This window comes from Homo sapiens, chromosome 7, assembly GCF_000001405.40.
Source record: "Homo sapiens chromosome 7, GRCh38.p14 Primary Assembly".
NCBI lineage: Eukaryota > Metazoa > Chordata > Mammalia > Primates > Hominidae > Homo > Homo sapiens.
Window position 1 is genome coordinate 46,109,390 of NC_000007.14, and position 72,089 is coordinate 46,181,478.

General features: G+C 39.9%; 1 pseudogene, besides 3 other annotated features; it reads left to right on the plus strand.

Moving 5' to 3' along the window:
- Positions 6,089 to 6,289: a silencer, noted in NCBI's record as "peak6509 fragment used in MPRA reporter construct". NCBI's record gives its function as "represses an SCP1 promoter by STARR-seq MPRAs in K562 erythroleukemia cells {active_cell/tissue: K562}" and the evidence as "EXISTENCE:reporter gene assay evidence [ECO:0000049][PMID:32103011]".
- Positions 35,185 to 36,379, plus strand: ZNF619P1 (zinc finger protein 619 pseudogene 1; annotated as a pseudogene).
- Positions 44,885 to 44,954: an enhancer, noted in NCBI's record as "active region_25973". NCBI's record gives its function as "activates an Ori minimal core promoter by ATAC-STARR-seq in GM12878 lymphoblastoid cells {active_cell/tissue: GM12878}" and the evidence as "EXISTENCE:reporter gene assay evidence [ECO:0000049][PMID:35858748]".
- Positions 45,102 to 45,396: an enhancer, noted in NCBI's record as "tiled region #10400; HepG2 Activating DNase matched - State 5:Enh". NCBI's record gives its function as "activates a minimal TATA promoter and a strong SV40 promoter by Sharpr-MPRA in HepG2 cells {active_cell/tissue: HepG2}" and the evidence as "EXISTENCE:reporter gene assay evidence [ECO:0000049][PMID:27701403]".

Genomic DNA, 72,089 nt, shown 5'->3' on the forward strand with positions numbered 1-72,089 from the left:
ACAATTTCTTTCATGGTCACTTGTTTTCTGTATTTTTCTGCATTTTTGGAAGTTTTGGTCACGGGCTTTCTATATTTTTCTGAATACATTTTGGAAGTTTGTTCCCTGAAAACGTATCTATTTCAACAAGATGTTAAAGCGTATTAGTGTAGCAGGTGTGAACATACACTGCCAAGAAAAGATGCAAATCACTTTGCTTTTATAACCATGTGAACTTCTCCCTCCCACTTGTGTTCCAACACAGCAGCAAATAGCTCTAATAATAATGCAATCTAGTGACGTCAGTGCTGTCTGTTAACTTTTTAGTGGCTTTCAGTTGAGAACTGTATTTCTTAGGCAAATGGTTATCCCAATGCAAGTATTGTTGTTACCAGGCACTGTCCACTTGAAGTCATTTTTCTGCTGTATCCTTTGAGACTAAGCTTCTCCCCATGGTTCCTATAAAAGCAATGAGAAAGAAGAGAGAGGTTTACATCCAGCCTGAAGTAGCGAGGAGCCTCTGCCCAGGACTGTGCCCCTCCTCTGCAGACTGCCTGCCCACTCTGCATCACTGTTGTCCAGAGGACTGGGCGGGTCTGTGCCTCAGAGGCCCCATGTGGACAACCCTTCAAATACCAAATACCTGGCCTCTTCCTCCCTGACGTCTGGGAGACGCTTCCCTGCAATTGACTTGGATGCTTCACTTTGCCAGGTGTCTCCTTGGGACCTGTTCCCCTGGGCCTTAGAGAAATGTGGATATCCCTGACCAGTCTTGCTCTGCAGGCTTCACTGGCATTAGTGTCCTCCACCCCAGTTGTGTGGTTGCGCAGTCCTTTGTGCATGTTTGGCTCAGGACATTTATGAGCCATGGACTTAGGAAGTCTCTGCAAGAGACGTGGGCATACCCACACCATCCTGGGAGGTATTTTCAGGGCCCTCTGACTTTGGGCAGTGTGTGAATTTTCTTGGACTGTTGTAACAAATTACTATTATACAAATTGGGGGCTTACAACAATGAAATTTTATTCTCTTATGGTTCTAGAGGCCAGAAGTCTGAGATCAACTTGTTAGCAAGGCCATGCTCCTGGGGGCTCTAGAGGAGAATCCGTCCTTGCTTCTTCCAACTTTGTAGTGGCTGCCAGCAACCCTTGGGTCCCTTGGCTTGTAGACACATCCTCAATCTCTGCCTTTGTCTTCCCATGGCCTTATTCTCTGTGTCTCAATCTCCCTTTTTTTCTCTCATAAGCACACAAGTCATTGGATTTAGGACCCATCTGTGTAATCTCGGATGATCCCTTTTTGAGATCTTTAACTTAATGACACCTGCAAAAACTCTTTTTCCAAATAAGGTCACATTCTGAGATTGCGGGGGTTAGGTCATGGACATGTCGTCTTTGCTGGGGTCGGAGGGGATGGTTGTCACATTTCAACCCACTAAAGTGGGGAGTGGGGAAAACTAATGTTTTCCCCCATGGAGGGAAAAGCAGAAAAGGCTCCAAATACTCCAGGAACTCTGCCAGCTCCAACAGGACCCTATTTCTTCCAGGTCACTTCATGTAAGAGTTGTCCAGCCCTTGAAAAGACACTTATGTTGATTTGCTCTGGGTTCACTACGTCTGCCGAGGTTTCCACAGAGCTCGTATGTTGTCCACCTGGGATTTTACTTCACAGTGAACTGAGTGGGAAATTATACTAAGAGAACGTAGAACTTTATTTGTTATCAGAAAATTGATATTTTACTACTATATTATAGAGATCTATACATATATGTAATATTCTTTGGATTTTTTGGTTGTCCGCTTATTCACTTCTCAGTGTTACACATTTGTATCTTTTCCATTGTTCCCATGCTATTTTGTGATATAGTATTGTTTTGTATTACTTTTGTGCTTTTGAACAAGCCTGTTCTTAGATCTATTGATTTATCTATTTTCCATTTTCTAACTCATTACTATTTTAGTTTAGTTTTAAAATTCTTATTTTTTTAGTGAATTAAAAACATTCTAAATTAAAATTTTTAGTTCATTCATTTAAAGCTACTGTTGTTTGTTAGTCCAAAAAAGCAGTAAGGTGATTAATTTTTCTCTAAACATAACTTTGGTCACTCTAAATTTTTCTATGTAGCATTTATGGTTTATCTCAAATACTATTATAATTAATTAAATTGTGTACCATGCATCTTCTCTTTTCATATTTGTGACCATTTACTTGTGTTAGAACATTTTGATTTGTGTAGAACTTAATTGTGCTTTGCTCATTACTATCCATTTTTATAAAATATCTTTTTGAATTCATTATTTTATTTTATTTCACCACCAGCTGGATAATTTCTTTGAGAATTTTCTTTTCAGGGTGAAACACTGGCACACATAATTTCAGTTTTTCTGCACATCTAAAGCTGTCTTCCTTTTGGGTTCAAATAAGTAATTTAAGAATACTTATATCAGAATATTTTTGCTTCAGCTTGGATAGAACTGGAGGTCATTAGTCTAAGTGAAGTAAGCAGAAATGGAAAACCAAATACCGTATGTTCTCACTTATAAGTGGGAACTAACCTATGAGGATGCAAAGGCATAAGAATGTTGTAAAAGACTTTGGGGACTGAGGAGAGAAGATTGGGAGGGGGAATGAGGGATAGAAGACTACACATTGGAAAAAAGACCACACTGCTCAGGTGATGGGTGCACTAAAAATTCCTAGAAATCACCACTAAAGAATTTATCCGTGTAACCAAAAACCACCTGTACCCCCGAAACTATTAAAATTTAAGAAAATTTAAAAAGTATTTTTGCTTCAAAATTCTTTAAGTATCGCTCCGTGGTCGTCTACATTTGAGGATGTTTGACACTGACGTTTGATATCTGATGTTTGAGGATGATGGTATCAATACAGTTGCTTTCCTTTGCAGGTCACTTTAAATGACCAGTGAATTGATGCATTTGTATATTCCAAGGACTTGCCAAGTTTCACTTAACCTTAAAATTGGAACATTTAATTAAGGAACATCTAGGTTTGGCTACTCCCCATTAATTCCATCTAGAATATGACAGTTCCTTTGAATCTGATATTTTCAATTGAGAGATTATTTTCCCATATTTGTAATTTGATTACTCTTTCTTAACTATATATTTTTGTTTGTTTAGTTGAAATTACCACATAAATTGCATTGGCTTTCTGATCTCCCTGTATTATTCTTTATATACTTACTTATCTTATAATGTTTAAACTTTTTCTTTTTGTTCTGGGGTATTTAGTAATCTGGTATTTCCTTTCTTTTTCTCTGTATCCTAACCTGCTATTTACTGCCTCAACTTCATTTGAGAAATTTGCTAGTTTTCACCAACATTAAAAATTAATTCATGGTCCAATAGTTTTTTTTCACCAAATCTCAATAAAATGTTAAGCCTTTCTCTAGTTTTCTCCTGTTTCTTCAAGTAAATCTGCTTTATAAGGGGGGATTTGTTCATTTTCTCCTTGAACTCCCATCTTACGATGTGGCTAGGATTTTTATCTCTTTGCTCTTTTTAATAAAAGTAAGAGGAGCTCTTTGATTGTCTGATATTGGAGATTGTGCAGGATCATATCAAGCTTGCGTGTTAGGAGCTGGTAAAGGAAAAAAAAGTTTTATTTTGTTGGAATTTGTACAAAGCCAGAGAGCTTGTTTAGAGACTATTATTTTTAGGAATGTAGTGCCTTTCCTAGGAGGCCTAATTTCTCCACATCCTCGCCAGCATTTGGTGCTATTTTTTTTTTCATTTTAGCCATTCTGATAGAGATTTCTCACTATCAGGGAAATTTGCATTTCCCTAAAGGCTAGTCATTTTGAACTAGTTACAACTAGACATAAACTCCTGCATTATGTGTTTATTTGCCATCTGTATTTACTCTTTGATGCAATGTCTCTTCATGTCTTTTTCCACTTTTTACCTGGACTGTATTTTTTTAACTGTTGAATTTTAAGAGCTCTTTTTATACATAAAGTGATTAAGAGCTTTTTTAAATATGTGGTTTGCAAATACTGTCTCCTAGTCTCTACCCTGTCTTTTTCTCCTCTTTCTTTCATGGTGCCAGTTTTCAAATTTAAATTTTTTAATTTTTAATTTTTGTGGGTACACAGTAGGTAGGTATGTATATTTATGGGGTTCATGTTTTGATACAGGTATGCAAAGTGAAATAAGCACACCATGGAGAATGGGGTTTCCATCCCCCCAAGCATTTATCCTTTGAGTTACAAACAATCCAATTACATTCTGTCTCTCTCTCTCTCTTTTTTGAGACAGGGTCTCACTCTGTCACCCAGGCTGGAGTGCAGTGACACTATCTTGGATCCCTGTAACCTCCACCTCTCAGGCTCAGGTGACATTTCCACCTCAGCCTTCCTAATAACTGGGACCACAGGTTCACACCACCAATTACACTCTTTAAGTTATTTTAGAATATACAGTTAAATTGTTATTGACTATAGTCACCCTGTGGTGCTATCGAAAATTAGGTCTTATCAATTCTTTCTATTTTTTTGTACCCATGAATCATCCTCACTACTCCCCTATCCTACCCCAAATTTTTAAATTTGATGAAATCTAATTTGTCAAATTTTAGTGAAGTCTAATCAATTTTTTTATGAATTGTGCTTTTGGTGTCAAGTCCTAGAACTGTCACATAGGTCTGAACATTTTATAGTTTTATATTTTATACTTAATTCCATGACATATTTTTAATTTTTGTACATAGATGGTGTGAGATTTATGTTGAGGTTATCTGCCTCTTATCTATTTATTGTCTATCATCTATCTATCTATCACCTATGTATCATCTACTTACTTGTTTATTTTGCCTATGGATTTCCACCTTTTGCAACACCATTTATCGAAAATACCCTTCTTATATTAAATTACTTTTGTCTGTCAAAACCCAGTTGTTATCATCTGTTTATAAGTTCATTAGTGTGCTCCATTGACAGTCACATTGGTGCCTGTCTCCAACAATACTCTACTGTCTCAATCATTGTGGTAATACAGTAAATCTTAACATCCTGCTACTTCATTCTTTTTTTTTTTTTTTCCAAAATTGCTTTAGCTATTTTAGTTCCTTGGCTTTCTATTTATGTTTTACAATAAGCTTGTCTATGTCTACAAGAACTATCACTGGGATTTTTTATAAGAGTATATTAAACCTGTAGGTCAATTTGGGCAGAAATGACATCTTTGGTATATTGAATCTCTTAACCCATGCTCCTGGTATGTTTCTATATTTATTAAATTTTCTTTAACATCTTTTATCAGTATTTTGTAACTTTCGACATACAGGTCCTATACTTGTTTTGCTAAACCTCTAGTTAGTTCCCTTCTCTCTCTCTCTTTTTTCTTGAGCGACAGTAAATGATATTTGCTTTTTAATTTTGGTTTCCTCATGTTTGTTGTTTGTATATACACATGCAATTAATTTTTGTGTGATGATCTTTATTCTACAAACTTACTGAACTTGCTTATTAGTTCTAGAGGGTTTTTGGGTGATTCCTTGGGATCTTCTCGGTAGACAAGTCATGTGAAAATAGGGACAATTTTATGTTTTCCTTTTTTGATTTGTATGCCTTTTATTTCCTTTTCTTGCCCTATTGCTAGGACTTCCAGTCGGATGTTGAATAAGAGCAGTGAGAGTGGGTATGCCTGGATTTTTGCCACTCTTGAGGGAAAAACATTCACTCTTTCACCATTGTTTATTATATTTGTTGTAGGGTTTTTTAAATAAACATTTTAAGGGACAGTATTCAGTTTATGGTAAACTTGTAAAGATGGCTAGAAGAATTCTCTCACTGTTTTTCCTAAGATTATCTTATATTAGAGTGGTATATTTGTTGTAAATAATGAACCAATATTGATAGATTATTAACTAAAGAACAGATTTCGTATGGATTTCCTTAGTTTGTATCTAATGTCTATTTTCATTTCCAGGATTCCATCTGGCTTCCCACATTACATTTAGTCATTATGTCTCCTTAGGCTCCTGTTGGTTGTGACAGTTTCTCGGAATTCCCTTGTTTTTGATAACCTTGACAGTTGTGAGGAGGACTAGTCAGGTATTTTATAGAATGTTCCTCAATTTGGATTTCTGATTTTTTTCTATTAGACTCAATTTATGCGTTATTGGTAGGAAGACTACAGAAATAAACAGTTATTTTTATCACATCATATCAGGGGCACATCACTTCAACATGACTCACCACCGTTGACATTGACCTTACTCAGCTGGCTGAGGTCATGATTATCAAGCCTCTCCACTGTAAAGTTCTTCTTTCGCCTTCTCCAAAGCATACTCTTTGGGTGGAAGTCACTATGTACAACCTGTACTTGAGGAGTGGGAGTCAAGCTTCATCTCCTTGAAAGTGGACCCTGCATAAATTATTTGAAATTCTTCTGCATGTGAGATTTTCCATTTTTTTTTCTATTTATTCATTAAATCATGGATCTCAGTATGGACTTATGGAAATCTATGGTTTAGGTTATCAAAAACTTCTTTATTCTGTTGCCCAAATTGCTTTACATTTGGCTATTGAGAGCTCTCTCAGGTTTTCTTTGCTCTTTTTAACAAGCTCCCATTTTTTTGGTCCACTTTCTTCCTTTCTGGCTCCAGGCTAACATGCTCCAGGCTCATCCTGTATATTATTTGCTATGGACATGTAATCAGCCAATCCTCCAAGGAGGATTTGTTTATTGGAGACGGTATTGGAAACCAGGACCTGGTGTTAAATGTGCTCATTGCTACTGGGATGTAGTTGCTGCTAGGTAGTTGCTATCTCAGCTGATAGCACAAGAAAATATAACTGAGGGTACTAACCGATGTGTAGACACACACTAACGTGCACGCGCACGCACACACACACACACATTTCTATATGTACCCACTGAGTCCACATTAAGCTAAACTATGTTCCTACTGATAACTCTAAATCTAATCCATCACCACACCATCATTCTAGCCCCCTCCCCTTGCTTATATGTAAATTCCCATCTGAGAAACCTGGTTTTCACTGCCCATATTCATTTATTTACTTGCTAAATTTCAGCATACATGTATAGCAGTATTAGACTTGTTAACCCATACTTTCATGGGCAACAGCTTTATTCAATAGAGTACAGTGCTTTTTTTTGCCTTTATTATACAGACTCCATTCATTTTAAAGTAACTTAGGTCAGTATTTCTCCCCCTCAGTGACATTGTTTCAAATGTATGTAATAAAGTTAGCTGGTTTTGTCACTTCCTTCATTCCATACTGAGATTCCCCAATCTATAAATCATTTAAAAATTTTGCATAACCAAAGTGTGATGGTTAATACTGAGTGTCAACTTGATTGGATTGAAGGACACTAAGTGTTGATCTTGGGTGTGTCTATGAGGGTGTTGCCAAAGGAGATTAACATTTGAGTCAGTGGACTGGGAAAGGCAGACCCACCCTTAATCTGGGTGGGCACAATCTAATCAGCTGCCAGCTCGGCTAGAATATAAGCAGGCAGAAAAATATGAAAAGAGAGACTGGCCTAGCATCCTATCCTACATCTTTCTCCCATGCTGACTGTTTCCTGTCCTCAAACATCCGACTCCAAGTCCTTCAGTTTTGGAACTTGGACTGGCTCTCCTTGCTCCTCGGCTTGCAGACAGCCTATTGTGGGACCTTGTGATCCTGTGAGTTAATACTTAATAAACTCCCATATATATATTATATTTATATTCCATTAGTTCTGTCCTTCCAGAGAACACTGACTAATACACAAGGCCTACTCATTGTGTTGTAAAATTCAATGGACTTGACAAATGCATAATTTCATGTATCCATAAATACATACTACAAAATAGTTTTATGATAGTAACAAAAATCCACCATGGCTTGCCTATTCACCCTACTTCACCATTCTCTCCAACTTCTGGCAATCATTGATCTTTCATAGTCTCCATAGTTCTGCATTTTCCAGAATGTTACATAATTGCAATCATTCAGTATGTAGCTTTTGAGACTGGCTTCTTTGCAGCTAAGTGGCTTCTTTCACTTGAGAATATATATTTGAGATTCAACCATGCCCTTTGTAGCTCCCTTCCTTTTTTCTCATTAAATAATATTTTGCTCTATAGATAATACCACAGTTTTTAAATCCATTCATCTATCGAAAGATATCATGGCAGCTTCCATTTTTTGGCAATTATGGATAGAGCTGCTATAAACATTAATGTGCATGTTTTTATGGATATATGCTTCAAAATCTTTTGGGTAAATATCTAGGAGTGTGAGTGCTGACTTGTTAAGACTATGTTTAGCCTTGTAAAAAATTGCCAAAATTTCTTTCCACTTAGCTGTACCATTTTGCATTTTTTTTTTTTTTTGGTTTTGAGACAGGGTCTCACTCTGTCCCACTGGCTGGAGTGCAGTGGCATGATCATAGCTCACCACAGCCTTTGCCTCCTGGACTCAAGCCCATCCTCCCACCTCAGCCTTCTGAGTAGCTGGGGCCACAGGCTCATGCCACCATGCACAGCTAATTTTTTGATTTTTCTTAGAGACGAGGTCTCATTATGTTGCCCAGGTTGGTCTCAAACTCCTGGGCTCAAGCCATCCTCCCACCTTGACCTCTTTAAGTGTTGGGATTATAGGTGTGAGCCACTGTGCCTGGCTTCAGTTTGCATTCTTAACAAGGAATGGAATTCATTCAGTGTTCAATAGAGTTCCCGTTCTCTATATCCTCACCAGCATTTTGTATTGTCATTTTTTAAATTTTAGCTATTCTAATATTTTCTCTACTTAATGGCAGCTGATTGTGGTCTTAATTTGTAATTCCTTAATGACAAATGATGTTGAAAATCTTTTAGTATGTTCTTTCCCATCTTTCTGGCTTCTTCATTGAGGTGTCTGTCCGTATTTTTACTGTTGACTTTTAAGGGTTCTTTGTATATTTTGGATATGACTTCTTTATCAGATGTAAACTTTGAAAACATTTTTTCCAGGTCTCTGGCTTGCCTTTTGATTCTGTTACCAGTGTCTTTAGCATAGCAGATGTTGTCAATTTTAATCAAGTTCAATTTATCAAAATTTTTTTCATGGATCATGCTTCGGTGTATCTAAAAACTCATCTCTAAACCCAAGGTCATCTAGACTTTCCCACTTTCTCCCAGAAGTTTCATGGATTTGTGTTTTAGAATTAGGTCAGTGACCCATTCTGAATTAATTTTGTGTAAGTTCTATGCAAAATCTTGTGTAACATCTGTGTCTAGGTTCATTTTGTTGTTGTTAATGTATTGATACTCTATTGCGCCAACAGCATTTGTTGAAGACTCTCCTTTATCCATTGAATTGACTTTGCTCCTTTGTCAAAGATTAATTGACTATATTTGTGTGGGTCTATTTTTGGGGTCTTTATTCTGTTACATTGGTCTATGTTCTCATTGTTTCACCAATACCATGTTGTCATGATTATTGTACCTTTATAAATCTTGAAATTGGGTAGTGTGAGTCCTCCAACTTTATCTTCTTCAGCATTTTGTTGGCTATTCTAGGTATTTGACTTTGATAATAAACTTCAAAATCAGATTAGTATCTACAAAATATATTGGTATAATTTTTATTGAGAATGGATTGAGTCCATAAATCAAGTTGGAAAGAATTAGCATCTGAAAGTATTGTCTTCCAGTCCATAAAATGAAGTATTTAAACCTTCCTTTATCTCATTAGATGTTTGCAGTTTCCTCCCTAGTAGATCCTGTGCTTATTTTGTTAACATTCATATCAAAGGGTTTCTCCTTTTGAATACCATTGTGTATGGTATTTTAAATTTCAAATTCCAGTGGTTTCCTGCTTGTATATAGGAAAACAATTGACTGTTGTATATTACTCTTGTGTCTCTGAACTTGCTATAATCACTTATTTCTTACTAATTCGAGGAGTTTTGTCGTTATTGGTTCAATTTTTTTTTAGATATTTTACATTGACAGTCATGATACCTACAAACAAAAACCATCTCACTTCTTGCTTTTCAACTTTTATTCCTTTATTTTATTTTGTTCTCATTTGCTATGAGCTAGCTAGCTCTTAAAACACGATGTTGAATAGGAGTGGTAAGAAAGGACATTCTGTCTTGTGTTTATTTTCAGGTGGAAAGTGTCCTGATTTTTTACCATTAAGTGTGTTAGCTGAAGGTTTTGTAGATATTCCTTATCAAAATGAGAAAGTTCTTCTTATTTTTCTAGTTTCTTTTTTTGAGAGTTTTATCATGAACAGGACTTGGATTTTGTTCAATTATTTTTCTGGTCAGCTGGCATGACATAATTTTTAATTTGTGTTTATGTAGTAGATTACATTGACTAGTATTTGAATGCTGAACCAACCTTGCATACCTAGAATAAATCCCACTAAGCAATGGAATATAATTTTTTCCTATATTGCTGGACTTGGTATGAATTTTTTGGGGAATTTTTGCACCTATCTTAGGGATATTAGTCTGTAGTTTTTGTTTCTTTTGATGTGTCTGTCTGGTTTGGGTATTAGGGTAATGTTGGCCTCAGAGAATGAGTTAGGAATATTCTCTCTGTTTCTATTTTCTGGAAGATGTTGTGGAGAATTGGTATTATTTCCTTTTTAATTTCTTGGTAAAATTTGCCAGTGTAACCATTGATGGTTTCCTTTTCAGAAAGTTTTACATTTTTTATTTAATTTTTAAATATATACAGTTCTATTCAGGTGATCTATTTCTCCTTTTGTGAATTTGGATACTTTGTGTCTTTCAAGGAATTGGTCCATTTAATTTAGATGATCAGGTTTGTAGGTATAGATTTGTGCAGAGTATTCCTGATTATTCCTTTAATCTCCATAAAGTCATTAGTGATGATCTTTCTTTCATTTTTGATGTTGGTAATTTGTATCTTCTCTTAGTTGGCATAGCTAGGGGTTTATCAATTTAATTATCCTTTCAAATGACCATCTTCGGTTTTGTTGATTTTCTCCATTGCTTTGTTTTCAATTTCACTTATTTATGCTCCAATATTTAGTATTGTTTTCCCTTTGCTTCTTTAAGCTTAAAATGATCCCCTGGCTGGGTATGGTGACTCAAGCCTGTAATCCCAGCACTTTGAAGGGCTGAGGTTGGAGGGTTGCTTGAGGCCAGGAGTTGGACCAGCCTGGGCAATATAGTGGTCGCTCATTAAAACCACACTCAGTGACCATTAAACAGAGAAAGTATTAGAATAGCTAAAATTTTAAAAAATGACAATACAAAATGTTAGTGAGGATATGGAAAACAACAGGAACTCTGTTGAACTCTGTCTCTACAAAAAAATAAAATAAAAAAATTTACTGAGCATGGTGATGCATTCCTATAATCCCAGGCACTCAGAAGACTGAAATGGGAGGATTGCTTGAGTCTAGGAGTTTGAGGCTGCAGTGAGACCTTACTGTACCACTGCACTCTAGCCTGGTGACAGACAAGACCCCATCTCAAAAAGATCTCCTGTTGCTAATTCCCTAAGTGGGATGTTGGATTAATTCTCTTGAGACACCTTTTCTTCCCATGCCCTCTTTAGAAGTGTGTTGTTTAATCTTAAAATATTTGCAAATTTTCCAGGAATATTTCTGTTAATGATTTTTAATTTAATTCAGTTTTGGCCTGTGAACATACCCTGTATGGTTTCTATTTTTGCAACATTTGTTCAGGTTTGTTTTATGACAGTTTATTTCTTGTTTACTTTTGCAAGATAATTTCACTGGATATGGAATTCTAAGTTGGTGTTTTTTCTTTACTTCTTTCAACATTTTAAATGTTTTATTCCACTTTCTTCTTGCTTGCATGATGTAATTCTTATCCTTGTCCCTGTATAGATAAGATTTGCTTTTTAATGGCTTCTTTAAAGATTTTCTCTTTGCCTTTGGATTTCTACAGTTTGAAAATGGTATGCCTAAGTGTAGACTTTTTGGTATTTACTTTGTTTGGCATTTTTGAACTTTCTGTGTCTCTGATTTGATGTCTGTCATTTAAAAATATTTATTTAATTGACAAGAAAAAATGTACATATTTATAGTGTACAACATGTTTTGATATATGTATACCTTGTGGAATGGCTAAATCAAGCTACTAAATATATGCATTACCTCATATGCTTGTCATTTTTTTTATGGTGAGAACTTTTAAATGTACTGTCTTAGTAATTTTCACAGATATAATATATTGTTATTAACTGAAGTCACCACAATTTACAACAGATCTCTTGAACTTATTTATTCCTCCTGCCTAACTGAAGTTTTGTGTTTTCTGACCACCATCTCCCCATCTTCTCCTTCCTCAGCCTAGGGTAACTACCATTCTACTCTCTACTTCTGTGAGTTCCAATTTTTTAGATTCCACATATGAATGAGATTGTGTGGATTGTCTTTCTGTGCCTGGATTATTTTACTTAACAAAATGTCCTTCAGTTTCATCCATGTTATCACAAATGACAGGATTTCCATCTTGTTGGAGGCTGAATAGTATTCCATTATACGTATAGACTACATTTTCTGTGTGTGTCTTAAGCATCCATTTGTGGACATATGGGTTGATTCCATATCTTGGCCATCATAAATAATGCTGTGATGAACATGGGAGTGCTAATATTGCTGCAAAATACTGATTTTATTTCCTTTGGCTATATATTCAGTAGTGGAATTTCTATGTCATATGGTAGTTCAACTTTTAGTTTTTTTGAGGAACTTTCATACTGTTTTCCACAAATGCTCTATTAATTTATATTCTCACCAACAGTGTGCAAGGGTTCCTTTTTATCTCCTATCCTCTCCAACACTCTTATCTTTCATCTTTCTTATAGTAGCCATTCTAACAGATGTGAGGTGATAATCTCATTGTGGTTTTGATTTTCATCTCCCTGATGATTAGTGATGTTGAGCATTTTTTCATAGATCTCTTGGCTGTTTGTATGTCTTCTTTTGAGAAATGTTTATTTCTAAGGGGGTTGTTTATTTCCTTGCTGTTGAGTAGTAGTTTGAGTTCCTTGTATGTTTTGGATATTAACCTAAATATTTTGTCCCATTCTGTATGTTTTCTCTTTACTCTTTTGATTGTTTCCTCTGCTGTGCCAAAACTTTTTAGTTTGATGTAGTCCCACTTGTCTATTTTTGCTTTTGTTGCCTGCACTTTTGGGTTCATAGCCAAAAAGCATTATTTCCCAGACCAATATCATGGAGCTTCCCCCCCTATGTTTTCTTCTAATAGTTTTACAGTTTCAGATCTTATATTTAAGTCTTTAATCCATTTGAGTTGATTATTGTGTATGGTATGAGATGAGCATCTAATTTTATTATTTTGCATGTGGGTATGCAGTTTTTCCTATGCCATTTATTGAAGAGACTGTCCTTTTCCCATTGGGTGTTCTTGGTAACCTTGTCAAAAATCAACTGACTATAAATGTATAGATTTATATCTGGGGTATTTACCTTGTTCCATTTGTCTATGTGTATTGTTTTTATGCCATTATCATGCTGTTTACTATAGCCTTATAGTAGATTTTGAGATCTGTAGGTAGTAGATGTGATGCTTTCAGCTTTTTTTTTTTTTTTTTTTGCTTTGGATAATTAGAGGTTTCTGTGATTCCATACAATTTTTAGGATTTTTTTCTATTTCCTTAAAAAATGTCATTGAAATTTTGATAGGGATTGCATTGAATCTATATATCACTTGGGGTGGTATGGTATGAACGTTTTAATAATAATTTTTACAATCCCTGAACAGGATATCTTCAAGTTACTTGTGTCTTCAATTTTTTAATAAATGTTTTTTAGTTTTCAGTGTGAAGACCTTTCATATTCTTGATAAAATTTATGCCTAAGTATTTATTTGCAGCTATTGTAAATGAGATTGTTTTCTTGATTTCTTTTCCAGATAGTTCATTGTTAGTGTATAAAACACTACTGAGTTTTGAGTGGTGATTTTGTATCCTGTGAATTTACTGAAGTCATATATTAGTTCCTACAGTTTTTTGGTGGATTTTTAGAGTTTTCCATATATAAGATCATGTCATCTGCAAACAGAAACAATTTAACTTCTTCCTTTCTGATTTGGATGCCTGTTTTCTTTCTCTTGCCTAATTGCTCTGGCAAGGACTTCCAGTACTATGTTGAATAGAAGCGGTGAAAGTAGGCACCCTTGTCTTGTTCCCTCTCTTAGAGGAAAAACTTTCCACTTCTCTGCATTATGATGGAGTATGATGTTACCTGTGGGCTTGTTGCATATGGTCTTTATTTGGTGTCTGTCATTAATTTTGAAAATCTCAGGCATGATTTCTTCAAATATGTCTTGTCCTCCTCTCTCCCTTCTACTTTCAGCATTTCAACTGGCTGCGTATTACATCTTCTGCTATTTTTGCATGCTTCTCGAATGTTTTGTTCTTTTTGATTTTTCTTTAATCTCTTTTTCTCTTTGCATTTCAGTTTGTGCAGTTTCCCTTGACATTTTCACAACCACTAAATCTTTCTTCAGCCAAGTCTAGACTGATGAACTCATCAAAGGCACTCTTCATTTCTGTTCCATGGTTTATTTTGACTTGTACATTTCCTTTTGACTCTTAAGAGTTTCCATGTCTTTGCTTACGTTATCTCTCAGATCTTGCATATTCTACTTTTTCATTTTAGTCCTTAACACATTCATCATAGTTTAATTCCCATCCGATCATTCCAAAAATCTCTGCCACTTCTTACTCTGGTTCTTATGCTTGCATTGCTCTTTTCTGGCCTTTATGCATGCCTTGTAATTTTTATTGAAATCTGAGAGGCATGGTCTGATGGTGATCTCCCAGGCTCCATCCTCTGCATATGGGTGAAAATTCTTACCCAGCCTAGCTCACCTAAGTTTTTATGAGAATCAGCTGAGAAACTTTATGTGAAAGTGCTTTGTAACATGCATAATAATATTCAGGCATCATCCAGATGCCTGAATCTCTCTGGTCTTCTGGTCTGGGAGAGCTCAGTAAGATCCCTAAAATATAAATTTCATGGTTGTGGAAGCTCCAACTCCTCCTCTCAACTGTGCTAATTTATTTCTAGGCCCCTCTGCTATTGCTGTTGTCTCTCTTCCTTCAGTTTCTGTGCCTGATCTGTGCATGTCAGCCTGATACAACATTCCCTGGTCTCTGCATAAAAAGAAGTTACTAGTCAAAATAACAGAATTTACTGAGGTTTGCAGTGTTACGGCTTGATAATCCATCTCATATTGCACAGGTAACAATTTACAAAATAAATCCTCTTTCCCCCGTTTTCTTGGGCCTTCCTCCACACCAGCATAGGTGGGTTTATAGCCCTGAGCTCTAGGGAGCTTCTGTTTATAAACAAATGCTCTCCCAAAAAAAGAAATTTATTTTAAATATATAGACACAAGATATGTGTGTGTGTGTGTGTGTGTGCATGCATGTGTGTGTTTGTGTAGTGAGAGAGAGGTGGGGAGAGAGAATGGGGAACAGAAATACAGATATAGATATATAGATGTGGATATCAAGTGTCGTATTGACATAAAGGTAGACATACATGGTAATAGAACAGAATACATAAGCTAGACATAGACTCCCATATATAAAGCCGATTGATTTACAACAGAAGTGTCACAGTCATTCAATTGGATAAGAATATTCTTTTCAATAGATGGTGCTGCAGCAACTGGATATCTGTATGAAAAACATACCCCTGTATGTTTTTATCTCACACCACAGTAAAAAAGTGAACTTGAAGTTGGTTATGCACCTAAATGTAAAAATCAACAATTATATAAATTTTAGAAAAAAATAGAAAAATCTGTATGATCCTGAGGTAAGCAAAGATTTCTTAGATAGAACACCAAATTACAAACCCTAGAAGAAAAAACCTGATAAATTAGACTTCATTGAATTTAAAAGTATCTGTTTTTCGAAAGGCACAATTGAAAAAATGAATATCCAAGTCACAAACTGTGAGAAAGCCTTCACAACACACATATTAAAGATGTGTGTCCAGAATATACTAATACCTTCTACAATTCAATAATAGGAAAACAAACAGTCTAATGTAAAATGGGCAAAATTTGAATGGTCACTTAAGAGGGAGACATGTGAATGATCGGTAAGTTGTATGAAAATGTGTTTGGCGTCATTAGTCATCAGAGAAATGTACATTGAAACCACTGTGGGATACCGCCTTACATCCTTAGAATGGCTAAAATTAAAAAGTCTGGCAAGCCCGATTTAGGATTTGGAGCAACTGGATCTCCCCTACATTGCTGATGAGAACATAAAATAGAACAACCACTTTGAGAAAAGGTCTGGTGGTTTCTTGTAAAGTTATAAATATAATTCTATGGTATAGTGCTTCTACTCTTAGATATTTCTACTAAGAAAAATTTAAATACATTTTCTCAAAAATAGTTGTATAATAACAAAGAGCTTTGTTTATAATGACCCCGAACCTGATGAAACCAAATGTTCCACAAGAAAATTGATAAGTGACTGTGTGGTATATCCATCCCATAGGATATTACTCCACAATAAAAATAAATGAACTACTCATACATGCGGTGGCATGGATAATTCTCAAAAACACACTGAGTAAAAGAAGCCAGAAACTTCATGATTCTATTTATATGAATATCAAGAACAGACAAAAAAGTTATGGTAATAGACACCAGAAGATTTGCTGCCTATGAGAGGTGGGAATTGATTGGAAGAGGGCATGTGAGAACCTTCTGAGAAGACAGATATTCTATATCTTGATAGGAACACGGGTTAGACGTGTACACATTTACCAAAACACATTTAATTGGATAGTTAATATCCATACATTTTAATACATAAACCTTTACATCAACATAAAATTAGAAAGATTTTTAGTGTCAACCACCTAGTGTCCCTGTTTTAGACCCAGGAGTCCAACTCTTCCTAGTAGGAAGACCTTGGCATAGGATATCTGCCAAGAGCATGCATCCAGGTCTGTTTGCAGCAATGCTATCATTACAATTAAATCCCAGGTCTGAATTTCAGTGCAAGTGCAAGATACCTTGCAGCTGTAAAAGATAAGTGTCTTTCTTTACCCTGCCATGGAGGCTGTGTGAACTTTCACAACGTGCCCTGACTAATTAGACTAGTTAGTTAGTTAGTTGACCTAAGCCTATTATTTCTGTGCTTACCCAAGACTTCTAATGCTGGTAAGAAAAGCTAGCCTTTCCTCTCTCTTTATAATTCCATTGCCTCCATGTCATATACATGCCAAACTTACTCTGTAAAGAGTCAGTAGGCATGAGAGGGAAGAAGGGAGAAAGAGTTGGGGAGGGACTTTTACATCAATTTTAAATTTCTAACAATAATTTCATTGCATTGGATAGTAGCTAACTCCCTGTTCCTGGAAGAGTTCAAGCCAAGATTTATGATGCTTGTTAGAAACCTCAGGGGAAGGAATAGAACACATAAGCAGGGATTAAATAACATGGTCTTTATGGTTCTTTCCAACTCTCATTCATTCACTTATTCATTCCATCAATTCCATTATTCATTCCTGTTTCTGCCACTATGCCAGGCTCTGGTAGATGCAAATGATTCTCCTTAGCCGTCAAATGTACAGCCATTTAAAACCTTGGTTCCAGAGGCCTATTTTTATCTCAAATGTGCACATCTATTTGCAAGCAGAGATGACAGGTGTGGCTGGCCTTTTCAGCTGCACCTTTTCATTGCTGCTATCTGATGACACATTTTCCCTTATGCCTATAAAGTGAATTCCTTAGAGATGATGTTGCTTTTAGCTTGAGGTTTCTAGATGGAATCAGCACTTGTTTATTTGTTTGTTTGCACGTAGAAGTCTGAACCTCTTGCTCTCACCTATTTTTGAAAACATCCCACAACCAAAAAAAAAAAAATCTGGTTACAGGAGCCCAGAGAAAGCCACCCTGATGAAGTGAGGCCTTGCCTAGGTGCACGGTATCAGTAAGGGAGGCACTGTGTTCCTGCATAGGAAAGAGTTCAGGCTGGCTGCCACATAGACCTGAGTTCAATTCTGATGGTGCCTCTCGCCAGCAGTAGGATTTGGGGCAATGCACTGATGCACCCTACACCTCTGTTCCCACAACTGTAACATGGACATTATGAATGTGTTCCATCCCAGGTCAGCAGGATTGTCCGATGAATTCACATGCCTTAAATGCTTCAAATCTGCCCCTGGCACTGTGTGTTCTCTACCTGCTGATTATTTTTTTATTATTCGCAGCATTGTTATGTAAGTTAGAATCATAGAAAGGAGTTGGCATTAAACTGTGACTTGAGAGACAATTGGTCCTCACTCTATTAGAAAGGAGCTTGGTGATGATGGTGAGACATTCATTGGGCCGCATTGTTCCTCATGTGTAAAATAGGGAGATGAATTTGTGGGTTTGACTCACATCGCATGCTGCTCTTTGAATTGTATTAATTCCCTTCTATTATTTAATACTTTATTCATTATCAAAATTAAGACAGTTCTGCATTGTATCAACTCCTCCAATTTTAAGCAGACATAACCTTTAAAAAACACAGGAAAAATTAGTAGTGAACAATGCACCTTTGAAATTGGGAGAAAGGAAACATGTTAATTCAATTATATTCCCTTCTGGCACCAGGAGTTCTACAGATGTCCACCTCTTCTTCAACTCTGGACACTGGCCAACATGAATGTGTACCAGTTGCTTTGAAGAATCGTTGAATGATGCAAGTGTGAATTTAATTACCAGATGCTCTGCTAATTAGAGGTCTAAAAGGTAAGGAAATAAGTGTGAAAGCAAAAATTTAAATATAACATATTAACGTATTACCATAGCTAACAGAGAAATCATACAGAAACATATTTCTTGAAAAGAATGATCCTGGTATTTGATTGGCATCTGCATGTTTCTTACATAGATCATTTTTAATTTTAAATATTATGCAGATAAAATACTATTTGTTGCTAAGATTTATATTCAAAGATTCACATTTAATCAATCTTTCTTCTCTCCTTCTCTCTCTATCCCTCCATACTCCCCTTTTCTGTCCCTCTTTGGTTTTTTCCCCCTTAAACCTTCACTGAGGAAAGCTCACATGACTCACATGACTTCCTAGTGACAACTTTACTTCTAGAAATGAATGAGATGGAGTCCTGAAACTCTGAGGTCTCAGCTCCCAGGCAGGGCAGGGGCGGGGAGAGGCTGCATGAGGGGAGCTCAGGGCTCTGGCCACAGTAAGCACAGATACCTGCTCCTGCAGAGCACCAGGCAGGGTTGGCAACTGCTGCAGTGGCTCCATCTTGGAGTGATCCCCAAGTCTAGTGAGAGTTCACCAAATGTATATGAGAAGGAGTGGCTTTCCTAAGGGAACTGATGCAGAGAGTAGAATGCTCCAAGATGGACAGTCCCATGGGAGGATGACAAGGAAGGGGGTCGTCAGAAGTCCCGGGGACCATGCTGAGGAGTTCTGCTTTCATCCGAGGGGTGGGGGAAATCCCTCTGAAATTCTTTTTTATCTTCTATTTTATTTTAAATTATTTTTTATGAAATAGACATGAAAATTTATGTAAAACCTACTAATGCCATTTATGGAATAATAATAAGATGAAAACCAATGGTTCAAATGTCTAGTTTCAGAAGCATAGCCTTAGCAGAGTTTTTGGGAGCCTATCCATAGTTCTTCCCAATTACTTTCCTTACCCCCTTCCTACATTTTGGGTTTATCTTTCCTTGATATTTTAGTTTTATCACATATGCACGGGTCTCTAAGCATAACATTGTTTTGCCTTTTGTGTTGTTGAGACATCCTGCTCCACATGTCCTCTGATTCTCATGTTTCAACAGCGTGGATATGAGGTTCATTCTGTTCCACATGTCCCTCTGATTCTCGTGTTTCAGCATGACATCCTCATGATTCCACATGACATCCTGCTCCACATGTCCCTCTGATTCTCGTATTTCAACAGCGTGGATATGAGGTTCATTCTGTTCCACATGTCCCTCTGATTCTCGTGTTTCAACATGACATCCTCATGATTCCACATGACATCCTGCTCCACATGTCCCTCTGATTCTCATGTTTCAACAGTGTGGATATGAGGTTCATTCTTGTGGACTTTGTAGCTGAGGGACATTCAGATTCACTACTGTACCTCATGCCCCTGTGCTAAGGATCACAAGCTACTTATCATTCTACAGTAGAGCTGATGAGCATTTGCATTGTCTCCAGTTCTTGGGTTAATTAATGTGCTGTTCTGAGCATCCTTTCTCATTGCTGCATCTCACTTTTCAGCTGTACTAAAGTGATGGGAAATCATTTCGCGAAGTGGTTGTAGATCCCAACAATACTGCAGAAGAGTTGCTGTTGTGAATTATTCAAATTCTCTTTAAGCAGAGGAATGAGCTGTAGAAAGATCATTTTGGCTGCAAGATGAGGGATGGGTTGGAGTGGGGCCAATTTAGAGTCAGAGACTAGAAAAGAGGCTTGAGTGTGGAGGGTCTGAAACCAGGAGGCCCAGGGTCTCAGTGGAAACAGTGGCAGGGGAAATGGAAGGGACGGGACGCTTGGAGAAATCTTAGCAATCAGGCCTGCATATGGATTTTCTGGTTTGAGGAGTCACAGTGGAGGCCATGAAGATCCTGAGGTTTGCAGCAGACACCTGTGGATGGCAGCACTGGCTGCTGAGGTACAGGGTCCTGTAGTAGGAGATAAGTGGGCCGAGGAAGAGGAAGACATCATTCCCTGAACCCCAAACTCTCCTAGCTGTTCAGTTAAAAAAACACATTAAATATATTTTCAATAGATAAGTACCCTTTTCCTCAAGCATTTATCCCATTTCCTGGAAAGTAGGCGGTATTTAATAAAAATGGATTGTAATTTGTATTCTCATGATGTCTTAAGAGAAGAAATATTGCCCAAAATGCATAGTTTTAGTTTCTAGAGTTCTTGAGGAAAAACTGGGGAAACGGGTCCTTCAGTGAACACTCACAGCCATCTGGCCATTCAGGTGTATAGTGGTCTTCACACTTGAGCCCAAGGACATCTTGCAACTTTGTTCTTGATACGTGATTGTCTTTCCAGAGGATGATTTTCTGAAAATGGTTTAGAGTCGCTAATTGCTCTATGCTTTGGTTATTTGGGTCATGGTCATATGAACTTTTTACTTGTTTAGCTTAGACTGTCTTAAGTGACATATATTTTCTGAAAACAAACCAGCAATCACAATGCTTCAGCCTGCATAGGAGTGAGTGGGCAGCTTATTTACTAAGTAGTATGGAAGACTTCTGAAGACCCAGGTCATAACTGCAAGTTAAACTCAGACCAAATGGGACTGGCTCAGTCAACCCACTTCCATTCACTCTAAGGTCCTCAGAACAGGGGTGTCATGAAGAAGCCACCACCACCTCCTCCCCACTCCTGTGGCATTCAGCCTCTTCCTCATGTGTTCCCCTCTTCTCCGCGGCCACCACATCATGTTGTCTGAACTTGGGGAAGTTCCCGCTTTCATCTTCGCTCCACCCTCCTTTCTTCTGCCTGATTTCAGATTCACTGCTCTTTGACCCTGGACTATCGCACCAGCTTTTCCACTGTTCCTTCTGCCTCCACCCTCTGCCTGCTTATTGGTCCCTGTACTGGCTGCCAGTCATTGTCCTAAAATTCAGAATGGATGGATCCTTCATTACCACGCTTAAAAAGCCTATAGGCTAGTCCCTCTTGTCTCCTCCCCACCCACCCATAGAATGAAGTCTGGAATCCCCAGACTGAAAACAAAGCACTTTGGTTTGGGTGCTGAGCTATCTTCCTTGCTCATTCCAGCCTTCATAAAACCCAACCTGTGGCTTCTTCTCACATCTCCCCTGTTCCTGACTGTGTCATGCCTTTCTTTTCCTCTAGGTTTTTGCAATGCTCTTTCTTTATACTTACTGTAGGCGATGTCTGGTTAATATTAATATTCCTTAATGTGATCCCAGGACCATAGTATATTAAAGTTAGTCTTGGGTTGAAATCTTAGCACTGATTTATTTTACTCCTGGACCTTGGCAAATTATGTAATTCATCTTGCTTTCTTATCTGTACAGGTTCAGCATCCCAAGTCTGAACATCTGAAATCTGAAGTGCTTCAATATCTAAAAATAAATTTTAAGCACCATGATGATGCTCAAAGGAAATGCTCATTGGAGTAAATATAATGCAGATATTCCAAAATCTGAAAAAACTCAAAATCTGAAACACTTCTAGTCTCAAGCATTTTGCACAGGGGATACTCAACTTGTAGTAAGAAGGATAGTGGAAACTGCTACTCTAGATCGCTGACAAAATTAGATGGGGTACTGCAAATATAAGTGCTTAATATTTACTCATTCATTCGACAAATATTTAATGAGTGCCTATTTTGTGCTAGATATTAGGTTAAAGATCTCTATGGGGCTTTATAGCTCCAAGAATAATACTTATATAGAAAAACATAATTCCATGTAGTGAAATAAACCTTTCACTACATTTTTAGAGTGCACAATGAACAAAAGCTTCAGGGCCAGAGAGACATATAGAAAGGGACTTCACTTAGTCTGGGGGAGTCAGAGAGGGATATGATTTAGGGTTGGGGACAAATAAACCCAAGTTTTCGGTTGCTTAAAATTCAAAAAGTATGTTTATCTCTTAGTCCAAGGCTAGCATTTCGGGAGGCAGTCATTCCTCATGTGGTTGCTCAGAGGCCTGTGGTGACAGCTGCTGTCTCATTTCCAATGTGTGGCTTACCCACTGCCTGGGTGTTTCTGTCACTCAGAAAGGGAAAGGCAAGGAAGATCACCTGGGAACTTTGTATGGGCCAGTGTGGAGTGAACTCATCACACTGATGAGCAGTTCTGGGCCTGCCAGGACTTGGTGGCCTGGCCATTCTGAGCTGCTGAGGACGCTGGGCCATGCAGTTGAGACAAGCCATGTGTGCTGAGCAGGAAGAAGAAACGGACTTGGTTCAGTCTGGATGGGATGAAGAAAATGTGTTTCATCCCTGCAGGTGCCCAGAAACAGGGAAGCACATTCTGGCAGAGTGAGTCCTGCTGTGAGCTGGAGCAGCATGGAGCCCGGGTATTAGAGAGTGCAGAGAACTAGTCCTAGGGGATTAGTTGTCCCAGAGTCCACAGGAATGTTGAACCTTGTGTGAAGAGCAAGGCTTTCAAACAGGAGATTTCCATCGGCATGTTTGTGTGTTCATACTCCCCCTGTGGCTGCAGCCTGAGAAAGCAGCACAGAGCTGGGATACTGTGTCAGTACTGTAGTGAGGTCTGGAGGTACCTGAAGCATGAAGGCAGCATGGGCGGGGGCCACAGCTGGCAGCACAGTTCACTTGCTCTCCACACTGGGTCAGTGGCTGCGACTTTTATGCATTGGTTATGTTAAGGTTTATGATTCCAAGATGTTAAACATCCTAAGTAAGCTGAGACGCAAACAAATGAAAAGACAGAAGAAATGCCATGAAGTGAAATGTGTTTGAAGTGTTCTTCCTCTGGGTAGAACTTTGAAGAAAGGCAAAAAAATTTTAAGTGTATGATGACTGCTCTGTGACAATTTGTAAGCTAATATTACAATATTCTCTGAGATTGCAACACACTTTTACAAAACAATTTGATAACATATAGTGCTTTAATGTCCTCCTGAAAAAAACAACTTTAGAACAGTCAGGGTATCAAATAGCTATGTTCTAAATATTTTTGTGGTGGAAAATGCTATATTTCCCTTGATTTTTTCTTTGAGTCCTGCCCTAGGCTGTCCCTGCTGTCTGACTGTGTTTGACTTGAGCCGAGTCTTAGATTTCTCTTCCTCTAGAATCACTCTACTGGCTTAAGAGGGTTGGGCTGGGAAGACTTCCTCGTCCTCAGCTCCAATACCACAAGAAAGAGCAGCCTGGTTATTTTCTTAGTCGATATGCCACAAAAATGCTCTTTCCGTGGTAATAGGGTTTACATACAGGACGGCTGTGGCATAGCCTCTGCCTGGGAAGAAGATGGATTTTCCATTTAGGCTCGTCAAAGGCTTTGGAGGCCCCTTCAAAGTTAGCATGTTGGCTCACAACTCAACTACACCAAGTTGGTTTTAAAGCAGTAAGATTGTCATTCATTCTTTTTCCTTGGGGTGGATTTGAAACGATTGTCAATATTTTACAGGATCTCGCCTTACTGGGATCACAGCAATAGCAATGACCACAAAAGTGAGCAAAGAGAGAGGGGGAAGTTCTGCAAGGAATCACCTACTCTGTCTCCCTCCTCCTCCTTCTCTCCCTCCTCCTCCTCCCCCTCCTCCTCCTCCTCTTTGACGATGTAATTCCAGACATTTTGTATTTTTCTAATATTTGGTATTTTTCATCGTAACAGCACCTGTGGCCACTACAACAAGCAGTGCCTGTTATACAATGTGTCAGCCCCAAGCTCTCATCAGTGCCCAGGAGAGCCAGGCTCTTCTCCTCTTGCTGTCCGATGGCTGGCGTCTCTGGGGCATGTAGCTCAGTCATCGCCAGCTGCTGTGAGTTATTCCCATCCAGCCACAAAGTCTCCCAGCTGGACTCACTTCTGAAACATCTGCCCAGTCCCCCATGTGAGCTGTGGGGCTGCATCCTGTGAAGGAAACAAGCTCCCACCAGCAGGTACTCCACTTGACCCTTGATCTTAGCCAAAAGGCTGAGAAGCCATGACTGAGAAGCCATGAGATATTCCTCTTTAATTATGTTTTACCCTACTGTGACTGACAGGACCCATCTGCTTGGTGAGGACACAAAAGACACCAGATCCCTTCATGTGGGATGGGAGAGGGTTGAGCCAGGCCAGTGTCATGGGGAAGACAGGAATCATACAGATCAGGGAGCTCGGTCCAGAGTCAGCCACCATGCACCTCTGGCGTTCTCTTCTCTCTGGAGCAGTTTTGCTTATTTAGTTTATCCACTCTTCTACTCGTCTGTCTAGCTACATATTTTTAACTTATCTAAAAATATTTATTGACCTCTCTATTCTGAAACACACTTGCCTGGACAGAGAAAACAGGGAAAAGGAACCTTCCCCGCTTCCCCACTGTAAGATTTGCCAAAAGGGAGAAGAGAACCAATGGTCACAGCCCCAGCTCTGGACCTCCTCTTTCCAGACAGCTCCATCCTGTACCACTGGGTCCTGGTAAGTGCTCCTGGAGGCCCCCATCCCTACTTCCTGTGCCACCCAGGGCACACACAGGGGTACAGTCCATACTGGGGAAGGTGTCTGGCGTCTCAGAACCCAGAGTGTGGTCTAGGAGGGAGGGGACGCAGGCACAGTGCGGATGTCTCTAGCCCCACAGACTTTCTGTCTGGCAGGAGGAGGTAGGCCAGGGGCTGGAGCAAGGCTGCCTACAGCATTGGGAGCAAGAGGCCTCTCCAAGAAGCCCCAGTCACAGGCCTCTCCTGTGTGCACAGGCACTGTGTATTGCCCAAATGGCTCTTCCCTTTGTCAGCCCAGAGCACCTGCCCTCCTGTTCCTTCCAAAGCCCTCCACTGAGGCTACTTGCAAATTGTCAGGATGTTCTTTGGTGTGTGGAAAGCCTCCTGATTAGGGATCTACCCCATCTGCACCCTACTACAAACACAAGATGAAAGTGAAAGTTCATGCCCATGACATGCACTGGGATCATTGACCCATCTTTCTTAATATTGATTCCCATTACACACACACACATACACACACACACACACACACACACACTAATTCAACCTTTATGTATTAGTCTGTTCTCACACTGCTAATAAAGACATACCCAAGACTGGGCAATTTATAAAGGAAAGAAATTTAATTGACTCACAGTTCCACATGGCTGGGGAGGCCTCACAATCATGATGGAAGAGCAAGGGACATCTTACATGGCAGCAGGCAAGAGAGAGCTTGTGCAGGGGAACTCTCCTTTATGAAACCATGAGATATTGTGAGACTTATTCACTATCATGAGAACAGCACGGGAAAGGTCTGCTCCTATAATTCAATTACCTCCCACTGGGTCCCTTCCATGACACATGGGAATTGTGGGAGCTACAATTCAAGATGAGATTTGGGTGAAGACACAGCCAAATCATATCACTTTACTTGGAGAAGCTACTGCATTGAAGCATAATGTATAAGAGACATATGATAAAGTATATTTATTTTAAGTGTACATTTGGATGAGTTTTAATAAATTCATAAACCTGTGTACCTACCACAACAAAGAGGATAAAAAATATCTCCAAGACCCCAGAAGTTCACTTTGCCCCCTCTCAGTCAATCCCCCACAATTCCATCACCAGGCAACTGCTGGTCTCTTTCCTGTCACCATAGATTACATTCCCCCTACTGTTTTAATAAGAATGGAATTATACAGCATGCATACATTTGTGTCTGGCTTTTTGCTTTGTCAGCATGATGTTTTGAGATTTATTCATGTTGTGTGTGTTCCTGTTTTACTCTATTTGAGCTGCTGTAACACAAACACTGAAAATTGGGTGGTTGATAAAAAACAGAAACTTATTTCTCACAGTTCTAGAGGCTAGAAGTCCAAGATCAAGGCATTGGCTGATTCACCATCAGGTGAAGGTTGGGTTCCTGCTTCACAGATAACGCAGTCTCTCTGTGTCCCATAGGGTGGAAGGTATGAGGGAACTCTCTGGGACTCCTTTTGTAAGAGCACTAGTCCCATTCAGGAGGACCCCACCTTTATGATCTAATCATTCCAAAAGGCTGTATATTTTAAGAACATCACATTGGAAGTTAGGATTTCAACATATGAATTTTAGGGGAACATAAACATTCAGACCTAAGAGTTCTAGCATAACTTTTTTTGTGCAGTTGTTAGTGTTCTACTGTGTGACTGTACAACAATTTGTTTATCCGTGCGCCTATTGTTGAACATTTAGGTTGTTTCCTGTTTGGAGCCATGATGAAAAAAGCTGCTATGAACTTTTGTGTGCAAATTTTATGTGGATATATGTTTTCATTTCTCTTGGGTAAATACCTAGGAATAAAGTTTCTGGATTGTATATTAAGTAAATGTTTAACTTTATAACAGACAGCAAAATTGTCTTTCACAATGTGGTACCATTTTATATTCCCAACAGTCTTGAAAACATATAATCTGTGCAACTTTGTTCTAATTTTTCAAAATTATTTTGGTTATTTTATACCCTTTACATTTCCATCTAATTTTAGGATCAAATTGTCAGTTTCTCAACAAGAACAACAACAAAAAGATTCCGGGGATTTTACTTTGGATTATTTTGAATCTCCAGATCAATTAGTAAAGGACTGAAATCTTAATACTGAGCCTTCCAATGCATAAACATGGTATATCTCTTTCTTTCTTTCACTGGTCTGAGTAAGGTTTTATACCATGCACATATTTTGCTAAATTAATTTCTGCTAAATAAATTGCATTATTTTGTATGATGTTTTTAAGGCACCATTTTTTTCTTTTTCTTTTTCTTTTTTTTTTTTTTTTGAGACGGAGTCTCACTCTGTTGCCCTGGCTGGAGTGCAGTGGCGCCATCTCCGCTCACTGCAAGCTCTGCCTCCCAGGTTCACGCCATTCTCCTGCCTCAGCCTCCCAAGTAGCTGGGACTACAGGCGCCCACCACCATGCCCGGCTAATTTTTTTGTCTTTTTAGTAGCGACGGGGTTTCACCATGTTAGGCAGGATGGTCTCGATCTCCTGACCTCGTGATCCGCCTGCCTTGGCCTCCCAAAGTGCTGGGATTACAGGCGTGTAAGGGCACCATTTTTTAAACTTCAAATGTAATTGTTCTTTCCTAGTATGTGGATATATCTATTTGAGTTTTGTGTATTGACCTTGAATCCTGTGTCCTTGCTAAACTCATATGTTAACTCTAGTAGCTTTTTTTGCAGATACCTTAGGATTCTCTGTGAATTTGAACATTAATTTGTTAACAGATGCAGTTTGATTCTTCCTTTCTAATATATATAATGTTTATTAATTGGTACTGCCTTATTGTCCTGGGCCATCAATTTAATAGAAGCAGTGAGTAGACATTCTACCTTTGTCTCTAATTTTAGGGGAAAGCATCTATATTTGGATATATGGATGGGTAGATAAATAGGTAAGTAGGTAGATAGATAGATAGATAGATAGACATGGATAAAATTTAGCACATATCCATGATTTAAAAAAATCTTGGCTAACTAGGAATAGAAAGGAACTTCCTTAACTAGATAAAGGGTATCTATGAAAAACTTAACTATCTGTAAATAGATAGAATCATTGCTCATGTATATGTGCATGTATGTATCATATATTTATGTCTGTGTTATATTACACACATACACACATCTGTAGTAATGATCATAAGATTTTTCTTCTTTATATTTTTTAAATGGTGAATTTCATTTCATTGCTAGACCTTGTATTCATTGGTTAAATGTCTTTAGGCCATGATGCAATATCTTTTCATAATTTGATAAATTCTATTTGCTAATATTTTTTCTTTTTCCATGTCCCCCATCCTCCCATTCAAAATACAGACCAGGCACGGGGCATGGTGTATCTGAGGAGAGGTTAATATTTTACAAAGAATTTTACTGTGACTTCTTTCATGAAAGTTACCGATCTCTAACTTTCATTTCTTATGATGTCTTTGTTTGGTGTTGGTATCAGCCTAATGCTGAGCTTCTGATATACGTTGGGAAATATTCCTTTCTCCTACATTTTATGCAGAAATTTGTGTAAAATTGCTGTTACTTCTTGGTAAATGTTTGATTGATTTCATCAGTGAAGCCATTGAGATCTGGAATTTTCTTTGTGAACAGATCTTAATTACAAATTAAATTTCATTAATAAAGAGTCACTTATATTCTCTATTCTTGGGGAGTCAATTTTGGTAATTTATGTCTCTCATTGAAGTTGCTATTTTATTAAAATGCCAGTTTTATTGGCAAAATCTTATTCATTGTATCCTCTTAAATTTTTTTTATCTGTCGAATCTGTGAGTGTATCCTCTTTTTTATTCTTGAATTTGTATTTTCTGTTCTTTTTATTGAATTAATCTGACTTGAATTGTGCCAACTTACTGATCTTTTCAAATAACCAGATTTTGGTTTCATGATTTCCTCTGTTGCTTGTTGTCTATTTCATTGGTTTCAGTTATCATTGTCATATCGTCTCCTCTATTTACATGGTGTTTAATAGACCTCCTCCTAGATGGAAGCTTAGGTAATTCACTCATTCAGCTCCTCCTAGATAGAAGCGAAGATGCCTCCATTTTTTCTCTGAATGTTTTTATAAACATGTTATAGTTTTACTTTTTACATATAAGTCTGTGATTCATTATTAATTAATTTTTGCATAAAGTATAAGACTTTACCCTTAGCTTGACATTTGTTCATTTACTTTTGCCTATTGATATTCAATTGCACCAGCATCATTTTTTGAAAAAGGTTATCTTTGCTCTGTTGAATTATTTATATACCTTTGTCAAAAATCAGTTGGGCCTATTTATGTTTATTTCTGTTCATTTTTTAAATCTCTGTCTGTCCCTCTACCAACATCAAATAGTCCTGATTACTATAGCTATATAAAAATTCTTAATATTGAATAGACTTGTTTATCCCATTTTATTTCTCTTTTTCAAAATGATTTTAGCTATTCTAATTCATTTGCCTTTCCTTATAAGTTTCAGTATAATCTTGTCTATATCAACAAAATTCCTGCTAAGATTTTAATAGAGATTTCATTAAATCAGTATTTAAATTGACAACTTTACTGTGTTGAGTTTTCCAGCTCATAAATGTGTTATGTCTGTCACACACATGCCTTGTTAGATTTACATCTAAATATTTTACATTCCACTAGTGAGAATGCCTAGCACTATGTTGGCTAAGAGTAATGAGAGGAGACATTCTTATGTAGTTACTGATGTTAGGACACATCCAGTCTGTCATCATTAGGTGTAATGTGAGCTGTAGGTTTTGTGCAGCTGCTTCATACCAAGATGAGGAAGTTCACCTGCACTCTTATTTTTCTGAGAGCTTTCACTATGAATAAGTGTTGAATTTTTTTCAAATGCTTCTTCTGCTTTGATTGCTAAGATCATGTAATTGTTCCTTTTTTGCCTGTTGATATGGTGCATTATGTTGATTGATTTTTGAATACTGAACTAGCTTTGCAACCCTGGAGTAAACGCCACGTAGTTATAGTGTATACTTCTTTTTATGTATTACAGCATTCTATTAGTATTTTGTTAAGGAATTTTGTGTCTGTATTCATGAGGGATATTGGCCTTCTTTCTTCCTTTTTTGTTTTGCTTTTGTTTAGTTTTGGCATCATGATAATACTAGCTTCATAAAATGAATTGGCAAATGAACGTCCTTTCTTCAATTTTCCTGAATAGATTGTGTAAAATGAGTGTTAATTCTTCTTTAAAACTTTGGTATAATTTTCCAGTGAAATTGTCTGGGTTTAGAGATTTCATTTTGAAAGTCAAATCTTGATTAAATTAAGATTTAATTAAAAAATTCTCAGCACAATTTTCCTTATAGTGATAGGGCTATTGAAATAATCTACTTCTATAGTTTGTAAACGTTTTTTTCCATTTTGTGAGTAGTTGCTTTGTTGATTTTTTTTGATGTCTAGAAGCTTTTTATTTTATTTTTTATTTTTAAGTTATTTTAATTATTTTTTTTGAGACAGAGTCTTGCTCTGTTGCCCAGGCTGGAGTGCAGTGGCTCAATCTCGGCTCACTGCAAGCTCCGCCTCCTGGGTTCTTGCCATTTTCCTGCCTCAGAAGCGTTTTAATTTGATGTAATTCCATTTGTCTGTTTTTGCTTTTGTAGCTTATGCTTTTGAGGTCTTAGCTAAAAATTCTTTGCCCATACCAATGTCATGGACATCTGCCCTGTATTTTCTTCTAGTTCTTTCACAGCTTGGGGTCTTACATTTAAGTCTTTAATCTATTTTGAGTTGATTTTTTTTCTTTTTTTTTAATTATACTTTAAGTTTTAGGGTACATGTGCACATTGTGCAGGTTAGTTACATATGTATACATGTGCCATACTGGTGCGCTGCACCCACTAACTCGTCATCCAGCATTAGGTATATCTCCCAATGCTATCCCTTCCCCCTCCCCCCACCCCACAACAGTCCCCAGAGTGTGATATTCTCCTTCCTGTGTCCATGTGATCTCATTGTTCAATTCCCACCTATGAGTGAGAATATGCGGTGTTTGGTTTTTTGTTCTTGCAATAGTTTACTGAGAATGATGATTTCCAGTTTCATCCATGTCCCTACCAAGGACATGAACTCATCATTTTTTATGGCTGCATAGTATTCCATGGTGTATGTGTGCCACATTTTCTTAATCCAGTCTATCATTGTTGGACATTTGGGTTGGTTCCAAGTCTTTGCTATTGTGAATAATGCCACAATAAACATACGTGTGCATGTGTCTTTATAGCAGCATGATTTATACTCCTTTGGGTGTATACCCAGTAATGGGATGGCTGGGTCAAATGGTATTTCTAGTTCTAGATCCCTGAGGAATCTCCACGCTGACTTCCACAATGGTTGAACTAGTTTACAGTCCCACCAACAGTGTAAAAGTGTTCCAATTTCTCCACATCCTCTCCAGCACCTGTTGTTTCCTGACTTTTTAATGATAGCCATTCTAACTGGTGTGAGATGGTATCTCATTGTGGTTTTGATTTGCATTTCTCTGATGGCCAGTGATGATTAGCATTTTTTCGTGTGTTTTTTGGCTGCATAAATGTCTTCTTTTGAGAAGTGTCTGTTCATATCCTTTGCCCACTTTTTGATGGGGTTGTTTGTTTTTTTGTTGTACGCAAATAAACTAGAAAATCTAGAAGAAATGGATAAATTCCTCGACACATACACTCTCCCAAGACTAAACCAGGAAGAAGTTGAATCTCTGAATAGACCAATAACAGGATCTGAAATTGTGGCAATAATCAATAGCTTACCAACCAAAAAGAGTCCAGGACCAGATGGATTCACAGCCGAATTCTACCAGAGGTACAAGGAGGAACTGGTACCATTCCTTCTGAAACTATTCCAATCAATAGAAAAAGAGGGAATCCTCCGTAACTCTTTTTATGAGGCCAGCATCATTCTGATACCAAAGCCAGGCAGAGACACAACAAAAAAAGAGAATTTTAGACCAATATCCTTGATGAACATTGATGCAAAAATCCTCAATAAATTACTGGCAAAACGAATCCAGCAGCACATCAAAAAGCTTATCCACCATGATCAAGTGGGCTTCATCCCTGGGATGCAAGGCTGGTTCAATATACACAAATCAATAAATGTAATCCAGCATATAAACAGAGCCAAAGACAAAAACCACATGATTATCTCAATAGATGCAGAAAAGGCCTTTGACAAAATTCAACAACCCTTCATGCTAAAAACTCTCAATAAATTAGGTATTGATGGGACGTATTTCAAAATAATAAGAGCTATCTATGACAAACCCACAGCCAATATTATACTGAATGGGCAAAAACTGGAAGCATTCCCTTTGAAAACTGGCACAAGACAGGGATGCCCTCTCTCACCACTCCTATTCAACAGTGTTGGAAGTTCTGGCCAGGGCAATCAGGCAGGAGAAGGAAATAAAGGGTATTCAATTAGGAAAAGAGGAAGTCAAATTGTCCCTGTTTGCAGATGACATGATTGTATATCTAGAAAACCCCATTGTCTCAGTCCAAAATCTCCTTAAGCTGATAAGCAACTTCAGCAAAGTCTCAGGATGCAAAATCAATGTACAAAAATCACAAGTATTCTTATACAGAAACAACAGACAAACAGAGAGCCAAATCATGAGTGAACTCCCATCCACAATTGCTTCAAAGAGAATAAAATACCTAGGAATCCAACATACAAGGGATGTGAAGGACCTCTTCAAGGAGAACTACGAACCACTGCTCAAGGAAATAAAAGAGGATACAAACAAATGGAAGAACATTCCATGCTCATGGGTAGGAAGAATCAATATCATGAAAATGGCCATACTGCCCAAGGTAATTTACAGATTCAATGCCATCCCCATCAAGCTACCAATGCCTTTCTTCACAGTATTGGAAAAAACTACCTTAAAGTTCATATGAAACCAAAAAAGAGCCTGCATCGCCAAGTCCATCCTAAGCCAAAAGAACAAAGCTGGAGGCATCACACTACCTGACTTCAAACTATACTACAAGGCTACAGTAACCAAAACAGCATGGTACTGGTACCAAAACAGAGATATAGATCAATGGAACAGAACAGAGCCCTCAGAAATAACGCCGCATATCTACAACTATCTGATCTTTGACAAACCTGAGAAAAACAAGCAATGGGGAAAGGATTCCCTATTTAATAAATAGTGCTGGGAAAACTGGCTAGCCATATGTAGAAAGCTGAAACTTGATCCCTTCCTTACACCTTATACAAAAATCAATTCAAGATGGATTAAAGACTTAAACGTTAGACCTAAAACCATAAAAACCCTAGAAGAAAACCTAGGCATTACCATTCAGGACATAGGCATGGGCAAGGACTTCATGTCTAAAACACCAAAAGCAATGGCAACAAAAGCCAAAATTGACAAATGGGATCTAATTAAACTAAAGAACTTCTGCACAGCAAAAGAAACTACCATCAGAGTGAACAGGCAACCTACAAAATGGGAGAAAATTTTCACAACCTACTCATCTGACAAAGGGCTAATATCCAGAATCTACAATGAACTCAAACAAATTTACAAGAGTTGATTTTTTTTAAATAGTGAAAGACAGGGTCTAGTTTCATTCTTTTGCATGTGGATATCCAGTTTTTTTCAGCAGCATTTATTAAAGAGACTGTTTTTTCCTCACCTTTGTTAAAAATTAGTTAGCTCTAGGTGTGTGGATTCCTTTCTGGACTCTCTATTCTACTCTATTGGTCTATGTGTCTGTTTTTATGCAGGTGTCGTATTGTTTTGACTATGATAGCTTTGCAGTATTGCAGGGACCAAGGGGAGATTTCCCCCTTTGCCCTCAGAAGATTCATTGGAAAATCAACTTGCAAAATATAGATTAATAAAGGCATACACATTTATTTAACATGTGTACACAGAGACCTTCAGAATGAAGACCCAAAGATTCAGGGGAAATTGTCCACTTTTGTGCTTAGGTTCAACAAAGTACGAACAGTTTTGAAGAAATACGACTGGACAAAAAAGGACATGATCTAATGCTAATAGATGGAGTGGGGAAACCCAACAAGGCCTGTCTGTCAATATTTCTCTTGGCCTCTCTGAGTGGCATTCCTTCCTTCTGGGTGTAAAGCAGGACCCTCTCTGGAATGGGGGGGTCTTATGACCTATAGTCAAGCAAGGTAGATCAGGTAACTTTTTTTCTTTTTAAGTTATTTTTTTACATGGCCAGTTTTTACATAGAAAGGTGGAGAAAAAATTAGAGTACTATTTTTAGGTTTTATGACTGTCTTTGGGGAAAAGAGATTCTGGTTTCTATGAGCCACCTTACAGAATGGGAATTCTAGTTTCTATGGCAAGCCTCAGGGGAGAATGGGACTGAGAGACAGGAAGGCATGAAAAGTCAAAGAAAATCTTTTGTTTCTGAGGCTGATTCTGAGGCTTTCATTTTGGGCTACTGTTTTCTGAACCCCAACAGTGTATTTTGAAGTCTGGTAGTGTGATGCCTTCAGCTTCAGCTTTGCTCTTTTTGCTAAAGATTGCAGTAGGCAATTACAAATACTCCTGAAACAAATGAAAAAAAATAGAAAGTGGAATCAAAGAAAAGAAACTGTGAAAGAGAACTGAAAGGAAATGATAGAACTGAAAAATACAATGACTGAAATTTAAAACTTACTGTATAGGCTTGTTAACAGGATGAATATAAAAGAAAGAATCAGTGAACTTGAAGATGGAGCAATATAATTACCTAATACAAACAACAGTGAGAAAACTGTGAGACAGTAACACAGATCTAACATTTGTACCATCAGAGTCCCAGAGGGAGGGCAATAAAAGGGTGGGGCTGAGAAACTAACTGAAGAAACAAAGGCTGAAAATGTCTCAGATTTGACAAAGAATGTAGAGCAACACTTTAAAAAAGCCGAGTGTTCTCCAAACAAGATAAGCCTAAATAATTACAAAACAAAACACATCATAATTGAACTTTAGAAAACTAAAGACAAAAAAAGAAAAAAAAAAAAAGCATTGATCCTTGGGCACCCATGGATGAAGAGGCTCCGAGAGATGCTGCATAGGTGGAAAAACCAAGACCAGGAGTGGGAACCAGATCCAAAGCTGAACATTTCAGAGGATCCTGAGTGTCAGATGTCCAGGGCAGCATTGCTGATGTTCCCCAGGACTCTGACCTCAGGGACGGTTCAGAGAAGCTGCAGCTGTACGACACAGGGAAGAAAACAAAATTAAAGAGCAGAGAATTTAGGGTTTTGACAGCCCAAGGTTATAACCCTCCACCATCTAAAGAGGAGATAGCCAAGAAATTGGGAAAAAGTGAAGTCAGCACACACCTCATTGCAATTCAGAGCATTGCTAGGATGCAGTTGTTCCATATATGTAGCAAATATTTCAACTGACATTCAGATCTTCACAAGCACCACAGGATCCCTGCTCATGAGAAGGTCTACAGTGGAAAGAAGATGGGAAAGGCTTCAGATATGGGTTGAAATAGTCATGGCACCAGAAAATCCACACTGGGAAGAAGCCCTGCTCACATCAAGCATGTAGACAATGCCTTCACTGGGCATTGGGAAGGAGGAAAGAAAGGAGGAAAGAAAGTCCTTCCTTCTGCAACATCAGAAACTTCATAATGGAGAGAAGCCCTAGAAATGTGGGGACTTGGGGAAAACCTTCAGATATAATGGAACACTTATTCAGCATCAGAGAACCCACACTGGGGAGAAACCCTTTGAATGTAAGGAATATGAACATGCTTTTCGGTTCATGAGTGTGCATTCACACTAAGGAGAAACCCTACAAATGTAAAGGGTGTGGGTGTAGTTTTAGTCTTCCTCTGTCCTGATTCAGCATCACAGAGTCTACAGGGAGAGAAATGTTATGAATGTAAAGAGCATGCAGGGCCTTCTGCCAGAGGTGGGTAATTCTTCAGCACCAGAGATTCCATGCTGGGAAACCGTCTGTGAACTTGGGGAATGCTGGCAAAGGCTCCCTGTGTCTCTTGCTTCACAGTGCAGCAAGGAACACACACTGGGGGAGAATTTCATGAATGCCAGGAATGTGAGAAAGCATCCAGTTGAAAAATCATCTAGGTTCTGCATCAGAGTTTGCACTGGGGAGAAACTTTATGAGTGTAAGGTGTGTGGGACAACAGCCTTCCAATGGGGCACAGCTTTCAGTTTTACTCAGCATCAAAAATTGCACTTTGGGAGGCCGAGGTGGGGGAATCACAAGGTCAGGAGTTCAAGACCAGCCTGGCCAAGATGGTGAAACTCCATCTCTACAAGAAATATAAAAATTAGTGGGGCACGGTGGCAGGCGCCTGTAATCCCAGCTACTCGGGAGGGGAGGCTGAAGCAGGAGAATCACTTGCACCCCGGGGGCGGATATTGCAGTGAGCCGAGATCGCACCACTGCACTCCAGCTTGGGTGACAGAGTGAGACTCGGTCTCAAAAAAAAAAAAAAAATTGCACAACGGGAAGAAAGGCACCCATGGTTCTGGGCTGCTCTTTTCTGTCCCCCTCCCCTTCTTGCCAATGCTTGTGGTCTGCCCCAGTTGTGACCCTCTCCCCTCCTCCCCACCTCTAGTGCCCCTTCTCCCTCTATGCCCCTTTTATGCTATTCTTTTCTTTTGAGTACATCTCCTTCAGGACCTTGCTTCCTCTGGAAGTCACTCCTCATAGCCTGAAAGCTTTGTCTCACTCCCTATGAACTCCTTTATGTTTTCATTACCCATCAATAATGGCCCAAAGTGAGCAGGGTTCTCACTGGTTTCCCATCATGTCTTTAATGACACTTTCCTGGTCTTGCAGAAGTTATTATCACTTTCCCAACTCCTTTTCAATTTCTCACATTAAAGACCACTTTTAATGACTCTGACTCTATCCCCTGGGAAGGAAATGGACTATCTATTTAGTTTGCCCTGCTTTGGGGGTTACTGGAGTTGGAAGAGTTTGTAGAAGATTTGGGGTTTTAGGAGATTGTGTCATCACAAGTCACAGACCATTGTAATTGGAGAAGCCTTCTGGAAGAGGCCATCAGAGAAGGCACCCAGTGGTTGCCCTCGGGATGGATGATGAGCCATTTGGTTGGTCAGGGGCAAGGCTCATTGTGCGGAACCGGAGTCTTGGTATTTTTAATTGCCCTCATAATTTTTATTACCAGTTATGAGTATCCTGGGTGACTATGTCATAGACCAAGAAAATAACCTCTGAACAGAATGTGAGTGATTAATTTAAAATTATGGCTTTAACTAGACTGGAAGGGAATGTGGTTTTTCTGTTTGGATTTCTTTTCTATTCTTATTCAGATGTCTGTTAACTTCAGTGTTCACTCCAATCCATAGATGCCAAGAGTGAAGTGGGCTGGGGCATTTCATTTCTAAAAGTACACATGGCATGGAGTCAGCAGCTTCACGCTGGGAAGTGCCCGAGAAAAGGGGAGGAGCGATGCACCCCTGGCCTGCTGAGAGGAGTCTGTGCCAGCCTCACTTCTGATGCCTCACAGCTCTCTGACACGATTGCATCCCCCAGATGCCTCACGGAGAAAATGTGAATTTGGGACTGGTGACACGTCAATTAATTTCACAACACCGGAAAGCACACTCAGGATGCTGGTCTTATCACGTGTTGGATCTCACTGGATTAGCTGTTTTCCCTCCAGTGGCTGGAGCCTAGGACCATCCTGGATGGCAGCATCTCAGACTCAGAATAGTGCAGCAACAGGGAAAGCTATTCAAAAAGTATATCCAGTGGGAAGAGAGTTCTCAAAAAATTGTATATACACTATTATTATAACAGCATGATATTATGTCTGTGGGGCAGGGCACGGGGAGATGTTTATTGCAAATGTATTTTGGTCAGGTTTAGGAATTTATACTTTAAAAAGCCAACTTTTAAGTGCATATTTTAATGAGTTTTGAGAAATGAATACAATTGCATAGCCAAGATGCAGAAAATTTTCACCACCTAGAAAAGTATGCTTGGTGTCTATTGTTCCCTTCTTTATGTCCATGTGTGCTCTATGTTTAGTTCCCACTTATAAGTGAGAATATGTGGTATTTGGTTTTCTGTTTCTGTCTTAATTTGCTTAGGCTTGCAGCCATTATCCTGAAAGGACATAATTTTGTTATTTTATAGCTGTGTAGTATTCCATGGTATATATGTACCTCATTTTCTTTATTCAGTCCACTACTGATGGGCATCTAGGCTGATTCCATGTCTTTGCTATTGTAAATAGTGCTGTGATCAACATATGCACGCATATGTCTTTGCCGTGGAATGATCTATATCTCTTTGGGTATATACGCAAAATGGGATGGCTAGGCTGAAGGGTATTTCTGTCTTAAGTTCCTTGAGAAATCTCCAAACTGCTTTCCATGGTGGCTGAACTACTTTACATTCCCACCAGCAGTGTATAAACGAGCCGTATTCTCTGCAACCTTACCAGAATCTGTTGTTTTTTGAACTTTTAATAGTAGCCATTCTGACTGGTGTGAGATGATATCTCATTGTGGTTTTTAATTTGCATTTCTCTAATGATTAATGATGTTGAGTATTTTTTCATCTGCTTGTTGGCTGAGTGTATGTCTTCATTTGAGAAGTGTCTGTTCATGTCCTTTGCCCATTTTATAATGAGGTTTTTTTGTGTGTGTGTTGACTTGTTAAAGCTTGTTATAGATTCTGGGTATTAGATCTTTGTTGGATGTGTAATTTGCAAATGTTTTCTTCCATTCTGTAGGTTGTCTGTTTACTCTGTTGATAGTTCCTTTTGGTGCAAGCATCTGGAAAGCTCTCAAGTACCAGGCAAGTTATAGGGATGTATTGCTAAATGGAGATTTGATATCTTTTATTCCTCCCATGATTTTTCTGCTGTTATTTTTTTAAGTCAGCAGTGATTGCTTTTATTGGTAAGGATATCCAGATATAGAAAAGTATACCAAATAGTACAGAATAAACATCCAAATATTTATATCAACTGGAATTTTCTCTGTGACATTGGATAAGTAGCTGAATTTTACTGAATTTTTTCATAGTTAAAATAGGAACAGCACTCTTGCCAGGAGGATCAAATGCGTAGATAGACATAAAAATGCTTCTTCACTTCTCTTCCCTCTGAATCTCCATTTCTCTTTCTATTTACTTGTTTTTAAATAGACTATTTTAGAATAATTTTATTTTATAGAAAAATTTATTTCTTTATAACAATCATGTTATAATTTATATTAATTTAATTTATATAATTTTTATTTATAAAGATAAATTTTATGATTTCTAATTTTAATTTATAATTTAAAAAATTTTCCATAAGTTACTGGGGTACAGGTGGTATTTGGTTATATGAGTAAGTTATTTAGTGGTGACTTGTGAGATTTTGGTGCACCCATCATGTGAGCAGTATACACTGCACCATATTTGTAGTCTTTTATTCCTCACTCCCCTCCTACTCTTCCCCCCCAAATTCCCAAAGTCCATTGTATTATTTTTATGCCTTTGTGTCCTCATAGCTTAGCTCCCATATATCAGTGAGAACATACAATGTTTGGTTTTCCATTCCTGAGTTACTTCATGTAGAATAATAGTCTCCAATCTCATCCAGGTCACTGCAAATGCTGTTAATTCATTCTTTTTATGGCTGCATAGTATTCCATTGTGTATATACACACACACACATATATATATATATCACAGTTTCTTTATCCACTCATTGATTGATGGGCATTTGGTTCATTCTATTTTATAGAAAAATTGCAAAGATAGTGCAGAGAGTTCCCATATACCTGTTTAACACCTTATATTAGTATGGTACATTTTTCACAATTAATGAATCAACGTTGCAACACTATTATTAACTAAAGTCCATACTTTATTCAGATTTCCTTAATTTTTACCTTATGTTCTTTTTCTGATCCAGGATCCCACTGTGGATATTGCATGGCATTTAGTCGTTATGTCTCCTCCAGCTCCTCTTGGCTGTGACAGTTTCTCAGAATTTTGTTGCTTTTGATGATCTTGACAGTTTGAGGAGGACTGGTTAGGTGTTTTGTATAATGTCCCCTAACTGTTATTTGTCTAATGTCTTTCTCATCAACAGACTGGGGTTATAGGTTCTTGGGAGGAAGGCCACAGAGATAGAGGGCCATTTTCATCACATCCTGTCAAGGGTAAGCACTGTCAGCATGACTTCGCCCTGTTAATGTTGACCCTGATCTCTGGCTGAGGTTATGTTGGTGATATTTCTCTACTGTCAAGTTACTTGTTTTCTTTTCATACTGTACTCTTTGGATGGAAGACACTATCAACAATCAACACTTAAGGGGTGAAGAGTTTACTCCATCTTCTAGAGGCCAGAGTTTCTACATAAATTATTCGGAATGCTCCCGCCTAGGACATTTTTCTCTTCACCCCCATTTATTTATTTATTCAATGTTTTATTTTGATCAGTATGGACTCATGTTTATTTATTTCATATTTTGAATTATCATCCAATGTTACTTTTTGTTTTTCAAATTGTTTCAGTTTTGGCCATTGAGACCTTTTCCAGTTGGTTTCTGTGTTCCTTTGACATGCCCCCAACATGTTTGTTTTGGGTTTTATTTTCAGCACTTGCTCGCTTTTTGGCACAGTAAGATACTTCGGGATCATCTCGTATACTTCCTGTTCCAGTCCTAGAATCAGCAATTTTTCTGAGAACCCCTGGCTCCTTTCATGAGAGAATGATGTTAGACACCAAGATCTGGGTGCCTGTGCTTGCTGGTGCTGGGGTATAGTTGCTTGCAGGCACTTTGACCTGACAGAGCAAGAAAATACATATGCATACCAACCTGCATGTGTACACATTTCTGTGTGTGCCTATCTCTACATCAAGATAAACATGAGTTCACAGTGATGTTTCCAAGACTAATCCACTACCATATGGGTCATTAGAGCCTCCTCTCTTGCTTGTTGCCTCTCCCACAGTGAGAAACCTGGCTCTTACCACCTGCCATTCATTTACTTAATTGTTCAGTTGTAGTGTACATGTATAGTGTTTTCAGAATCATTTTTTTTGCTTACTCTATAAGCTAACCATTACCTTCTGCCTCAGCTCAGTGCTTTTGTGCTTGTGCCTTACATTCCCTACTGTAAATCCACAAAGACAAGATTTGTATATATTTGATTCTCCTTTATTTCCATTGTAGAAGAAGGAATTTATTTGTCTCATGATTTTTTAAAGAAATATTTTAGATTCCTTAAAATAGGGCCATTTTAGGAGAAGGAATTCTATGCATGTGTGGGGACAGGTGGGTGCAACTTGGAAGTTCTGTTAACAAGAAAAGCTTGTGATGATGGGTGTGAAAATGAGTGGGAGGTGGCTGTGGTGAACAAGATGTCTCCAGACTAAAGAATTACAGGAAATTATCCAGGTGGATTCAATCTATAGTATGTGTCATTGCCACATGGAATATGGGATGACCAGATTCTAACTCAATGGTTCTAAGTCATGTTGATATCTAACACAAAGAGCAGTGACTTTTTTCTGGGCTCATGAGATAGAGGAGTCTAAAAAGCAGAGAAATGAAGAAATCACTGGGGTGAGGAAAAGGCATTTAAAAGAATTATGGGCCTTTTGGCAGAAACCAATTTTCAAGAGTTTGAGTGTAGATTGATATTTTTCCCTTCTACTTTTTCTGTATCTTCTAAATGTTCCCAAACAACAACATGTCATCTTTATAATGTAAGAAAAACATTTATTTTAAAAATATTTTGCTCAGCTGTATCACTCTGTTGCTAAAGGATATGGCTTAATTTCCATTCTTTAGCAACAGTGGCTATTGGGAAGACAAAAAAAGTGCTTAAACATTCTTCTGTAACTCCATGTTGCAATTGTAGAGAAGCTGCACTTTTTCTATCAATTTTAATATCATATGGCAAAAAGAAAAAAAGGAAAAGAGAAGTTGTATTACTTTTGAGTGTTCTACACACCAATATAAAGGAAGAGCTCAATGAAGCCTTAGCTATGTAACACCATGATGCAGAACCTTAGCTCCCTAAACCTGACTCATTCTTATGTTGTTGATATAGTGATTGAGGCTGGGGAGCCATCCTACAGTGGCAGTGTGTTCAAACATAAGATTCTGTTATTATTATTATTATCATCATTTCAAAGAGCATGTTATTTGCTAGGTGTGAGACTTGAGAGTATAAGAAATGGAAAATGAGAGGCTCCAGTTTTTGGTACCTTTGCTATAGCAATATTTGACTTACATATCGTGAAACCAAGCACACAAGTCATACACAGTCATGCATCTCTTAACAACTGAGGTGCATTCTGGGAAATGTGTCATTAAGCCATTTTGTTATTGTGCAAACATGACAGGGTATACTTATACAAACCTAGATGGTAGAGCCTACTACACACCTGGGCTATATGGTATAGCCTATTGCTCTTAGGCCACGAACCTGTACAGCATATGACTATACTGAATATTGTAGGCAGTTGTAACACGATGGGAAGCATTTGTTTATCTAAACATAGAAAGAGTACAGTAAAAATTCAGTATTATCATCTTCTGGGGCCACTATAATATAGTCCATAATTGACTAAAATGTTGTTATGCAGTACATGACTATTTATATGTAAGTTGAATAAAAGAGTGGTATAGAAGTAGGAGCACTGGCCAGTGTGGCTGGAAGCTGCCCACCAGTCTCCATGTAAACAACTCAAAGGAATCTGTCCAAGCTGGACTTGTCAACAATGTTACTGAGGATTCCAGCATGACTGTAAATGCTCTGCTTTTAACTGTTCAGTTGGATGAAACTTGACAAATATTACAGTGGTGAAACTGTGACAAAAATTAAGACATAGAGCATTCCCATCACCTCAGAAATTTCCCCTTTACTGTCCATCACCCAACTTGTCCCAGCCCCAGAAAGCTGCTGATTGCATTCAGTGACTACACATTCACTTCGATGTTTTAGATTTCCTAACAAAAAATTATACTGTATGGAGTTTTTTATGTCTGGCTTCTGTCAAAAAACAACACTCCATGAATATTTTCAAGTTTTTGCATGATCTGGGCTTTTAAGCAAAAAGTCCTGGCCACCTGGGCTGAAGGATGATTGATGGTAACCATGTCTGGGAAGTTAGAGATGGGGAGTTATTCCAGAAACACTATGGTTCATCTGCTCTGCAGCCATTAGCTTACATTCCAAAGGGCAATGGACCTGAAGGCTTCTCCTTCCCACCTGAGAGGATCTGTTTATGTCAAAAAAAAAAAAAAACAAAAAAACCAGGTTTCTCTCTTTCCTCCAGAGGGGGAGCCAGGCAGCTGTACCAGCCACCCACATAAGCTGCAAGATTTATGATTTGGAGCTCCTTCTTGTGGCACAAACCAAATCACATGTGTAGGTGCCCACTGCTCTTCTTGCATCGTCCCATGGGGAGGGGCTGCATGGGGAACTGACACAAGATGCTCTGTGAATCATCAGGTCTGTCTTGGATCCAGAACAACATGCTTCCTGTCAGAACCAACCAACCAACCAACCAACCAACGACCCAACCAATGCATACATGTAGAAAAGACTTCACGGCTTCTTTCCCTCAGCCTTGTTTTAGAGACCCACCCACATTCATGTGTGTATCAGTAGTGGCTTTCGTTTTATTGCTGAGTAATATTGAATTGTGTAGACACACACAAAAAAATGTCAACGGTAGACCACCATAAAAATTTTCTAGGAAAGTTCAAAACTTATTTTTAATACACACACTCACACGCACACACACACATGCCCATACACACAAACACACACATTATGGTGGTCTACCATTGACATTTTTGACAATACTTTCATTTTAATGCCAGTAGACATACTCCTCTTGCAAATCCCACTGGCTCTAAGAAAAGCATATTCAGCTTGCATGCATGTGACCCTAAAAGTCAGGTGAAAATCTAAAAGGAAAAGCAGGTACTCCTGTGTATTTGCCTGTGTTAGGGGGAAGAAAAACTTGGAGACTTTAGCAAAAAACAAACAAACAAACAAAACAGAACAAAACAAAAAATCCTTCTAAGGATACATTGTCATTTCTCCTAAACATTCGGGCCATTATCAGCAGGCTGTGGTGTTAAGTCTTGTTTTTTCCTTTCTCACTTCCATTTTTAGCCCACAGAACTAAATCTAACTCATTTTAGGTAGTGCAATGTGAGACACATCATTTGATGCTTCTGACACTGAGGTCCCACAGCTGTGAAGGAGTGTCATGTTCCCTGGTCCACCCACCATTTAGGGCATCAAATCCTGGGGCTCTCTACACAAACAGATCTTGTAGATCTACATGTTTCTGACAACTATGTTGCAGCAGATAGCAACTACTTGCTGGAGGAAGGGTGGCTTTTCTAATGCATTGTAAAGGCAGTTTGGGCTGGTTGTGGAACAGAAAGTGCTGTGTGGACTGGATGACTGTTCTAGCCACACACTGTGGAGGGTGAGGTGCCCGCTCCTTCCACAGTGTCACAAGTTGATGTCGAGCCTGCAGAGCAGAAGCTGTGAAGCACCTGCCTCTCCTGAGGGCAGCCTGGAGGCATCACCTGCTGAGTTGTCTCTACCAAGCTGAAACACACACAGAAACCTCCTTTAGCAATTCTCCACGTGGACCAGTCACTGGAATTGCAGTGCCCTGGGCAAGAGATTAGTGAGATTTCACCAGCTAAGCAGGGCTGGGCTTTAGTAATGCTTGTTAGGGGATTTCCAAATGGTGTGGGGAGAGAATGTGTAATGCCTTCCCCACCTTTTGGGTGATATCACCTTTGAGTAAAACATAGTAAACAAAGTAAAAAATCCTGAGGGCAAGCCAACGAGGATTCTGGGGAAGGAATTTCTACTAAGCAGGGTAGTGCTTTCTCCATGGCCCTGAATCACCTGGCAGGGACTCAGCCTTGGAGGTTTCTTACACCACAAGATCATCTGTCTCAAACGTAGCCAGGGGGAAGTTAAGGGCAAAAGCTGATGTCAGAGACCCCTAGAGGCCCCTAGAGTAGTGGCTCCCAGTTGCTAGATGACAGCATTGTGCACTGTTCCTCAGGACACTCTACTTTGTTTAGTTTGTATAAACCAGTGACCTTTGCTTCTGCTTAGGCCACATGTTTCTGGGTAACTTTGCCACCCATGTACATCGTACAAAGTTCAAAAGTTGGGGCATTTCTCTGCCTCCTCCTGTTGCCTCATCAGGGATAACTCTGAGTTATCATTAAAACATAATGGATACATTTTAAACAAATTTTAAAATGAGATTTTTGTATTATCCTATTTTTATTAAAATATCGTTTGCAAATCTAATTCTCATTTTCCTGATTGTATTTTTTTTTTCCATTTCCAAGCCAAAAAGGATTACAAGAATTTTAACTTTGGCTTCTTAAAAAGAGCTAACTTGTTCTGGAGCACTATTTGCCTTTTTGCTCCTCAGGTCGAGACCACTCATCTCAGGCACGCAGAGGCTGTCTGTGACTATCCCAATTAAACAACTTGCAAGATCCTTCAAGCCAGAATTCAGGGTCGGCTCCAAGTGAGGGACACTTCACTGTTCTCTTCCACAACCAGACTATCATCTCTGCCCTAAGAGGAGCTGACAAGTCCACCTAGCAGACTAAAGAGTTGTGTACCAGGAGTCTCAAAGCTGTCTTCTGATGACCCACAGCTACCTTTCTGGGGGTCCTGGGGAGGTCACTTTCCTCATCTAGGTCTTAATCCCTTTTTATGAGATTGAGAGTTCTGAATGAGAACTACAAAGAACTGTTTAATTCTTGCCATCCAATGGCTAGAGGAGCATTTGGCGTGTGCCAGATATTCCCCGCTGGCCCCAGGGACCTCCTCTGCACCCCTTTCTGCCCTACTGTGCTCCCTAACAGGCGGACCTCTACCAGTGTTATTTCTGGGTCCCCTGCCCTCCAGCCCCTGGTTGGGGGTGGCCAGTAAGATTCACTAGGTATTAAACCCAAGAGACAGATATTTCTTCACTGTTAGCAAAGTCAGTCAGGCACCAGGAGAATGTCTCTGTGGGTGTCACTTAAGGGACTTTGGACACCTATGCTTAGGCTTGTTCAAATAAATGACATGTGAGTACTTTGCAGTTTGATAGTTCTATGAATCATGAATACAGTGCAATGAAAACGTCAACCTATAATGTTACCAGGGATTAATTGCTATGGATTATCATTCTTCTCTGCCTTGCTTTCTGCAAACATAACATTATTCCTTAAAAAACATATACACTTATGTGCACAAACACATGCACACATGATGTTTTTAGACTAATTAACATAATTAAAATTTTCTGAAATAGTTAAGTGGAATAGACTTTTTTCCAAAAATGACAGTTTCTTCTCCAGTGAAGAAGAAAAGACACCTCATAATTTAAACATTTCATTTGAAAATATATTCTCAGAAATGTATAATGTAGATATTGCTTTAAAACAAGCTCATCTTATGAATATTTCTCCAATTTGTCTGTAAGTTTGCCAATTTTTTTCTCCTTGGGTCAGGGTGCAGATATGTAGTGTGTATCAATTAGCATGATATATCTGCAATGTTTATATTAAAAATTACGAAAAACATGCTTCTCGAAACATGTAACTAGATACCAGTTAAGGGAGTCTCTGGTAGCCATGAAAATTGCACTCAGGGGACCCATAAGGTTAGCATTACATTGGAACAGATGATTGCCTAAGATTTGTAGCTGTGGGGACAAAGCTTTTGTCAGATCATTAAATCATATAACATCATAACCCCTTCTGCAGGAAGTCTGGGAGCCAAAATGGGATTGCTGAAATTTATGAGCAGAAGCACATGCAGTTTACTAGATAACTTGAAATAGGTAGAGCAAAATTGGAACCTCCCGACTCACTGAACTTGCTCTCCCCAGGCAGCTGTTGCAAATGGCCATGGTTTCCATGAAGAGTGCACAGATGGCTCCGTCCTCACAACTTCCTTAGAAAGATGGAAAATGGAACTTGTCTTGATGACAGTGTCTGCTAGGTTCATCAACTTCTGAAATGTGGTGACAGAGCATAGACTATAACTCATGGGTAAAAGGACATTGCTTAGAAGCAAATAGTAATATTTGTCAGGGAAGATCTTGAAGAGTTCACTTATTAAAACATTGAGTTGACATCTCTTATTTTGATCAAAATAAATGAAAATGGGGTCAGCATTGTAGTGTATTCTACCTTTAATTAGCTAATTAATTTTTGAGACAGGTTTGAGACCTACTCACTAGAAAGATACATGCATAGAATTTCACATACCCAAAGGAAATGAAATCAGTATTTCAAAGAGATAGCTACATGCCTGTGTTCATTGCAGCACTATTCACAGTAGCCAAGATATGGAAGCAACCTAAATGTCCATCACTGAGTGAATGGATAAAGAAAATGTGGTTTATAGACACAATGGAATACCATTCAGTTTTAAAAAAAGCAGGAAATCCCGTCATTTGTGACAACCTGGATAAATCTGGAGAACATTATGCCAAGTGAAATAAGCCAGATACAGAAAGACAAATACTATATGATCTCACTGATATGTGGAATCTTAAAAAGTTGTAATCACAGAAGCCGAGAGTAGAATGCTGGTTGCCAAGGGCTGGGGGCAGTGGGGAGGAGTGGGAAGGGGTGGGGCAGATGTTGATCAAAGGAAATACAATTTCAATTAGATGGAAATAAGTTCAGGAGATTTATTATACAGCATGGTGACTACAGTTAATAACAATATGTTGTATATTTAAAAAATGCTAAGAGGGTGGATTTTAAATGCTCTCACCACAAGAGTAGGTAGTATGTGAGGTGATGGATGTGCTCAGTTGCTTCATTTAATCATTCTGCAGTGTGTACGCATATCAAGACATCATGCTAGACATCATAAATATATGTAATGATTATTTGTCTACTAAAAATACTTTAAACAAAACTTTTGGGGGTTCACAGATCTGTTCATGTTTCTACCCCCAATTATGACACTTCCTCAGAGATTCCTCTGCTGTGATGAATGACGCCAAGCATGTGTTCCCAATCATGATTGCCTAAGAACGGCTTTCCACCTCTGGAGAGCCTTACGCTCTGCTGTTTTGGACTTTTCCCTTAGCATTGTTGAGGATTAGAGTAAAATAGAAATTAGTATAACCAAATATGGCATCGATTTGTTTACTGCTTTGTCTTAAGTGGGGTGCAAAGCTGTATATTTTATATCTTTTCTCAAATGATTCCTGAAAGTCCTAACATGCATCTGGGCTTTCTGAACTGTCTCCCCATTTTTTCCCCTATTAATTTGAACTTTACTCCTTTTCTTTACAAAATATTAAGGTTCTTCTTCATTTGGAATCCCACAAATCACAGTTTCCACTTGAAGGAATCTGATGTTGTCTCGGCTATGACTTGGAGCACTTGCTTGTGAGATTAAGCCTTATTGTACTGTTTTATTATATTTTATTATAAAAGGACTCACGCATCCCCCTAGGGAACCATGTCATCCCTGCTGTGCTGACCTCTGTCCCGCCCCAGTGCAAGCATCCCTGCCTCTGGGCTTTTGCACCTGTCCCTCCGCCTAAGGCTGTTCCTAGAATGTTTGCAAGGTGAGTTGTTGGCTCCTTCTCACATTCATATTTCAGCCCAAATGCCATCTCCTTAAGGGACATTTCTTTTCCCTTGATCTAAAGGAGCCTTGATGGACCACCTGAGATGGCTGCTTTCTTCATTCCAATCATAATAGTCCTGCAGTTTCTTGTTTATTTGTTACTCATTCCCCTACCCTGCCAAACAAAAGGCTTTGTGAAGAAGCCCCTGGTCTGTTACTGTGAAGGCCCCATCCCAGCACCTGACACCTAGCCGACCCTTGAGAAATGCTTTCCTGCCTCAGAAACTGACCTGAGAATATTTTGAAGTTACTAATGAGACCTCTATGTATATTTTAATGTGCAAAACTTGCATACTTACCCTTGCAGAAATGTAGAATGCTAGCTTATTGAGAAAACAAATGAAACACTTCACTCATGATAAATTCAACTGTGCAAAGTGCATATGCAGTGACAAATATTTCATAAATTATGAGCGTGGCAACAAAGATGGAGCAGGCTTAATTTTGATGTGGATTGACAGTTGAGAAGACCAGTAATTACTTAGATTGGTTTTTTTCTGCCTCTTTCTCCTGACTGATATATTTCTTATAAATTATAAGAGAAAGGTAATTTTTAAAAATAATAATTATATTGCTTACAGAATTTTCCTCCAAATGGTCATATAAAAATCTCCCTTGGCTGGGTGTGGTGGCTCACACCTATAATCCCAGCACTTTTGGAGGCCGAAGTAGGTGGATCACCTGAGGTCAGGAGATCGAGACCAGCCTGGCCAACGTGGTGAAATCTCATCTCTACTAAAAATACAAAAATTAGCTGGGCGTGGTTGCAGGTGCCTGTAATACCAGCTACTCAGGAGGCTGATGCTGGAGAATCGCTTGAACCCAGGAGGCGGAGGTTGCAGTGAGCTGAGATAGTGCCATTGCACTCCAGCGTGGGAGACAAGAGTGAAACTGTCTCAAAAAAAAAAAAAAAAAAACACTCCCCTAAGCTGCAGGCCAATATAGAGGTGGAGGTGCTTGGGGACCAAGCAATGATGAATTTGAGTCCATAAATATGCAGGGGAAGTCAGTGATGCTTTCTCCTCTAAGACAGATTCATGGTAGTAAAACTCTCAAGGTTAGGATGAACCGCCCACCTGAATCCAAATTCCACATTCCTCACATTGCACAACTCAATTTGAACCCTCTAAAACTCATTTTCATTATCTACAACATGTGCTTATATTCTTTTTCTCACAAGATGTTTGTTAATAGCAAATAGTAAGATGCATGGGAAAGTTCAGCATGAAGGTTAATTACTTTATTGTCCCATGGATATAACAGTGCTATGAATATAGTAGATACTTAATGAAGAGTTGTTTATTATTGCCTTTATCTCTTTCAATGGATATTCTGAAGCATTTTCTAATACTTGAATCAAACATTGGAGAAACTGGTATCAAGTTTTGAGGGGCAATAATAAAGGAGAGATTCCCTGAGTAGGATGCAGGTCTAAGTGCTTTGGGTCTAAGGGCCAATTTTAAGCCCTATGGTGAAGCTGCCCTTCCTACGTGCCCCATTGGGAACAAAAGTGGGGCAGGCTGAGGTTTCCTCATTTGTGTCTTACAGGATCCCATGGGGATAGGTTTTGGTCACAGCCAAAGGTCCTGCTTTGCCCACAGCCTATTAATTTAAATGTTAATCTCATCCAAAACACTCTCACTGACACACCCAGAATAATGTCTAATCCCATATCTGGGCTCTGTGGCCCAGCACATTTGACACATGCAGTTAACTATCACATTGAGCTTCTGGGGAACTCTTCTGTTTAGGCGATATTTTTCCGATACAATTGCTTCCTCTCCCAGTTCACTCCTTGACTCTCCGCCAGTGTCATTGGAGAACGGTGCACCAGCAAGAGGAACAGCAGTCACTCTGTTCCTCAGTGGACATGGGAGCAGTGCTGTCATTGCTCTTCAATGGCTGTTAGCACGTGCTGGTTCTCTTCTCCAAAGCATGCCACACTGCAAGGGTTCTGCTCAAATAACCATCGTGACTGCCAGCTGGGGCCTGGGACTCCAAGATTCTCCATTTACAGACAGGGAAAGTCACAGGGGAGTCAGGATGGCACAGGGATAGAAGCCAAATCTCTCATTGCTGGTCCACAGTTACTTCCTCTGCATCGGCCTTGACTTGGCATGAAATCACTGATGAGACTTCCACGACATGGATGAGGACTCCACTCCTTAGATTTGTCTGATGCAATAGAGAAGAACTAAATTCACCAAGTGTCAGCACTCCATTATCAATACAATTTGAAAAATTAATTCCAAAATCTGTACTATCCCTTTGTGTTCACTTTATGTGCTTGATACCTGAGGAAATACATCATTGACTAAAAAAAAAAAGGTTCTGCCCCCTCTCACTCCTTAAGAACAAGGTCTAGGTTGGTTGCAAAGAGTGAAGAAAGAACAAATACAGATACAAAGACAAACTAAAATTTAGTTACAGTTTAGATAACTAAAATCCTGTCTAGAAGTCTTGAGGAAGAGGGTCCCTGGGCCCATAGTTTGAATCAATGCAGTGATAGAATGTATTGGCCATTTAATCTGCAAACAGGAGTGAAGGATTAGTGTAATCAGGGTAATAGATCGATTTCAGTCTTTTCCTTCTTTAATTAACATCTGGTTATCTGTGAACAATAGCCACATAGTGCAAAGTACTTACTCTGCTTCTTCAAATTTGCCTCCTTTGCTGTCTGAAAATGGATTGATGTGACTAACATTCAGTTACTATGTGGTGTGCTGAAATAGTCATCTCAAGATTTTTTTTCTCCAAGATCATGATTAATGGGACAAATAACATCAAGTCCTGCCCTGGTTTGCCCACTGGCAACAGGAGCATGAGCAGTGCCCTTGCTTGTGGATGACGCACGACTCAGGCACCCAGAGCTGTGGCCCTGCTCGTGCTGCGAAGCCGAGGCCCTGGGCTGGGGCCAAATTTGGCCATGAGCATTTTCACTTTGGGAGATGTCAGGACAAGTTGGCAGGCAGAGGCCACAGTAGGAAGGCCGAGGATCTGATGGCCCAGGCCCCGCTGTTGAAGGGGCCACCAAGGGCTGATGGGCAGCATATGGTGAAGGTAGCAGGACCCAAGGTTTTAGTCCAGGGAGTTAGTTTAAGTCAAGAGGAAAGAAGAGGCATGGAGCCTGGAAGGCGAGTCTGTCCGGTAGCAGAAATGGCTTGATTTCATTTTACGACAGTTCTTAAAACTTTTGTTCTTACTACTTATTTTTTATTTGACAAGTAAAATTGTATATATTTATGGTGTACAAAACCATGTTTTGAAATATGTACACACTGTGGAAGTGCTAAATTCAGCTAATTAGCATATACGTTAGCTTACATAGTTGTCATTTATTTGTGGTGAAAGCTTTTCAAATCTACTCTGTCAGTAATGTTGGAGTGCACAGTATGTTGTTATTAAGTATAGTCACCATGCTGGACCATAGATCTCTTGCTGAATACTTTTGGCTCTTTCTACACAGTAAGCCCCACCTCACAAGGCAATCGCAGGCACACCACAGGCACCAAAGGAGTTCTGGGCCCAGAGGGCAAGATGGAGCTCAGTGCTAGGTGCCACTAGCTGCCAGGTTGGGGCCATCTCCTAAATTTTCAGAGTCTTGTTTCCTCATCTCCACAGCAGGAGTACCAAACTCCACTTCTAGGGCTGCTGAGAGGATTGAGCCAGAAAACAGCCAGGCCCTGGCACAGAGCTCAGTGTGTGGAGTCTGCTGAATCCACCATGTAACCGAATCTGCAGGCGATTCTCCAGGGGAGTGCCAGAAAAATGCTCAACACTTAGGGCTTAAGTCAAAGATGTAACAAATGAGGCTGGAAGGGAACATTCGTATCTTGTATCCATTTATCCAATGGGCTTGGATCCTTACACCACCCCACCAAGTCCTTGTTGTGACTTTATTTGAATGCTAGTGAGCTTGTCATCCCTCCTTCTCCTCTCCCTTCCTTTTAATTTTTTTTTCTTAGCTATTTATTAAACACTTACTACCTGCCAGACAGAGTTAGGCACAAGAGATATCATGGCAAGAGAAACAGAAGTGTACAAAGCCACAGGCACATTTGGAAGGAATGTTAATGTTGCGAGACTTTTCCTTAGCTCAATTAAAGACAGGGTCCTTGTCACACAGCCAGGAAAATTTAGGCTCGTAGATGATTTGAAGAGTGAGAAAAATGGGATTTATTGGGCAAAAAGGGAAAAAAGGGGTAACAGAGACTCTTAGTGAAGCAAGAGAGTGTGCTTTTTGCCTGTGCGCTTCCCACCTCACAGATTGAATCCCAGGTTCCACCCAGGAAGAGGAGGGGCCAGGCTTCTCCCTGCTGCAAACAGCACAGAACTTCTGTGGCTCCACTCTAGTGCACAGACTGGTTGGAGTTTCTCTGGGGGCCCCTTCCCACCTGGCTGTCTCATTTAAGGGATGCATTGTCTCTGGAAGAGGGCTTGAGTCAGCTGAGGTAGTGAGCGCTGGGCAGCTGAGATGAGCTGGGTGTGGGTGGGGCTTGGATGTGATGCCAGACTGCAGTGAGCCCAGAGCTTGAATCCCCACTCATGCTGAAGCCCAGCAGTTCCTGACGTAGAGATGCTGGCTATTTGGAGAAGGCTCTGGGTGTCAGGTAGAAAAATATGTTTAGCATGCTCTTTAAGGGGAATTCCCTGGTCTCTTGATGTGGATTCATGCGCCTGGTTGAAAGTGGCCCAACTTAGAAGTAAGTCTGGGACAGAAGCCAAGTGCAGGAATTCTGCTCCCAAGGACTTTTTAATCTGCTTGATTCTGCCTCTTCCCACCTGGGGTCAAGCACACACCCTTTGTTTCCATGGAGGGGCACTCTCTGTCAGGGTGGGATGGTGGCAGCAGGCTGACTCTGTCCCTCACTGCTCACTCTCCAGCTCAAGGACACCAAGTCCTGGTCCTGGACTCAGTGGCTCTGCTGCCACCTCGGACGGACAGATGCAAACTTATAATCCTTCCGTGACCTTCGCATTTTCTTTGTTGGTGTTTTTATTGCAGATGAGCTCGGCCTTCTTTCTGTGTCAGTCAAGGAGGTGTCTGTCTTCATGTCTGAGCATCCATCAAGGCCCCATTCCATCCACTTCCTCTCTGTGTCCTATCTGCTGACATGCTTTCTTTCACATGTGATCATGAGTTCCTCCCAACTGGGGTGCAGACTTTGCTGTGTTCACTGTTGTACTCCCAGCACTTAGGATAAAGGCAGCTGGCACATTGTAGGAACTGTGTAAATATTTGCTGAGCTAGTGAAGCACTCTGGCTCATAGCTGCCAGCCTGAGACCCATGGTACCCTGGTGACTGGGCTCATCCATCTTTACATCGTCTTCCTCTTCTGCAGTGAATGCAAAATGGTCTCTGCTCACACACCCTTAAAGTCTAGGGAGGCAGAAAAACATGAACACATCATGGTGAAGAATAAGTGGCAGGAGGGATCCTCAGAGCCGAGGAGGCATTGAGCTGAGTCTTCCTGGAGTCTGGGCTCCGGGAGGGGACTTGCTCTCCCAATAGATTTGCATGCTCTCCATCAGAAATAGGATGAGGGATTACCTTTCCTTACCACTGATTCATTTCAGAAAATACCTTTGTCATTTATTTTCTCAACAAATGGATTGGTTTGGGGTGGACCCTATGTTCCATCGATCCTGCTATTGCTCCTGTTAGGGCATCGACCACACTCACAGCTCTAGGATGGGGTTTTGGGTGTGTGCATCCTGAGGACCTCAATTTTTTCTCTGAACTCTGTGCTGATGGTTTAGCCTCTTGGCTGCTCAGTCCTCCTGAAATTGTGGTCACCAGTCCAGCAACATCAGCCTCTACTGGGAACCTTTTGGAAATGCCAGTTCTTGGGCCCCTCCCCAGGCCTGTGGAGTCTGTGGGACTGTCAGGAATCTGGGCTCTGACATAGGCCAACCTTAAGAATGCCTTTAGTAGCTGTGCATAGGGAGGATGGATGCTGGAAACAGCAGGGAGGGGATATCTGAAGTTGGGGGCCCTTGAAGTTAGGGGCTCCATTCAAAGGCTGTTAATTGCTCAGACAAGAGAATGCGAGGGCCCAGACCAGGACTGGAAAGATGTGGGTGGGTCTATGATATGTTTATAAAAGTAATGGCCTACCCTTGGTGATGGGAGGACAGCAGGGCCAGTTATTCTTGTACTTGCTTACAGCATGACTGTAAGGAACTGTGCTCCTGCGGTGGCTGCTCAGCCTCATCCAGCTCCTTCCAGCTTCTTCATCAGGATCTGCCACTATCTTTGTCCTCCAGCTTTGCTCAGCAACTTGACTAGGAATCGGATTCCTACCTGCTTCTTCCCCCAACGTGGAGTCTATGTGCACGTGTGAGGAGGGATTAATTTGCTTTGACCCAGTCTTAGGGTTTATTTTCCCAACTGCCACACCTTGTCCTCCTGTCTGTGCTTCCCTGCTTGGCCTTCTTTCTGAACTTCTTCTATCCACACTGCTGTAGGTTTCTTTTCAGCACTCACAGGTCATCAGGGCTAGAAGGGAAGTGCAGTATTTTCTTGGAAAATAGTAATAATCCACTTTGTTTTCCATTATCTCTGTTTCCACAGTTACCTCATAGGCATGTTGAGATAACTGTATTTTAGGCTTGCAATTAATTTGTGAATTATTAAGAGACTGGTGATCATAGCTCTCTCTTGATAGTTCTCGTAAATCTCTCTCTCTGACTTCTGGTCAGCTCTTGGAGTCTTCTTTCTGGACACATGAAAAGAAAGGACAGAGTTGGATGCAATGTGTCAATGGTTAGGGGTTGGGCTGGGATATAGGTCATCAAGATTTAAGTGTGCCGTTGTTTTGAGTTTTGATTGCTCTAAAAGGGCAAAGAAAAAACAGGTTTTCTCATGGGATTTTTGCCATTAGCACACCAAATTAAAGCCAAATCTGCTTTTCTGGGGGAGGACTGACATTTATGTTTCCTCTCTTGGTCAGAAACCAGAATTTTATTTAATTTCTTAAGGAATTAAAGTTTCTGCAAAATTTGAAAGAGAATGGTATAACTCAACTTAGTTTCTTGACATGGGCAAATGTTTGAGAGTTCTTTGTGATTTAATCAATTAATGTTTTCATTTTTATTTTATTATAATAAAACAAAGAAAAAAACCCCCAATATTATAAAAATGCATATTCCCTCTGAACAAGGAAGTAGATTCCTGAACAATTACAGGAAAGAAACTTTTCCCCCCACCTAATACATTCTTCACTTGTTACTCTAAAACATTCAGGCACTCCCACGCTCTGAAGAGTGGGAGAATGAGTGAGAGAAAAGTCTACACTTCATGCAAGGAGATGCTGAAGTTGACCTCATGTGTGGTGCATGAGTGTTCAGCAATTGTGTTTCATCTTTACTGAGCAACAGAAAGACCCTGAGCCCTGGCATCACTATTGCCAGTGTATTAGTCCATTCTTACACCTATCAAGGTGGGCAATTCATAAATGCATAAGTTTATACATTTATAAAATGTATTAGTTCATTTGCACATATTACCAAGACTGGATAATTTATAAAGGAAAGAGTTGTAATTGACTTACAGTTCTGCATGGCTGGTCAGGCCTCAGAAAATTTACAATCATGGCAATGGCAGAAGGGGAAGTAGGCACCTTCTTCACAAGGCTGCAGGAGACAGAAGTGAGAACACGGAAAAATAAAACTACCACCTTTAAAACCATCAGATCTCATGAGACTTCACTCACTATCACGAAACAGCATGGGGGAAAACACCCCCATGATCTAATCACCTCCTTCCCTCGACATGCGGGGATTACAATTCGAGATGAGATTTGAGTGGGGACACACAGCCAAACCATATCAGTCAGTATCTCCCATCACTGCTGGCAGTGATGCAGCACAACAGTCTTGGCACTGTGGCTTTGCTTTCCTGCACACCTACATGAACCCTTTCAAATGTGGGCTGATGTTAAAGCTTGGGAAGCTTGCATTTATATCTTACCTGTGATATCATTGTGTTCTCTAACACACTTTTACTGAGCACCTGTTTTATAAAAGCCTTTGTTGGAGGCTCTTATAAGCCTCCAACATGTGGAATACATTATTGAACAAAAGTCATCCCCACTTTTTATAGTTTAGATTCTAACAGGGGAAAAAGCCCCCAAATCATAAGAGTAAGGCATGAAGGAATTACACGGTATTTAGAACAGATGAGTAAAAAGGAAAAGAAAGGGTAAGATGAAAACATAGAGCTGGACAAGAGGGAGGCATATTTACTAGAAATGATCTGATTAGTTCTCATAGGAAGCTGAGACTGGAGCAAATACTTGAAAGAGAACAGAGAGGGCATTCTGAAGCTCTCTTCAGGTGGAGGGTCCCAGACAGACCAACCAGAGAGAGAAAAGGGCAGCAGGTAAGCCTGAGGAGCTGGGAAAGGGGCATTGCTTATTCATGCATTCGTTACGATTCAAGATATATTGCATGGGACATATTTATATTCACACACAATTACTTTTATCTATCTGAAATAAATTATAAATCTCTGTTACCTCTTTAATTACATCTTCCTGATGATTTGGCTTCCCTTATCGATTCCTTTTTTTTTTTGCAGAATTCACTCAGAAAATTCCTTGCAGATACAGTGTGTTTTCCATTCCATTGAAGTGTATCTTCTGAGGCAATCACTTTCACATTTGTTTCTTTTTTTTTTTTTTGCCTAATGACTATGCATTACTAAGAAAATGATCAATATTTGCTTTATGAACTGTATGCTGTCCATGTACTGGCATAAAGTTACCCTTTCTGAAAACCGCTTTTCAGATTTGATTTGTTGAGGAGCATAATACCACCTTCTATGACATAAGTTGCTTTTCCATTCTTTGGGATTTCAATTGCATCTCTTATTCAACTTTTAAAAATGTTGCCCATTGCCAAAAAGAAAGCATCCACATCGACTTTAATTCACTTTATCCTCAACATTGCACATGATAGTCTCCTTATTTCCAGGCTGGAAGAGTATTAGTCACATCCATGAAAAAGCAAAGAATTCTTAAGGTGTGAAATCCATTTCAAAGGTAGGCTCAGCAAATGCTGTAATAATTGTCCACTTTGTGTCAAAATTTCTTTTTCTGTTTATAGGTAATGTTGTCCCTTTTACTACTATTGTTGATACTTAGAGTGATACATTATTCTTCAATTATTTCTTTAATACCTTCAACAAGCTTAAGTATAAAAATGATACCTTTTTTCAATTTAAATAATTCTATAACTGAAGATATTTTTAAAAGTAGTCAGAAGCGTAAAGGCTTTACTCAATGAATCATATAAAAAGTCAACATGGATTTTGGGGGCTTTCTTTTTTCAAAATTGAAGTATGATTTCACTGCTTCAAATAAACAGAAGATTTTTTTAAATGAAATGTATGAAAGAATATAATGAGTTTTTGACAGTGAGATAATTGAACATCACTAGTTGAACGAAATCACAAAAGTCCTTTAATTGCTCAGTTTGAATAGCTAAAGTTTGAGAACAATTTCATACGAATAACTTTGATGTCAATAGGAATGAACACCAGCTGCTGTTGAACAGCATTGCATGGAGCACGGGCAGGACAGCCAACTCGACCACAGAATCATTTTTGCTTTCTATTGACTCTGAATAAATATCATCTGCACACTTATACAAACATCCACCCCCAAAATTGTATTTGTATTATTTCTATCTAAAGCAGTACAATTGTTTTTATTTACTCCTAGTTCAATAAGGGAGTCTGTGGAAAAATTTCTGTTCTTTCTGAAGTCTTATCTGGGAGAGTATTTACTCACAATAATCTTTTTCTTTTTTCACAAGAAAACATATTTCACAAACAAAAGAAAATTGTTTAATTTTCTTTAAATTAAATTTAAAGAAATAAAATTTAAATTTAATTAATTTGATTAATTGCACTTGTGGCTATACCATAAAAAGGTGAGGCATTAAAATCTTTGATAATCTATGCAATGGTAAATGGGGCTATTGCATTTTTAATTATTGCAGTAATTAAAGTTTTGAAGTTTTGCACCATCTATCATGGAGAAGAGGCTTAGTTTTGAAACATATTTGGGCAGCTCTTGCTGAATGATTAGCTCACACACAGGTAGCTGTGCTGTAGTAGTACAGTTGTGGGTTGTTTAATGATGGGGATACATTCTGAGAAATGCCTTGTTAGGCAATTTCGTCATTGTGAGAATGTCACAAAGTGTACTTACGTAAACCTAGTGCACCTGTTATACACTTAGGCTATAGCATTGTATATGTGGTCTGTCATTGACCCAAATGTCGTTACTCAGCTCATGACTATATTTGATTTTGGCTAGCATGGGCTGGGCAATCTCTTCCAGCACTGTGGCTCGGCGATCACATGGATTTTTCACTTACAACATTCCATGAAATGCAAAGAGAAGAATTAATGGGAGAGTCAGAGGTATTTTCCAATTTACATAGCTCCATTGTTGAAACTTGTATGTTTTCTCTTAGCCTCAGTTAGCTATGACACACAGCCATGCCTTACTGCTCTGAGTGATGCGTGTGTTATCCACAGCCTCACGTGGCCAGCTAGACTGACTCAGGCCTCGGCAGGTGCTTGGGATCTTACTGTTCCTTTCCATGCCCTTCTTCGGGGCAAATGCCAGGAAAGATATGCTATCTGAGAACATTAGAAAAGCTGTCACTGCTCACAGCTTAGCGCTTCTGGGAAAATCTGGTTCCTCTCCCTGATCAAGAACACCTGCCGGTTCCACATGCATTGTCAGAAGGTGAACCTGTGAGTCACAGTGAGGCTCCAGGCTCCACATGTGAGCGATCGTGCAAGCACCGACTCCTAGAGATGAAAGAGGTCCAAGAATACCTGATCCAATTCTCCTCAGATGCGAAAGTCTCTCTCTGGCATACTGTTAGGCGGTGCCACAGTGCATGTTTGAAATGTAGGTTCAGAGCTGTGCCCTTGGATGTCATTATCACTGTTGATAATTGTGGCTAGAACAACTCTACAGGGCACCATACACATGCACCCTCTGGAGCTGTGCCACAACCTGTGGCCCTATCTGATGTCTGTGACTGATATTATCTTCTAAGATCCAAGAAGACACTCAAGAAGATGTTTATGTCTGAGTTGAAGACCATCTACCTCCATGACCAAAGTGTCCCTGGAGAGTGCCCAAAGTCAAGTTTCAAATTCTCTGTAAGAATTATTTTTATGTTTTATCTAACCATAAGGGCCAAGCTGTTCCTCACCAGTGTCTTGAGTGCCTCCTCTGACAGAGAAAACATTATTCCTTCTAGCCATGAGACCATGGGAAAGGCAGTTCTTCCTCACGTTGAGTCACACACACTCAATTTGCTTGTGGCTTCCCCACATTGGTCCTGGTCCTGCCCTTTGGGGCTTGCCTTGGATTGGGATCTCAAAAAGCAGAAACACACTGCACTTTCAAGCATTTGCTCACTTTCCCTTTTCAACCCTAAGACAAACCTATGGATGAGCAGGCATGAGATCTCCTCCCACCTTATGAATGGAGAAACTGAGGCTCAGAGCAGGTGCCCCATCCACAGGCCAGGTGCCTCCCAGTTCCTGTGGCTCTTGGCCCTGGGGACTGCTCTCTCAGCTCAGCTTAGGATCAGCGGAGGGAAGGAGGGTGATATGGTTTCGCTCTGTCCCCATCCAAATCTCACCTTGAATTGTAGCTCCCATAATCCCCCATGTGTTGTGGAAGAAACCCAATGGGAAGTGATTGAATCATGGGGGTGGGGTTTTCTGTGCTTTTCTTGTAATAGTAAATAAGTCTCATCAGATCTGATGGTTTTATAAAGAGGAGTCCCTCTGCACATGCCCTCTTGCCTGCTGCTGTGTAGAATGTGCCTTTGCTCCTCCTTGCTGTCTGCCATGATTGTGAGGCCTCCACAGCCATGTGGAACTGTGAGTCAATTACACCTTTTTCCTTTATAAGTTACCCACTCTCGGGTATGTTGTTATTAGCAGCATGAGAACAGACTCATACAGAAAGCCTTCTGTTAAATGTTCTGTGCCAGCCCTTCTTGATGGTTGGTCGCCTGCAGGGGCAGTCTGCTTCATCCCACTTGCTGTGCAGTGGCCCTGAGAGGGTTCTGTAGGAAGAACGGTCTCTGTGCTTTGAAAGGGTCTCTCGCTTAACATCAGTAGCTGACCCCCCGGGAGCCGTGAGAGAACAGAGATCTGCAGGCAACCCTGCTCAGACGGCTTAGTCCTATACAGAAGCTGCTGGGCAGTCTTCCACCTGAATTTTATGCTTTAATTATTTACTTTGTATATGATCTTTTTTCACAGTTATATTTATTTTATTTTCACTTTAGCATTTGACTCCAAGGTGTTAAACTTGGAGTGTGAAGCTATGAGAGATGGGTCTGGGATTATGACTATGCGGTCCTAATGCTTTCTCAGTAATGAATATGCTCTGATCATAAGTTTCTTGCCTAGATTCCATTGCTGCTTTCTGGATCCAAATGTTTTTGTTTGACCAAAGAGTGGGTGCCATTTGACTTTCAGGAGAGCATATAAAGTTTCAGGAGGATGGAAAATAAATTCCCTTATGTAAGAATTTATAGGGTTCCAAATTAGAAACCAAAAATGGAATAAGTGGTGATTTTTATATTGAAGTAAACTAACTATTAGACATAAATTTTTCTACAATGTCAGATTTTTACTTATGTACTTGTAGACAGGGGATCAGTTATCAACTGATGTGTAATAAATGACTCCAAGGTTTAGTGACTAAAACAACAGCCATTTACTTTGTCCTGTGCTTCAGGATGTAGACTGCAGTCAGCTAGACATTTGTTTTACTTGTCTTGCTTCCAAAGAGATGTCTCCCGGGCCTCTAGCCACTGGCTACATGTGGTTATTTAATTTTAATTATGAATTAATTTAAGAAAATAAAATGTCTGATCCTCAGCCACACTTGCCATGTTTCAGGTGCTCACTAGACATGGGAGTGGAAGATGCCCTGTAAAACAGCAGAATTATAGGGCATTTCCGTCATCACTGTAATTTCTACTGGGCAGCACTAATCCAGAGCCTTGCCTGTGGCTGGACAGTTTAAGATGACCTCTGTCATGTGTCTGGTGGTCAATGCTGGCTGTCCACTGGAGTATAGATCTCCACAGGCTGGTCTGGCTTCTTCTTATGGAGTTTGGTTTCAAAAATTGTAAAGCAAGAAGGTGGGCCCCCATGCCAAGGTCTTTGAAAGCCTCCACTGACATCACATATATTGATGTCCCATTGGCCAACACAGATCGCGTGACCCGCCCAGAGTTAATACAGGGGGAGCCCGAGCACGGTGCACACCCCAAAAGACACAACTCAATGAGGGCATTGAAAACTACCGCATGGTGAGACGTACATGTTATTTTGGAATAATTAGTAAGCACTCAAAGCACAGTGTATTTTGAAAGCATCATTTAGTTCATGATCTCCATTGGGCTCACAGCAGCCAGTTTTGCAAAATTATACCACAATAACAAAGATTGTCAAGCCTCAGCAAAGTATTCACATACATATTCACAGACAACTTTGTGTCTAAACTTACTATAATTAAATTAGAATTTTCACCACACTATAACTCTTTGCCTTGATGGTAGAAGAATCAATATTCAGTAAATATCTGTTCAATGAGACAGTGCAGGTGACGTAAGTAAAAAGACAATTATCATCTCATTTTCTTGCTGGAAGAAACAAACACTAAAAATTATAAATATGGAAAATTTATAGCCACGTGATACATAAAGGAGAAAAAAAACCAATAGTCAAAAGTAATCCAAGAGCCTGGTAATAACAGCTTCTAATATGTCATAATCTTCCACATGGCACTGTATTTCTTACATGCATTTGCATGTTCTAATTAGTTTAATAGGCTCAGCATCATTTCATCACTGCCTGCCATCACGCTCTGCCAAATAGCACAGTGGACTAGAGGGATAAAGACTGCTGCTTTGTCCTGCAGTTACATATTTTTGTGGGGAGAAAAATAAGGTTAAATAAGCAAGTAAATGATATGGTAAGGTGGAAGAAGAATTAGATACAAGAGGGTTGACTCAGTGGTGTTGGAATGCCTGAGGGGGCAGGGATTCAGGTTCCTGAGTTCAGGGTGGGCCTCTTCAGGGAGGTGAGGGGGCAGCCTAGCAGGTGTCCTGGGGAGGAACCCTCACATGGGAGCAGCTCAGGGGGTCCAAGAGCAAGTATAAGGAAGCCAGATGGAGAGTAAAGAGTCAGGGAGTGGGGTGTAGTGGTCCAGGTTCTCCAGAGAGGCAGAACCAATAGGCTACATGTGCAGAGATATCTATGGGAGGGAGGGGATTTATTAGGAAATTTGGCTCACACAATTATGGAGGCTAAGAAGTCCCATGACAGGCCATGAGTAAGCTGGAGACCCTGGGATGCTGGCAGTGTGGCTCAGTCCAGGTCTGAAAGCCTCGGTGCCACGGAAACCTGTGGTGTAGCTCTCAGCTTGAAAAGGCCTGAAAGCATGGAGGGATCTGATGCGAGTCCAGAAATCCAAAGCTTGTAGAGCTTGGGGTTCTGATATCCAAGGATAGAAGAGTTTCCCAACTATGGAAGAGAGAGGGTGAGATGTCAGCAGCTTTCTGCCTTTTTTTTCCCATCCGGGCCCCCAACTGATTGAATGGTGCCTGCCCAAATTGAGGGTGAATCCTCCCCACTCAGCCCACTAACTCACATGCCAATCTCATCTGGAAACACCCTGGCAAACACACCCAGGAATAACACTTTACCAGCTACCCACGTACCCCTTATCCAGTCAGGTTGACATAGAAAATTAACCATCACAGGGGGCTTAGATGTTCTCCCTCTGAATGAAATGCGGGGCTACCTCCAGGTCTGGAAAGAGTGGTATTGCTTTCCTCCTGTGCACAAGTTTCACTAGGGATGGGGGTGAGCATCCTATCTGTAGCTATAACTGTGTCTGTATCTGTGTCTATATTTAATCTTATCCTTTTCATTCTCAACATCATATTAAAATCATGTTCCTATGTCAGGTAAACACTCTTTGCATGTACACCATGATGATCACAGAAAACACTCAACAGTTTGGGTGTTGGGAGGTGGCCACAGCTTTGTTTGTGGGATTGTATGTCCAGAATTGTGTTTAGGGTTACAGAACCACGACCGCTGGCAGTAAAATGGGTGGCTGTGTTTCCCTGAGCCTCGGTTTCGCCAGCTGTGAAAGGCGCTGATGGCCACACACCCTATACTGGTTAAGTGAACTTGGGGACAAACATAGAGGGTAGAGAAGCAGAGCTGAGAAGCCTTGAGTGCAGGCTCGCTATGGATGCGGGTTGTGGGGGGTGCCATCAGTAGCATGGTATTAGCCATCACCAGGCTTCTCTGAGTTGGTGAAGGAAGAGATGGGGTTCGTTGAACAGCAGGAATTCTTCCAGAGGAAAGTCAGTGAATTGTGCGGCCCCTCCGGCCTCTGTCTGGCACCTGGGGACACATGGTTCCCATATTCCAAGACCAGCCGCATTCACAGGTACTAACACACACAGGCGCTCCTGCCAGTCACGTCCCACTGCTGTTGACGTGTGTTTCTGTTTTTGCAAGAAGTGATTTAACACGAGCCTCTGTGGTTTTAAATCAAGTTTGTTTACAAAAGAACGAGGTTTAGATAGAAGGGGGGGAAAGAGAGAACAATTTAATTCCTTCTCTCAAAGGATTAGTGCCCTTGATAAAAGTGAACAGAGAGGCTGGGGGAGGAAATTCCTCTCCTAGGGTTGATAGCAGCCCAGACACAGAGGCCAGTCTGGCTTCCTTCCCACCACACACCAGCCATGGCCAAAGGCCCAGTCGGTATCAGCCTCAGCCCTGGCTCTGGAGTGAGGATGGTGCTGACCTGCGTGGCCTGACTGGCAAGCACGCAGAAAAAGGCACCAATGAAGTAGAAGACCCTGGAGTAGGCATGTCCAGATGGCATCACTTGGTTAGAGATGTGCCACAGTATCTTCACGTCCTCAAGATTGTTGGCATTTTTGCTCAGGCCCCTGTCACAGGCACGCAGCAGCATGATGTTTTTGGGAGTGGAAATGAAGACAGTTTTATAAGAAAGCAACTTTCTCTTGTGAGAACACAGCTGGCTCTTCAGCCATGAGTTCTAGTTTGAATCTGCCAGCCCTTCCCATCTGTTTGACATTCCACAGCTTTGTGGGTGGAGACCAGGCATTTTTGAGTGGAGTGTCCCCCACCCCTAACCTGGAACTTGGTGCAACATTGGAAGGTAAAGGTGGAGTTTCCAAGAGAACAGCATTGAAGGAGGGCTGGGAAAGCACAAGACAGGAAGAGTCTGTGCCAAAAGACCCTGGATAGGAAGAAACACAAGAAAAAATTTATCCAAAGTCAAGATTGAGTGGGAGCCCAGAGGAACGTTGCATTCAAATGGCAAGTATTCTACTTAACTTAGCATCTTGTAATTTAGTATCTAAAGCAATTTGGTACCTTCTCTTAATTTAGTATCTTTTTTCTATAATGCCAAGTTACATATATAAAAACATGTATTTCCTTATGCTCAGAATAATGAATACATGTTAATTCTTACCATGACTCAATAATCAGTTTTTTTGGCAAAAGTTAGCAATATCCATTTTAATTTTAAAAGTTAGTTTACAGAATCTTCAAGAAAATGTGCTTCGCAGACATATTTTGGATAACTTTTTTCTCATAATACTTTTCTTGGTTTTTCAGGAGGGATTATGTTTGTGCTCCATTGCCTTTCAATGGAAAATTGACTAAAGAAATTGAAAATAAGGCACAGTGTATGTAAAATTTGGTATTTAAATGCCCCATTTGATGAAATTAGATAATGCTAAGATTCAATTTGAATGACTTGCAATTTCAAAAACTTAGAGCAAATAATGTATTTTTATTGTTTCAAGATGGAAACAAAACTCTCAGTTGCCTGGTTTTGGCTTTGGATGGACTCTACAGATGTTTCATGTGACTTGCCAGTTTAGAGGCTCCCCTTAACCCCTGCCCCTCCCAATAAAGCCGTTGGCTTTTCCCACCAATCTCAGCACGTCTCAACTGACTGCATCACGAATGCCTGCTTACAGCACCTGATCAACAAGGGTTGTGGAAAATAAGTGAGTGAATGAACACAATTGTGCTGTCCGATGGCATTTAGAGAATCATGAGTTCATGGCTGGGTAGCATTTTTTCTTTTCTTGTGTTATTCTGTGACCACCAGTGCATGGAGCCAGACATGGGAGTGCCATGAGAGCCCAGACTGGGAGGCAGCAGAGCCTAGACTGACATGGGCCTTGGGGACAGGATGGTCATTTCCTGTGGTTTCAGCAAAACTGAGTTTTGCTGCACTGGGGGCTGACGTCCATGCAGACAGGCACTGTATTCTAATGGCCTGCTTGGATGGGTGCATCTTTTTTTTTTTCACAAATGTGTTGTGTAATGGATTAAGGACGATCTGCATATCTGCTTGTAGTAATTTTTTTATGGCATCAATAGAAATCAAATAACAGTGATTAATACTTCTTGTTCCCTAATAAGGACATCTGGTTTGGGGAAGTTCAGTAACACACCTGACACCATACAGGTGTTAGTGGTAGAACCAGAACGCACTCCAACCTGTGGCTGATCCCACACATTCCTTCCATACCCTGCAGGTCAATTGCAATGTCTGAAGAGCATGGAGATGCAGAAAAAAGGCTTTTTTTTTTTCTGTAAAGACAGTTATTCTACACTTAGTTCAGGCATATTTTGATATACACAGTGAAGGAGAAATGTGGGTTATACTTTGATGTTATGCACGGACAAGCCAAAGATGTGATTTTCCTGATTTTTGGCCAGAAACCTTCCCACATGCAAGAAATGGCTCAATTGAATATTCAAGTAACAAAAAGATAGTTAACGTTTGTTAGTGACTAAAATGTGTTTGAAGCTTTAGATATTTTCATTTTCATTATTTCAATTAATCACCTATAATATTTATTCCTTCATTGATTTCATTCATCCAGTCAACAAATGCTTTCTAAGACCTTTCTCTGGAGAAGAACTGATTATGTGCTGGGAGGTCCATGATATACAATACATATAGATCATACATTTAGGGAGGTTCCGTTCAAATATGAAAAAGATTCACTAATTTCAGGTGGTAGTAAATACAATGAAAACAACAGGGCAATGAGATAGAGAGTGGCCAGACAGAAGGGACTTTCATCTCATCTCATCATGATGACAGCAAGATTCCTGCAAAAATCCTATGAAGAGAAGTGGTATGGGCAAAGGCCCTGTGGCAGGAAGGAGATTGCTATTTTCTGAGTTGACATGTTTGAGGAATGGAGAGAAAACCAATGCAGTTAGAGAGTAAGTGAAGGAAAGTACACAAAGAAGGCAAAAACAAATCTTACTTTGCAAATGAAAGAGCCTATATTTAGAAAAATAGAGTAAGTTGGCTAAAGTCACATTACTGAGGAAACTTTACTTCATTTCTTGCCCCTGTCTAATACTAGATTTCCATGTCCTTTTTTTTTTTTTTTTTTTGAGACAGAGTCTCACTCTGTCACCTAGGCTGGAGTGAAGTGATGTGATCTCGGCTCACTGCAACCTACACCTCCTGGGTTCAAGCAATTCTCCTGCCTCAGCCTCCCAAGTAGCTGGGATTATAGGTGCCCACCACCATGCCCAGCTAATTTTTTGTATTTCTAGTAGAGATGGGGTTTAGCCATGTTGGTCAGGCTGGTCTCAAACTCCTGACTTCAGATGACCCACCCTTCTAGGCCTCCCAAAGTGGTGGGATTACAGGCATGAGCCACCATGCCTGGCCCCCATGTACTTTCTAAATCTCTGCACCTCTTGCCTTCATAAGACCTTTTGTTATCAATGATCCCTTCTTTCTACTATATCTTCAACCTTACCCTCCTTCCTGCATTTGAACACTCCAAACCTCCTTGATTTTAAACAAATCCTTGCCAGCTTGAGGGTGTCTCTAGTGCGTCAAATATAAACCAATTTCATGAAACTTGCTATAGCATGAATGTTTATGTCTTCCTAAAATTCATATATTGAGGCCAGGCAAGCTGGCTCATGCCCATAATCCCAGCACTTTGAGAGGCCGAGGTGGGAGGATCACTTGAGGTCAAGAGTTTGAGACCAGCCTGGCCAACATGGTGAAATCTCATCTTTACTAAAAATACAAAAATTAGCTGGGCATGGTGATGTGTGCCTGTAATCTCAGCTACTCAGGTGGTTGAGGCAGGAGAATCACTTGATCCTGGGAGGTGGATGTTGCAGTGAGCTGAGATGGCAGCACAGCACTCCAGCCTGTGTGACAGAGTGAGACTCTGTCTCAAAAAAACAAAAAACAAAAAGAAATTCATATGTTGAAATCCTAACCCCCAAGGTGATGATATTTAGGAGGGAAGTCAAGAGTACTTGAACACAGGATGGATGGATGAAGTGAGGCTTTGGAGGTGATTAGGTCATGAAGGAGAGACCTCATGGATGGAATCATCCCTTTATAAAAGCACTTGCCCCTTCCACCTTGTCAGGACACAGTGAGAGGGTACTGTCTATGAGCCAGGAAGAGAGCCCTTGCCAGACACCAAATCCACTGGTGCCTTGGTCTTGAACTTTCTAGCTTTGAGAACCATGGGAAATAAATTGTCATTGTTTAGAGGCCACCTGGTTTGTAATATTTGGTTGTAACAGCCAAAATAGACAAGACAAAATTCTTCCCCAGATATGGTCCCTTGTCAAGGTTTCTTGTTGCCTCCATGGATAGCACCCTCACGCACCTGTTGCACAAATCATAGTTTCAGAGTCATACTGGACATCATACATCCAGCCTGTGTTCAAGTACACTTGACTTCCCTCCTAAATATCTCTCAAATCCGTTTGTCTTACTTTACCTCCACCACCAGATCCTGGTCTATGCAGCTATCATCTTCAACCTCCATGTCCTTAACTGCCAATAGCACTGTCTCCACCTGCTCCTTAAAGCACCTCCCCAATCCAGTCTCCACTTGTCTCGGAAAGTCCTCAGCCACACACATATAACATATATTCACATGTGCCCACATATATAAACTCATATTTCCTTGCTGTAAGTTCCAAGAGTCTGGTATTACTTTTCATAGGCTCACCTTAAGTCCTAATTGCATGGTTTAGAATGATTCTCCCTCTCTAGGTCATCTTTTCTCCCTCACTAGTTTATACCCATCACATAGACTGAGATTAAATAAATTAAAAGGTGTGTTTCTTCAGGCACGATGGCTTAAGAATAATGTTGTAATTTTTAAATTTAACTTCTGTTTTGATCTGCTGACTAGACCATGGTTTTTGTGCTAAGTTGAAAGCTTTCTTGGAGTAAACACTCTGACAGTAGAAATACTTCCCCACCTCCAGAGCAGAAAGATTCCAAGGGGTGCCTTAACCCTGGCATTGCTGTGTCTGCACTGGGGGGGGGTGTCTGCTGCCTCTGGCCTGCTCACCTGGTAGAGTCATTAGGGAGGCATTTGCATGGCTTGCTCTTTGTTAAATCATTCAATAGAACTGGCAGCATCTGGAGCTATATGTACCATGGAATATTTAGACAGCAGGCCTTTGGGCCAGAACTTTGATATGTAAATGATTTCCAATCATTTGCTCTCCCAAGACCTGTTGGCTGTGCTGACTCAGATCCAGGATGCAGAGACCAAAATGAGAAGCCCTGAGTGTTCTGCTTGGGGATTCTCATGTGAGTCATTGTCAGAGTTTTGGAAAAGAAATTATATTTGTTTCTATTTCTAGAAAGCCAAGAAGCATCCCAATTTTAAAACCTTCTGTCTTTTTTTTTTGATTTTCACATTTTTTTTCTCCTAAATCTTCCCCACACAGAGTTGGGGTGAAAGCTGTGAGGCTTGGCTGGGGTGGGAACCCTCCTGACCCCTAATTCACATTTTCCCATTTATTCACCCCTCACCTGAAAGTGCTCAATTCTCAGGGAAGTTTTGTTCCTGTTAACTACCTCTGACCCAACTTCTGGGCAGAGTTCACATTGTGTATGCTCACATAATCATTGGGGAGAGCAGTTCTCCGCTCCTCAGGACTAGGAACAAAACCTAAACAGGGCTTAGCATGAACTGGGGTTACAAGATACTGACTTGCAAGATGCAGGATGCCACTCCCCAGCAGCACTGAAGATCATGTGTCTCCGGGCTGAAACCAGTCTGTGTGTCTGGAACCTACTCTGACAAGGTCACTGCATCTGTTGCTTGGGCATTTCCCAAGGCCTGTGGATTGAGCCATCTCAGGAGTGTGAAGAGGGTGGAGCAAAAGCCATGAGGAATTTGTTGGTGATTGAATGGTGAGGAGCTAGAAGTAGTGGTCCTGGATGCAGGTGCCCTGTCTGTATCTTGGTGGCAAGGTGACCCCAGGGAAGAAACTGTTACTGGACCCTTATGCTTTCATCTTTAGAGCAGGATAAGGACACCTACTTAGAGATTTACAGTGAAGCAGCAGCTGGGATGATGTGAAGCACTAGAATTATTAATACTGGGGAATATTTACTGTGAGGAGGTGGGAGATGCTGGAAGAAAAGGGGGTCATTAATGTGCAACCCTGGAGCGGGGAGGGCAAGGATGTGGACGAGGGATGGTGGAATCCCCAAACTCTGCCAGTGGGATGGAAGATGCCAGATCTTCATGGGGCTGAGATATCCTCAAGGCAATGTGTCTCTTTTCCCATCTTTACAGACAAAGAATATGAAGCCGATAGGGATAAAGTGAGTAACCCAAGGTCACAAGACAAGAGAGCTGGTCCAGGACAAGAACTTGGTGCTCATGTCAGGTTCTCTCTGCCACATCTTGAGAATACGTGCATCCTTTGTGAGTAAATGCTTTACTGTGATGAAGGAAATAGAAGAGACATAGTGAAATGTTTTCATGCTTTGTATCTGCACTCTTGATTATCTCATTAATTCTCTGTGACAAGTTTTGCTAGCAATGCATTTTGTTGTCTTGGTGTATATTATTATATACATCAGAAAGCCATTGAGAAGTTATCAACAAAATATAAAAGTATGCTGTGCCACTCCAGAGACAAAACCACAACTGACACACAGGTTTGTTTTCTTCTGACCCATAAGTGCACACGCATATGAAAATGAAGATAAGGTTTAGAGCAAATGTATAGCCTTTTGTCTTGTTTTAAAAACATCATATTGCTTAACTTGTGAGCATTTTTGTAAACTGCATTTCTATCTCTTTTTGTGTATTAATCTATCTATCAAAAGTTAGGCTATAAATAAAGGCTAACAAGGCTAAACTGGATAGTACACTAATATAAGAAAGTAATATAGCAGAGCCAAATTTGACATTACACGTTTCTTTGATTGGAGTCAGAGATTATGTTCAGAGTGTTGTGAGATTTCTATAAATTCATTTATTTACTTTGTTTCCTCATTTTGATAATACAGAAAGATATTCTGGATTATATAGATAAAACATCTATATTCAGTATAGCCTTGCAATTTCAAAGACCAGATTTTTGCTTCTGTTTAAGATTACTTTGTTGCCAGGTAGTATTCACTTAATTAGAATCAACCATTTAAGAAGAGAAGGGGTAGAATAATAGGTGCTCTTCCAAGTGCAGTTTAAATGAGGGTGGGATTATATTCAGATTCCAAAAAACTCAATTTTTAAGGAGCAAGCTCAAAATTACATTTGTTTGGCTGGTTTTTTATTTTGTAAATTAATGAAGTTGGGTAGGAGGATATGAGCTATAAGCATACATTGTTTTTAGGGGTTTGTTTGTTCTACTTTTTTAAAATAAATGATTGCAGAGTAACTATATTTGTCCATTCTCATGCTGCTAATAAAGACATACCCAAGACTGGGTAATTTATAAAGAAAAGAGGTTTAATTGATTCACAGTTCCACATGGCTGGGGAGGCCTCAGGTCATGGTGGAAAGTGGAGGAGGAGCAAAGTCATGTTTTACAAGGCAGCAGGCAAGAGAGCATGTGCAGGGGAACTCCCCTTTACAAATCCATCAGATCTCATGAGATGTATTCACTATAATGATAACAGCTTGTGAAAGACCAGCCTCCATAATTCAATTACCACCCACATGTGGGAATTGCGGGAGCTACAATTCAAGATGAGATTTGGGTAGGGACACAGCCAAACCATATCACTAACTTCATGGAAAGTGGCCAAGATAGTACAAAGGGATCACAGGTACCCTTCACCCAGTTCCCCCCATTGATGACATCTTACA